We start from the raw sequence: 72,089 nt of genomic DNA, 5'->3' as shown, positions 1-72,089 counted from the left end.
GCTGGGCGCTGATTGATCGTTAATCAACCTAATCAACTAATCAACCCCAGCCACCTGAACATAATAAACCCAGGCAGGTAGGGGAAGTTAACCCCATCTCTGCCAATTTAAAGGGCAGAGCTTTGCTCTGCCACACACTCCCTTTAAATACTTAACATACAATACTTCTGCAGGCTTTGAAGAACATTGCCACCTAAATATAACAACTTTCCAGTCGTCACTTTCTACTTTTTATTTTTATTGAAAACATGTAACTATACAATCGCTGGGACAAATACTGAAAAATTCAAACCAACACCAAGTTCATATTTGTTCATACTGTAAAACAGAATTGAATTAATCCATGCTGTGGCCCTTCATTAAGTACAGAAGCCCAGATCATGTTCATTTGTTTTAGTTGGCCTGCGCAAGGAGAAGATCAAAATTGAACCTTGACATTTACAGTACATCTCACACACAGAGTCCAGCCACAAACTTAAACGATTCTTTTTGTTCTTGCGTTTTCTAGAAACCAGAATAAAATGTTCACAACACGACACTTTGTTATTATTTTACTTTGGAGTTCACCACTCAGAAATGCTTCAGGGCTTGCACGTGTTGAAAATGCACACTGTTCTAGAAAAATATGCCACTAACATACACCCTCCACTGAGGCTTTCAATTCAATATCGGCATTAGTATGACGATAACATTAAGAACTATGACCTATATCAACAGTATGAACACAATAGTATACAATAAGGAACGACAATGACAAGTTTAATGAGCGTGGAATAAGTGGTATTTAAGACCTGTAATTGTTATTAGGGAAGCAAGTGACTAATTTACAGTATGTGGAATAACTCAAGATACAAGTTTCATCACAATTTAATATTGGGTTTTCCATATATATGTAAAAGTGAAAGTCCTAACGTGTAATTGAACGTTTTGTAGTATGTTTGATGCTTCCATCTGTTCTGTGTGTTTAGGTTCATTGGGTGACCTCAAGATTTACAGAACTGGCTTGCTGATGCATACTGCAATTAGAACCCCTTCCCTTGTAATTATTAAACAACATTGGGAATGTCAAATTACGTTCCGTCACCACATCAATTCACCACAACAGCTCAGGAGAACTGAAGGTGAAATGCTTCACACAGACTCTCCAGCCCTGCCCTCAAAACTCTTTCAGCGAGCTAAATAAACACATAACATAACATAAGTTGTAGTGATAGCGATAATGACATTACAGTGGCTAGTTCCTTGGTAATAATGGAACTCCCTTGTTCAAATTCTCAGGAATTCCATCACTATAGAAATATGTTGTTGAAAGTGAAGCACCCATTACCCATCAGTTTACCATAGTAAACACCTTTTAAAATAACAAGTAATACGTAATAAAGTAATAAAATTAAATCATTTGAGTTTGGAGCCTGCACATGTTCTTCAGAAGATGAGGACAATGCAGGAGCACCTTATAAAAAGAGAAAGGCACTTACCTATGGTGGATACCACTGTCCCCACAAAGTAGAAAGCCCCAGGGAAATCCCAACGTGATCTGAGCGCGTCAACGCGGACCCCGTACACATTGGCCTCCTCGTAGGTCCTGAGAAAGGCCTTCAGGTCCTCCGCGCTGATGCCGTGCGTCTCTGTGAAGTTGCGCAGACGCTGGGTCCACAGTTTCTTTGCCCGCAGCTCTGTCGGGTGCTCGATGGCAGAGAAGACGGCCGCCCCGCACAGCAGGTACAGCAGGATGAGCATCGCCAGAAGGCCGAATCGGGCGTTGTCTTCATTCAGACGCAGGACCGCGCAGCCGCCTTCATCCCCCCTTCTCGCCATGTTCGCCACTGAAGGAGTCTTGCTACAAAGAAAAAATGCTGCTGAACAAAACCGAACAGATTTACATCAACTCTAGTCTGTCGTACTGTAGAAGAACATTTCTAAATTTGATTCATAAACTATTAATTGTATGGCCCAGGTGGTATTGGTGCAGTAGGCTGAGAATAGGTACAAAGAAGCTCAATCTGCTTCAAACAAATGGTTCAAGGGACCATCTAAAAAGAGTCAGGAAAGCACTCTATTCTGGTAATGTTTAGTATATTTACAGTTACAGTTTATTGATTATTGACAAAATTGGTGTTAAAACAGGTTTGGAGATTCTTTCTTTCTTTCTGAGATTGTCGTGTTAGGCAGAGAAATTGTACTGTATCACTTGGATTTACAGGTTGTCCACAAATAAGCATCTCTTCATAAAAAAATTAAACAAGCTGTTTCTTTCATGGAAATAATGTGTACTTCCCTGCGAGACTATCCACACGTCTTTTAAGAAAACTAGTCAAACAACAGACGTCCCTGCTGGTATTTTTAATAGGACTTCGGTCTTACTTCTTCTACAGTTATACTACAAACACAGGCAATGTCCTCAGAAAAGTGCTTACAGACACGGCTGCACTTCTCACATCAAAGTAAGACAGGTTTGTGGAAATCACACTTTCAATCTACAATGCTATTGGCCTTCTATTTGTCTTTAGGAATGGACTGCCAAAGCAACACCAGATCTATTTTAAAGCCACATCAATTCCCATCTGCTTGTATTGTAGCTGGATGAATAAGATACAACAATATTTATAAAAAGGGGACCGCAGCTTGATATCTGCCAGTGTTAAACAGCAGTGACAGAAAGCCCTCAGCTGAGCGTGTGATGTCTCTAGCGTTTTTTGTTAATTTGACATGGAAAGGTCAGTGATGTTCAATAGCTTCTGCAGTGTTAGTAAACTCCAAGAGAAAGAGGCAGAAGACCTCTGTGGATCTCAAACAATAATTTCTCTTTCACAGATACATGCATACAAAAAGGGCAATTTTGAGTCGGCTGAGAGCTCACAAAAACCACACCCCTCCCCAAGGCAAGAAAATTAGACTGTATTCCCAAAAGACATTTTCAGAGCCTTACAATAGAGTAGAGAAGAAAAGCAGCTTGTATGTGGATGATCAGAGGTGGTTTATAGATTTATAGTCATTGGAAAGCAGTTCCCCCAAATCATTAACAAAACACTATTGAGAGTAACACAGATGGACCGAACGAACTCCAGCAAGCTATTAGCAGGAGAAAGAAATAACATTAAAAAAAAGATGAAAACATTTATCCCATTCAGTCCCGCTAGTGGAGCTATTCTTCAGCTTAACTGGTTACCGAGTTGAGTCCTTTAGAAGAGGCCATGTTTCCAGTAATCTTGAGATGTTAACACATTTTCGTTTCACATGTTCTCGTTTTGATAAAAAGAGGAGTTTCTTTTCCCATGTGGAAATGACAATAAAGTTGGAGAGGTATTCCTTTGTGGTGTGCAACAGAAATCTAACTGTTCACTGGGCTTTGAAGACAGTTCGGGCCTCACAGATAGATGCTTGGGCCAGCTTCTGAACCAGGATGTGAAGAGACTATCCAAATCTGCCCCAGATCTTGCAGTACTGTGTTGTTCCATTAGCACCCTGTTCCTAGCACTGCAAACTAGAATCCGCTGAACAGACACAGATATTTTTGGTAAGCTAGGCTCATCATCCCTGGGTCCTTCACGTTGAGATCACCTACAAACAAGAGTCATACCATTAATACCATTGACGGTTTCCATAGAAATCAAAAGCACAAGTGTGTGCTTACATCGGCAATCCTCCACAGTACAACTTGACAGTAATTAACCTTGATGCAGCTAATCTTGGAGATTATCATGCTTACATGACTGTGAATACAATTTTGTATCACCCGAGCATCTGTCTACACGAGGAGTGGGTAAAGCATGCATGCACTATGTTTTTGAGAACTGTTCCGTGAAGGCAAATGTGTTCATTTTTTGTTTGCTTGAACCTTTTTATTTTGGCCACTGGGCTTAGTTTATTTGTTCCTGTTTTGTTTGTTTTTAATAAATGTGTGCTTTGCACTTTCAAACTGCAACTTTTGTCTCTGGGCCTGCTTCCCTGCTGCTGATCAACCTTGAACGCAATGCTACACTGCTACACATGAATGTTATACGTTGCTCCTGTCTCACAAAGCCTGACAAAGAGGGGTTTTTTTTATTTTATTTTATTAGGCCACTATAAAAACGACCACTAAGGGTGTGCATCTGTAATTGCATCCCTCCAGAAACAGTTGCTGGTAACTTCATTGTTTCTTAAACCCCTTAAAACAACATTTGTGTTTGATAAAAGTTGACAAGTATCACATCATTTTGGCCTGCTTGGTTTTTGTGCGATCCTCTGGGGACTTGGTACTGTCTTGTCATGTTGATTGACAGCACACTCTGTCTAACTCCCCAGTAATGTTGTTGAAGCTGACACCCTGGGATCCTTCAAGAAGCTGCTTGATGAGATTTTGGGATCAATAAGCTACTAACAACCAAACGAGCAAGATGGGCCGAATGGCCTCCTCTCGTTTGTAAACTTTCTTATGTTCTTATGTTCTTATCTCTGCTGAGCGTTAGGCTGAGAGATGGCTTTACTGCCAATCTAATAACGAGCTCTACCTTTATACAAGGTTTTTTTTTTCTGACAGATGGGCTGCGTGTAGAGAAGTGCCTTCTTCAGACCTGATGTTCTGTAAAGTCTTTTTGAAATTCCTCTATGCAACATCTTCAAATATGTGTTATTTGTGAATAGCTAAATAGAGCATGTTTTAAAAGATACACAGTATGCTTGGAAATATAATTGATATTGCACTGCAATATATCCCAATGATTTAATATAAAAATAACTCATAGCAACTTAGCCACATATGTGCTATAAATAGATTCTGAGATTCATTAAACTTTTCTAGAGTGGTGATAGTTAATTTAACAACAGTCCAGAACAAATTTATGAACAAGATCTTAAGCAGCACCATGAATAATAGAAGGTACTGATGTGTTAATTAGACAGCTATAACTATTTAAGAACTAAACCAATCAATTTAATTACATTTATTTATTTAATAATTTATTTAATTAGAGACCAGCATACAAGGTGTTTTAGGCTATATCTTCATCTGTATGTTGTTTACAATCTATTTTAAAAAATAGTGTTTATTTCAGTCTTAATTAACATTTATTAAAGAAGGCAATTGAAAAACAAACTATTTGAGAGTGTGCAAGAAAACCTTTTTCTTCTTCTAGAAACCTTTTGCTAGTTCCAACATAATTACACTGTAAAATGTTGACGTGCAAGCTACAGTACTACAGATGTGATTATAAATATTCATAAGGTATGTTGCTCTGTAATATTCACGAAGGAGCTGCAATCAATCAGTTAATGTTTATTTTATATAGCGCCTTTCCTAGTGGACCACCACCACAAAGAGCTTTAGATGTAGTAACGAGATGCATTAACACTGGTAACCGTGTGCTGCTTGATGTAATAAAAAGACAAAAGTACAAAAAGAAAAGTTATAACTTTATTGGATAAGTTGTTAACATTGAAAACATATTTACTATATTGCTGGAAACAAGAATACAACAACAACAACAACAACAATAATAATAATAATAATAATAATAATAATAATAATAATAATAATAATAATAATAATAATAATAATAATAAAAAGCAAGGACAACTGAAGGCAAACGATGAGATTTAGTTAATGTGTACCGTTATTTGAAGTAGTGGTTATAGAAGCTTATAGAAGTCTTCCTTCGCTTGCAAAAAAGTTGCATTACCAGTATATAACACAGACAATTCAAAAGCTGAAATGAATGTAGTTTCACGGGTTTAGCGTCTATTGGCTGAATTGGAGAGTAAGGTAATGTATGGCTGAAGCCTAGGGGTTATGATTTCTCATGCTATTTGGAGCACATGCTAAGTCTAGTACAGTCTGCATTTTGATCACAGTTGTGATTTAAATACATTTTAACGGTTGTTAAGAGAACGCTTTACGCGTTATATTTCTTTGTTGATGTACTGTGATTTGTTCAACGCGGCGAGACAGTTCGTGTAATTTTTTGGCAGTCTGCTGCGGGAGTTTCAACAAAACCTGGCACCAATATACTGTAAAGTATACTTCTGTCTTCTGAAAAGGGATCTGACATCGGTATAGTTTATATTTAGAAAAAAAAAAAAAAAAAAAAACTAATATAAATATTATGAATTTTGCGTCTAGATATGCCAATAAATGCCGAGGCTTAAATTCCGATTTTAAAATAATTCTTTCTTAGTTTTAATCTCTAGTTGATTATTGAGCTGATATCTTTTAAGTGTCTAAAATATAAATAAAGTAATACATAATAAACATAATTTAATAATAGTAATATGTCCGTATTTAGTTGTACTTAGTTATTTATGTAACGTGGTAACATTGCGTTGTGAATGTTTTTAAATGTATACCACAATTCCCATTCAAACCTGTACATAGCGATATATAGATAAACGCGCTGTCACAAAATCTTCACACAGCTGTTTGCAAAATAAATAGCAGGCAATAAATAAATAAATAAATACATGTTCTGTTATTGCTAAATAAAACGATAAATCACATTTTTCTTCTTGTTGATTGCTAAATGTAAACGATAAATCACAAAAACGAGTTTATAAATAGATAACAAACTTATATATATAGATCTTTGAAATAGATAATATCAAACTATATATATATAGATATTACAATTATATATATATATAGTATATGCTATCTATGTAGAAGAACTATGTCATAGGGGTAAACCCATTGTCCCGAAATACGGCGTCAGAGCGAGGGATAACACAGCATCCTTTCACACATCAATCTTTCACATTCACCGATGCAACTGCCTGTTTCAGACATCTCTGGGGAGTACGAAGAACACACACATCTATGCGAGGTGCGGTTGTCTATACCAACAGCACCAGACAAGCAAGCAATCCCTGCTTCATTTTGAGTTGCTGAGAGGTTATTACGTTGGTACACAATAATGTACGTTTTTACCACAGTGAATGCGCCGTGAAGGAAAGCTCAAACAGTGATCAATATTGTTGTTGTACACATTAAAAAAGGGGATTGGTCATACAATTTGAAACAATCTAAAATCCTTCAGATGTAACATATAAAACGTTCAACTAGCAGCTGACAGATTTCAAAGTCTTAATAACTGCCACAAGCAGCTGATTCTGTATCCAAGACAAAATACTTGAAACTATTCCTTCCTAATGGATCAGCTTACCCAGAACTACGTCTCCTGGATTTGTGAGGATTTGTGAGGCTACACAATTGTATCAAGCCTGATGTATCAAAGCTTTTATAAATCATGCACGTTTCCCATCAGAAACTGTTTTATAAAGTATTTCCAATATCTTGTGAATCGGCATTCACGCCTTTTGACTGACCTTTGTATGGGCACACTTAACTGTTACCATGGATACTAAGACACAAATGAAGTCAAGGCCATTCCAGGGAAACGTGATGTTTGTTCCATTGAATAAGTTATCAATAGCTGACAACTGGCATGGCCCAAGACTTTCTGACAATCAGTGTTCTGTGCATTGTGATAGATCGCCACGCACATTTTGGGCTTGCCATTGGTCTGATTATCGAAGCATACTCTTGGCATGGCCCTGTGAATCTGTTTCAAACTCAAGACCCGTCACAAAGTTGTAATTCACAAGTTATTGCCTGGTGTAAATTTCAGCAGCTGTGAATACTGTTGTATACTGGTCAGTATTGTCGGGTTGCTGGTTTCCATCTTGTTTTACAGGTTCAAGAGACTTGGTGCTGAGTAAGTTGATTCAAGAAAGAATAGGTCCATTAAAGAAATCATGTAACTTTTAAAGCCAACTGTCTGTTGTCTAAACTGTGAACCCTGTCTGAAGTTTATCCAATTCTCAACTCTTAGAGGGAATTTTCAGAAGTTTCTGCTTAAATCTGTGGGAAAATAATTTTCCTGCCTGGCTCCTTCATTTCTTTTATGTGGAAAATTAACTTTCATATGGAAGTCCTTGTACAAATTCTGTTTAATCCCTTTTTAATTGGAGCGTGGGTGTAGAAGACATTGGAGAAATAGCTTTGCTCCCACATGTAACAATTTCAACCCACCTCCAAATGAGATCATTAGCATTCTTGTGTTGCTTCTGTGTTCCTTGATGCACGTGGCTGGCCACTTTATTAGGACGGGTGCATAAGATCGGTTTCAGCACCTGTTCAGCTTTATTACAGCCTTGACACAAATTGGAGAGACAGAGGATTATGACGACACACGCACTGTTCAAGTTCATCCCAGACATGCTCAATTGGATTCTGGCAGTGAATGGGTGTTTAAAGTAGAAACCAGGCAATATGAATTTTCTATGAATGACACATAACCGGTAGTAGGGCATTTAGCCTCAGTCAAATTATTTGCTTACCATATCAAACACAATGCAAAATGTTATCAAAACACAACTATAATTCAAAGCATTCCCCGTAGCCTCTAATAAATCAAAACAATCAGAGCAACACACCTCCTACTCAGTACAGCTGTGTTTCCTCTGCTCTCTATTCATTTTCCATTTGTGCCAAAGGTTATTCATCTCCTGGGCTTATTACAACTCAGTGCTGGCCAGAGTTTCAGTGAATGCATCTGTAATTGTTCCAGTTGAATAACATTTGTGGTTAAGATGACTAACGCAGTTTTAGATTAAGATTGTGTATTGTCTGAGGTCGATATTTTAATCGGCAGGCATTGCCTGTTCTTTGGTCGTTAATTTGGCAGCACCAGTTCAAACTGGTAGAAAAACTGGGGAAAAACTGATAGCAAATGCACTGTATGTTTAAAAAAAAAAAAAAAAAAAAAACCCTCTAGTTTGGATTAACACCCCCTTAGTGGATTAACTGAACAGCAGTTCCAGAGATGTGGTCCCACTCAGCTTTGTTCTAGTTGCTAGCTAGCTTTAGCTGGTTCTATTTCTGATTGCAATGCGGAGAAGGATATCACAGTGGTCTGACCGGTAATCAAGACTAGTAGTTTCACTCTCATGCTAAAGATACAAATAAAAAAGAAAATGACAACCAAGATGTGATTTTCTCATTCTCTGAAATGGAAAAAGAAGACTCAAGTGTGGGCAAGAGCGATCTGCGAAGTCACGACCCAAGAAAGTTTTTTAGTAAAGTTTTTTTGTTATTTCACAAATCAATAATTCATGACTTCAGTTCTTTCAAGATTAGGCCACTGGGATCAATCAGCAACTAGGAACCAAACAAACATTAATGGGCCGAATGCCCTCCTCTCTTTCAAAAATTTGAAATCTTATAATAATTGTTATTTTGAAATCTTATAATAATGATTGAGAAATCATTGGGTGTACTTGAAACTACTGTCTAAAATCTGCAGCCTCTTTAGGTATCTAACCTGAAGACCTATGTGACAGGAAGGAAGAGAGACTCAGACACAAGCAACTGTAGTTTAACACTGCACATATAATTACAAAAAACAAAAAAACACAAAACAAACACGGCCTGAGGGCCAAAATAAACAGTTCAAACAAAAGCAATACTACTTACATTGGGCATTTAGCTTTGACTAATACAGTCTACAAACATTTACAAAAACATCCAGTGTACCCACTCACCAAACTCCCACCACCAGACAAGGGATTTCTCCTTTCCTGTATAGCAGGGCTTCTCAACCCTGGTCCTGGGGACCCCCTGTGTCTGCTGGTTTTCATTTCAACCGAGCTCTCAAGCACTTAACTAAACCTTTAATTGAACTAATAATTTGCTTAATTGGACCTTTTTTTAATTGTTCTCAGCTCCAAAAAAAGATGCAGATTTAAAATGTTACAGCTAACTTGAAATCTGCAACTGTTTAAGCCTTCATGTTCTGCAGTGTACCCACTACTGCACTAGAGCTGGTGGGCTGACGGAAGCCCACAGTCCGGTTCTGGGTGCCAGAGGGTGCCTTTCACCTGGCTGAGGAGATCCGTGCGCAGTGGGATCTCCCGGGGCTGGTCTCGCAGCAGCTGGCAGAGGTTCGAAAACCAGATTCTCCTGGGCCATCTGGGGGCCACCAGGAGAAATGTCACCTCGTCTCTCCTGACCGTCTCGAGGAAGGCCGGGAGCAACGGTATAGGCCGGAAAGCCTACAAAATCACTTTGAGCCATTCGTGCGCTAGGGCATCTACGCTTGGTGGACCTCTGCAGCTGCAGAGGGAGAACTACAGGTGGCAATGGATCGTCTCTGCCATGGCAAAGAGGTTGACCTGGGCTTCCCCGAAGTGTTCCCAAATGCGCTGAGCTCCAGTCCCTGGAGAGGAGGTCCCCTGCCCAGTTCACCTCCCCCAGGAGTTGTACTGCCCGGAGGGACAGGAAGTGTTTCTGTGCCCAGATCAGCTGCCGAAAGGCTCTCCGGTGTAACCCCAGGCAGTAGTACAGAGAAACACTCGACAGTAAACTGGAGTGTGAGGTTTTTTAAAATTTTTATTGCAAACAGTAACCAAAAAACAGTAGTAACTAACAACCGGTAGGGGGCACTAGATCGCGCACAGCAAAAAGTTGAGCTAGTCAGAAACAATTCATAAATATTCCTTCGACATTATTATGAGGAGGGGCAGGGGTAGTATGGGAACACATTGATGTGTTCAGCAAGTGTATTACTTGGGATTACTTGTTGAAGAGACCTTTTATGGAAATAATCAACAACTGGTGAGTCATTCTCTGTATGGATTCAGCTTAGAGTGTCATTTGCTAAACTTACAAACTAACATTGTTTTTTAAACACAGGAGGGACTGCTTCTGGAGACTCCAAAAGGAGTCTTTTCAGAAGTTGCTACAGTGGTTGAAGGACAAGCGTTATTCAGCCAGGTAAAAAAAAGCTCTCTTATGAGCCAATTGCGTCTTTTTTATTTATATTTAAATTGTACTATAATGCTGCCAAATAACAGCTACCGTAATACAACGTTTATCATCTTATATCTATCTATCTATATGTAATATTCGTTTCTAACATTGGAAGCTTACTTGAACAATAATAAATCCAATGTTTGTGTAAAAATAAATAAATAAATATATATATATATATATATATATATATATATATATATATATATATATATATATATATATATATATATATATATATATTTTCGATATTTGCTATTATTGTATCCCAGGGAAACTCGTTCACTCTAGGTTGTTTCCAGAGACTCTGTTTGTCCTCCATTTCAGAGCCTCTGCAGATATGATTCAAAATAATGACCCACAGAGAATAACGACAAAAAATCTCCACAGCTTTAGAGTAAAGGCAAGCACTCATTTCAGATATTTCGTTTTACATTTTGATAGCACAAAGTCAACAGTTTTAAACAGACCAGGGGAAATAAACAATTAATAAAGTGAACCAAGGCTGCCTTCCTTTCACTGTCTCCATGGTTACCCTGACACCTGAAACTGTCGGCAGCTGGCTTGGGCCTGTTAAAAAAAAAAAAAAATGTTATTTGCACTTAATTTCCAAAAGAGTGGGACAAGCCACTTCCTTGGTAATTAGATGTCTCACCTCATGAAAATGTGTAGATTTATCTCATTGAATGGCACTCAACGGAACAGGAGTACAGCTATAATAATTGCAGGGGGCGGGGTTGCCTAGTAAAACTGGACAGTTGATCACACAGTAATGGAACTGCTTTCCACCCTGAAGTTTTGGGTGTTTACTTGAGGAAATTTGTCATTACTTAAGTAGGAAATCTTCCATTCCCTTCCAAGTCAAACACGACCACCAAACAATACTTTTGAGATATTCCCTGCCTTTGAAAAGTATTTCTGAGCATTTTATGTCAAAGCTGCCGATAGGCCCTTGAATGATGTCCTGGGTCTTGCCTCTCGAGGGATCAGATAGTCCCGGCACAGAATGCTCGATCTCTTTTTGCCTCTCACTTCGGATAAGGTATGGTTTACTAACCCTTAATGTTGCATCAAGTCTTTTTCAGAGAGAGCTCTCCCTCTGAGTTGGCCTGTATTTCCCCTGCGATAAACTCGCTGGAGGTTGGCATAGCCACTTCTGTGGAATCAGCCGCTCCACTATCTGAGCTTCTTCCTTCTTTCTTCTCAGTCTGCTTCGCTTGCGTCACAGACCGACATTAACAACTTCATTGTTGGTCATCTTCTCTTTCAGGGAACCAGTTTTACTTGCAAATATTATACAGCTACGGCCAAAAGTTTTGCATCATCTAGAATTTTAGGAATGAGACATAATTAAAAAAATAAAGAACAATATGAACATAATTTTGATCTTTTATTTAACAGCTGACAACATGATCTTGCAAAAGTCTACTGGAACGATTTCATATGTCACATTTTTCAATTTGTTAGTTTTCCATTAGGTTTATGAAAAACTATAAAGCGGCATGTAATTCAATATGTTAACGCAACATTTTTCAACAGGTTTCATTTGACTTTATGAAGCAAAATTTGTTAATTCTATTGGGTGATGCAGAACTACACAGCAGTAAACTATGATAAAAGCCTAGCAGAGCATAGCTTTGTAAAGCATGTTAGAGTATCAACACATGGTGAACTGCAAACTTACCATTCAAATTCACCAATACAAAAATAAATGCTTATATCTGGCCTGTCATACACAAGAACGTAAGAAAATGTATGAACGTAAAGAAGCTTGTAAAAGCCTACCTCTGTGTCGCCATTTAATTTCCATCTTCTAGTCCTAGCTTATGTTCTGAGTTTAAGGTATTGGTTAGCTAGTTGACTGTCAAGTCGGGTTAGGATCACAGTGATTCAGCATCAACAACATGACTAGGTAACCAATTCCTTATCCTCACCACTCTCTGTGTGAAGAAGAGTCTCCTTCAACAACATGACTAGGCAGCCCATTCCATCCCCTCACCACTCTCTGTGTGAAGAAGAGTCTCCTTCAACAACATGACTAGGCAGCCCATTCCATCCCCTCACCACTCTCTGTGTGAAGAACAGTCTCCTTCAACAACATGACTAGGCAGCCCATTCCATCCCCTCACCACTCTCTGTGTGAAGAAGAGTCTCCTTCAACAACATGACTAGGCAGCCCATTCCATCCCCTCACCACTCTCTGTGTGAAGAAGAGTCTCCTTCAACAACATGACTAGGCAGCCCATTCCATCCCCTCACCACTCTCTGTGTGAAGAAGAGTCTCCTTCAACAACATGACTAGGCAGCCCATTCCATCCCCTCACCACTCTCTGTGTGAAGAAGAGTCTCCTTCAACAACATGACTAGGCAGCCCATTCCATCCATTACACACAGTCAACCATTCACCCAAGAATCTTAATGCAGTGTAAAGCTGAATATAGGACACAGCAGTTGTAATATAACCATGTAATTTTTTTATTTTTTATTAGTGTTGCTTTCATCTTCTGTGCCATTAAAAAGATGCAGGTGCTATTGTTATAGTTTTTTGTATGAGGTGGTTTGTGGTTCTGTAGTCTTAGTGTTGTGTTATGATCATCTTGAGTTATGAGCATTGAAGAAATCGTATCATTCCATTGACCTTTCAGAAAGAAGGAGAGAGAGGGAGAAGAGAGCGAGAAAGGGAGGGTGAAAGAGGGAAGGAGAGGATGGGAGAAGAGAGCGAGAAAGGGAGGGTGAGAGAGGGAGAAAAAGAAGAGGGTGTGGAAAGAAGAGAGGAGAAAAGGGAGGGTAAAAAAAGAAAGGAAGGGAGAAATGGAAGAAGGTGAGGGAAGGAAGAAGAGAAGGAGAACAGGAGGGGAAAGATGTTAGAGAAGGAAATGTTTTAGTAATGTTGAGTAGTTATTTGACTGGATTAAGGAAGTCCATTCAATCCAGTTATCTACAAGCACGTTACAGAGAAACACTTAATAATTCAGTACAGAGAAAAAGGAAACTAGAATAATTTAAAACATTGTAGAAAAAGTGGCATTAGAAGATTCTCTTTAAAATAAAAAATAAACAAATTAATGTGTTCCACTTTGAACACAGAAGCAACAGTGTTATCGTCTCCAGTAGCTCAAAACAAACATTATTTTACAGTAAAAATAGGGAACTTGATTAGAAAAAGGAAACAGAAAAAGATGAAAGAGACGGAGAACTGACCTCTGGTGAGGCCAGATTTTGAGAACTGAAAGCCACAGACAGGGAAGCATCTACATGTTCAAAATTGAGAGATTCTCTTTTATGTTTCTGAGAGCAATAGAGAAAAAGGCAAGCATACATTTCATCCTAGACTTTCTCATCCAACATCTGTCATAGAAATGTAGTTAAAAAAAAAACCTTTGCCCACACATCTGTCATTTTGGTAGAACATGCATGTTATTGGAAGCTTTTCACAATTCAAATACATTCAGAAATCTTGAGCTTCATCTTTCATGTTCTTAAGCATGCAACTGTTCGGATCCCAAGCCAAAATACGACCCCATCGCAATCGGTGTTAAACATTACTTTTGCATAATCTGCAATGTATTTATTATTGTATTAAGGTTTTTTTTCCCCCCCAAAGTTGAAACATTTGGGACTACCCTGGAGAATAATTCAAACTAGTTGCACTTTGACATGAAAGGATGATTGGATCTTCTTCTGGTAACGGATCTTGTTTTTCTGATCGGTTTTGGGGAAAGTGAATTGTCTGCGTTGCGATGGGGTCATTCATTGACAAGACAATGCCAAGCCAAACAGGAAAAGATTTCAGCTTTATAAAAAATGTCAATTAACCCCCATCGAGATGAGGTCGTATTTACGGCTTGAAATCCCAACACAGATCATTCAAATCTTAATTGAGCTTAAGAAATTTCTTAGGGATAGTGGGGATAGCCGATGGTCAAGTGAAATCAGGAGCCACACTAGGGTCACACCTTATGGCAGAACATTGGCACAATAAGTGCATGGACCAAGGCTGGAAGCAGAGATCTGTTTAAGACCTGTCTATAAACCAAGCTCACTGTAACTATGTTGTATACTGCTTTATTATTAATACACAACATTAAAATGCAGCTTTGTTTGTTTTCTGATCCTCACCAACCTTCTGTCAATTTCATTGTGATTGATTGTGATGTCACTGTTTGATTGTGATGTCACTTTGTGTTTGAGTGGAAATCTGAGAAGTGCCTCAGGTATGATGTTTTTAAAGGAGGTGATGTCACCGTGCTGATATAGAGAATACATCATGGCAAAAACTGAAAGTGGCACGGCTGACATCATGAACAGGGTTCCTCCCTTACATGTCTTGGAATACAAAAGGCGAAACGTGCACTCTGAATGGCTGAAAGATCCCGAGCAGTCTATAACAAAAGCTTCTGCTTAGTAAAACAAAAACTTTTCTGTTTTTTTAAGGGAGGAACTCATCTGGTACAACATGACATTCACAAACACATCACTTACAAGCTGACTCTCCTTTCTGCACTCTTTTATAAACACGTGTCAATTTCCCAAATTGATCAACTGACTGGCTAATTTGCTGAGCAATCAGTGTTCCAGTTTCCCCTTTCTCGTCACATTGCCACCTGGCTGGAATGAAGGGAGTCGAGGGACCGGGCAGGGATTTTAACTAGAACAACATAAAGCAATATATTAATAATGTAACAAGGTAACTTCCCCTGGCACAGGTGCATTGGATAAAGCAGGGCATATGTTATTTCCCTAGGCATTTCCCTGTTGGGTTTTTTATTTTAGGGAAAGGGTGCACGACTCTGTTTCCTCGAGGCTTAATATCAACAATAGTTACAGGATATAATAAAAGAGGATAACTGTTATACAAGTCCTAGATATCATTCATTAAGCAAATGAGGCATTAGCATCATGATAACCTATATTACATTATAATAAAATGACAAATTTACAGTTCATTGGAATAACTTATTGCACTTGCAAAATGCATATAAAATGTGACATAGTAATGTACAGACTATAATCTGTTATTAGTTTAGTTTTCCCTTTTTCAACCACAGGAGAGCACATGTCCCAACAGGCAGCCGTGCCACTTTCAGTTTTTGCCATGACGTATTCTCTATATCAGCACGGTGACATCACCTCCTTTAAAAACATCATACCTGAGGCACTTCTCAGATTTCCACTCAAATACAAAGTGACATCACAATCAAACAGTGACATCACAATCAATCACAATTAAATTGACAGAAGGTTGGTGAGGATCAGAAAACAAACATAGCAGGTGACAAAGAATCACTTTGATGTCCTGAAGGGGCTCTGACTTGAAAGACTTACCTAATTAAAAGATGTTCTGACAAATCTGACATGTGTCTGTAGAAATCACCCGCGGTGTAGTTGACCTTTCCCACAACATTGTCCAGGATGTCTAGTGTACAAACCTGTGCTAACAATCTGGAAACAACAGAAGCAGTCACACCGAATTGAACAGCTACAGTTCTATGTGCAAGCCCAGATTTTAGCGAATGAAATGATCTGGCAATCTGGACTATCGGAAGTCATGATTTCCAAATTAACAGCAGCTAACCTGACTAATGTTCACATCTGAACTATAAATGCTTATAAATGCATAATTGCTTTTAAGGGGGGGCAAGTGAGAGCAAATTTCACCTCAGCAGCTATTGCATTTAATTGAAAAACATGTACAAGTTCTACCAGGAAAATGCGTTAACAAAAATGTTCATGGTGTTATTTTTGCCACATTTGATGGTTGCTCCTTTCATATTTTGGAGCAGTGTAATTCCAGTAAAATGCTTTTCGATAATTTCCTCATATTTTCCTATATGAAAAATTAAGAAAATTAATTTTAAAACAAACAATGACAGTCCCTGTTTCTTAGCAGAATGAGATCAACTTTCACAGTTAATAGGTGAAGATAAAAACTTTTAAAAAATAGACCATAATCAAGTCTCCTCTGCATGAGAATTCAAGCTTAAGAAAGGTAATTCTAGACCGTACCAGAAGAGAGCAGCACTGGACAACAGACAATACTCAAGTGCTGGAGTTTGTTTTCCCAGTGTGTATCCTGCTGTGACAGAGAGAGAATGAATTCCGAATCAACAATCTCCCTCTGGACCTGAGAGAGCACTGTGCAACAGGAATTGCATGCCTCGTACTGAATGGTTGGGCAGTTCATTCCAGGGGCAGTGGGAAGCCATTCAGGAAAGGGGCGGCGTCGCGGTACCAGGAGTCATCGCCCTAGTACGGTGAGCAAAGTGTCAGTCATGAATTGGAGGAGACGTGATTGAACTAGCTATTGGAGGGGGCGGGGCTGAGGGTACTTTAGGGGGGCGTGGTTAATGGGAGGAAACGAGGGCGGAGAAACAGAGAGTGAAGTGTTTTTATTTGTTATCAATAACTGTGTTTGTTTGCCTTTGCCAGACAGCTACTATACGTATCCAGGAGCTGCCACTTCAAGCCAGTCATAAGCCCGGACTTCATCAGACCCTCACCTAGTCCAGACACGTGTCTGTATCTGTGTTGTGTGTCTGTGTTTTTGTATTATTATTTCGGTACTGCAACCCCTTGGTTTATACACTGCAACACCCATAGTTGGGTAGAGCCAGCATATATTATTTACACAGTCAACAAGACTAGAAAAAGAAAATAAATTGAACTTGAACCATGAACTCTGTGTTGGTTATTGTCTGGAGCACCTGCACTTACACACTGCAACCCACCCGTTCACACCTGCATATAACTTTGGGCTAGACTAGCAAAGCTATTTGCTCCAAATTATCAATTAACATAATTTATGATCGTAAAAGCATCATTCTCAGGCAGGACAATCTTGCATTAAATAGCCAATGCAAAATCTTACAGATTTCTAAAACATTGAACCCAAACAACGTTTGAAGAAAAATAAAAATAGTTGGAGCACAGCCTCATCCCTTGGAGCATCCTTGTGCCACCTGCTGAAAAACAAACAACAAAATAAACCCAGTGAACAAAAAATATTAGGCAGAGGACCATCGTATATTTCCCCTCTGGATGAGGCTGGGAGTGAGGTGGTGGTGGTTCGGGAGATGATAATTTGAAAGCACGGTAAGACCGAGTTTGAGAAATAGGTTTAAATAACTATAGTTTATTTGGAACTAGCTGATAATAGGCGTGTAGACTAACCAGGCACTTACACTATAGTTTTCCTGTCTGAAAACCTTGTAAGCTTTGTAAAAAACAAAACAAGACAGGCAGAAATCTATGTCAGTGCCTGCCAGGGATTGCTTAAATTGAGAGAAATTTGAAATACTTAGAATCAGCGGTTTACAGAATTTGTTTGACAGTTTCTAGAATGGCGAGTGAAAACATCTCCACGTGACAAGTGGGATTAAAAACCTGGATCCATACTCTTGAGCCCCTATTTAAAACGTACTTGACAGAAAGCAAACAGACCAGATTACGATGCAGCTGCCAAATAGGGGTCTATACCTGCTACAGTCAAATTGCTGCTTCGATTAGGGGAGCAAGTCAGAATTGGGGCCTCAGATGCAGGCACGTTATTACACGCTGCACTTTTGAACTGGCCACGTTTTCACACAGCTTAGAAAGTCGTCACTCTCTCACGGTCATTGTTTATATGACCTAGCATGTACATACCACACACATTCCATACATTATAGGAAGTGCGCGTCTAAAACATTGTACGACTTCAAAGGGTGGGTCAATCACTGAAAAGCCATACAATTGACCAAAAGATCAGCATTTATTTATTCTTCTCATGAAGCATGCACGCGACGGCAGAGGCAAAAGACGATGCCCACTTCCTGCAAGAGTCAGTCTGGCAGCGAGAGCACATGGAGAAGTGGAGATTCAAAGGGATAAGGCTAGGTTGAGAAGGGGGGCCGGTCCTTAAGGGAAATGTGAGGTGTGGTTGAGGCCAGAGGAGAATGCCTGAGCCAAGATCCTCTTTATAGACGTGCATACTGATCAATCCTCTCCTGATCACTTGTTTTATCACGAAATTCCTCAATAATGCGATCCAAGTCATTATTTTATTACTATAACATCTCAAATGTCTGTGATTTTCTTTGAGTGCTGGATGCAGAAGCAGCTACCTCCTTTGTTATGTCCGTGTTATCTCTGTAATGCATGGGGCTATGAGATATGCCCTTTTTTCAGTTGCATTCGGCTCGAATCAGTCTCACTCGGTCATTGAAAGGTTATCTCAGCTTTTTCCTGAGAAAAAACGACTAGAGACCCGTGCTTAACGTCTTTTTGATGATGTCGGACAGGAAAGGGAAAACTGTAATGTTGGGCCTGTTCCGGCATAGGACTGGAAAGGGTTAAAGTTGGAGAATAGTTAATATTTGGATATATGTGATACTACTAATGGGGTCTTGCTGTATTTATTGTGTTTTAGGTGCTGACCCCGAGAAACGAGGAAATGGAGGGGGAATGAAACTGAGGAGGGCCCGTGCAGGATTGTAGGATACCTCGATGGAAGATTTGAAAACTATTTTGTGTTTGTAATGGACTGTGTTTTCACAATTTACATGCCTGAATATAAATAGCCCATGTTTTTACAAACAGGATGGCCATCCTGAGGCTTGTGTTTTCTCTGTCTGTTTGTGCAGGAGCAGTAACGCAACATTTGAAGTTTGCAACGTTTGAGTGAGAGTAATGGAGAAGTAATAGTAAATGGAGAATCCCGACAATAAGTATTGGTTATATATACACACAATGTGCAAATAGCAATATAAAAAATAAACGTACCCAAATAAATAATCAAATCAAACAAAGTGATACAAAAATAAAATAAATCATACAATAAAGGACTTGGTTGTCACTCTCCATTCTGTGATATTTTAGAATTGATCCATGTGTGCTGTTCTGTATGTCCCTGTGCCGGGGAAGTGTTGCAGCCATATCTTATTCTTACGAGACTTCAGCACTGAAAATCCCGTTTGGGATGTCACCTCGCGCAGCTTGCTACTGTAGTAAAGGCCAAACCAAGCAATGCTTTATTCTTTCTAGTACATGCCTTCTGAATGTAATCGATCAGTGTCTGCTTCTTCGCTGTCCTCTACATTCAATCGATCTATTTAAACATAGTATAGCAAATAACGTTTTTCATAACAACTGAGCATACTGTTTGCTATCAGTGGCAATGCAGTTACCACCCTGCTCTGTGTCTAACCTAACTACTCTTTTCTGTTTTGTTCAGCAGTGAAATTGCAAGTTTCTGGAGTGTTTCTGGAGCAAGAGTGTTAAATTGAAACACAGTGATATCAAAGTTGCATGTCTGATACCATTTGGCTAGGTGCAGATTATCATGGAGCTATGTATAGAGGAATATGTGACTACCTTACAGAGACTTGACTGTGTGAACTATGAATCAGCTACAGAGTCACTTACAACGACATCTCATCTGGAAGTCAGAGCGCAAGGATGACTTACTCAGGCTCACACAATGAGTCACTGGGAACCTCCCAGTTACACCCTTTTCTTTAACCACTGGACCACAGAGCCTCCTGGAAAAGAGACCATACCAGGCATTCCTTTTGTGACTGACAATGTTCCATCTTGTTGAATCTCTTAACTGGAACGGGTTGAGCCCTCTTCTTTGAAGTACCTGGTGAAAATGTATCGCATTGTTTATTTTTGGCACTGGTCCAAATACGTGCAGGAGTGTTATTTTAACAATTAGACAATTAATCACAATATCAGCAATATTGTGCTTATGGCAAAATACAAAAGTGAATTAATAATACACATCTGTTTTTGTTTCTTCCAAGTCTCTGGCAGTTTCTTCTAAACCCTTTATCAAAATCCAGGAATCAGTTCAGTAGAGCTAGATCCGAAACGATTATGGGAGTTGAAGACATCCATATGCCCATATTTTCCCCAGCGCAGACAAACTCGTTCACTCTCTTTTCGCCAGTATTGTGCATAATTATTTTGTTGGCAAATTCAGTCGATCGGACTAGCCAATTTTTTGTCTGCTTGTCTCCTGCCTTAACAATTTGTTTAGAAACTATTGTATGCAAAGTATGCTAGTGACGTGGTCTTGAAATCTAAATGCAATATTCATGTTGTATACAGTGCATTTTTAAACATACACTGGCAGTGTGTAACAGTTAAGTTTATTAGAATAATCTTAATGACGTAATGATAAATGATGGGCTACTGTTTTCTTTTCTCTGTTGGCTACTGAAACAAATGCATTTATCAACCGAATTGGGGTAAACCCTGTTTAGACTGTGCTTGTAGATCTCTTGATCTACCCCTCCTACTCTGCACTGGTCTTGCCTGACCTCAGCACCACATTACTGGACCTTCGGCTGATGCTCTATCCTTGCACTACAGCACTGCAAACCATTAATTGCAGATATAACTTGCTGTAATCCTAACTTGTTTCATCCTAGTTCATATTGTATTTTAGTAGTATTATTTGCATTTACTGTAAACTATAGTGTATTTAAATATTAATCTTGCATTTGAACCCAGTAAAGTACAACCCCACAGGCACCCAGCCAGTCTACACGGGTCACTGGTGAGCCGAGGACACCCTGGCCGACCTAACCCCTCCCCACCCGAGCGATGCTCCGCCAATTGTGCGCCGCTCCTTGGGAGCTCTCGTCCACGGTAGGCAGTGGAATAAGATTGTTTTCTTAATTGCTCTAACACCTAACAAAGCACTCTGCTGTAAAAACAATAGCGAAACCGGGATGATTTAACACATGTATTGTTTCCGACCTGGACAAAAAATTTAGGCTGAAAACTGGGACAATCTCAGTTTTCCCCGGACAGCTGGTAACCCTGAACATGGGCAATAATGCTACAGAAACAGGGTGCACTCCTATATGACTTTACCAGGTGAGCCCCGCAAAGACCCAAATTATGTATCCTTCTAATAAAACAATTTAAACCTTATGTTGTGAACACTGCACTTGTCTGACAAGTTAAACAGTAAATCAACTTTTTCAATTAACTTTCCTTTGAAATAAACATTAAAACTACACAATTTCTGACTCTCATACATAAACTGTAATTTATATTGAAGCACTTCTAATAAGTCATCAAATATTTTTATATAGACTTAATGCCTTCAACAACATTTTTGGTTTTGATTACTGTATTTAAAAAAAAAAAAAAATAAGTACAGGATCAACTGAGTGTACAGCCATGCCCAAAATCACCTAGAATTTTAGAATTGAGACATAATAATAAAAAAAAAAAAAACATGAATATAATTTTGATCTTTTATTTAACTTCATGAAATCAAAGAAACTACAAAATTATATCGCAAAAGTCTACCAGAAGCCATAATAGTAGTACAGTATATCACGCTAGATTTTGAAATGCCACATGTTTCCTTTTTTGTCAGTTTGTTGTCAAGTATATGTAAAAATACAACGTACTTTTATAAGAAGGTTTATTCAATTGATCTACTATTAGCAGGTTTAACTCCAGTCACTGTGACCATTTGAGAACCAAGGTTGAAACCCAGCCCTCTATCTGTGAATCCCTATATTGCTCTGTTTTTGGGAGGAACTTGTAAGTTGTCTGCTTACCTGTAATGTAGCCACAAGATGTTACTTTACGCTCAACCTAGGCAAGTTAATAAACAATAGACATGATTACTTTCCATCATTTAGTCTTGTATTTTCAAAACTTGTTTAGTGGTTTTTATGTTAAATTAAGAACAGCAAAACTATGGCTGAAATATTCAATATGCATGTTGGGAATTTCCCCAGACTTCCCCTCATACCAATGAATGAAAAAACAAACAGCACCCTCGCCCTCATAGGAAAATGAGGTCCCGCCAGCCAGGTCTGCTGTAATGCTCTTTCCAAACACTTTCTCTTGGTAAAGGAAAGAGGTTTTCAAATATTAAGGCATAGTCCAGACTTTTCACGCATTCTGGCATTTTGACACTGTAATGACTAACGTGTGGAAGACTTTTTTATTTCCATGTTGTGTGATCTTGGTAAAGAAGCTTCAAAGAAAGTGAAAGATTATCCTGACATTCAAAGATTATCCTGACAGTCAAAGATTATCCTGACAGTGAAAGATTATCCTGACAGTCAAAGATTATCCTGACAGTCAAAGATTAACCTGACATTCAAAGATTATCCTGACAGTGAAAGATTATCCTGACATTCAAAGATTATCCTGACAGTCAACGATATGATCCATGATACACAGGTTCCACATTTTATTAACTGGAATACTATGAATGAGCCAAGGCTGATGACCTTGCACAGCCAGGATGCGAACCTACACTGTGTGACTCACCCTGCACACCCATAAACATTTCCCCTTCTTTTTGCTTTTAAACGCACTATACACTTTTGAACCCGTAAACACGGCTTGGAAAAGTAACAACCTCTGACTGGTTAAACAGCATCACATATCCATGCGTATCTATAGCGTACAGCACGGCTTGCATACTAATGAGCTGCTTCACACTGAAAAAATCACTGCGCACCACTGCATTCTAAATTCTATGACAAACTGCCATTTTATTTGTTATTATTTACAAAACCACTGCCAAAAATGAGTGGCATTTCACCTGTTTCCTTTAATATATTTGGGTTTGAAACTCCATATAACTGGTACAACACCAATTATTTTTCTTCCCCCAAATGACAGGTAGCCGTGTTATAAGCTGTATAAACCACTTCAAGCTGTGAGGTTACTATGATATATACCACTTTTGGGGTGGTTTTAGGCCATCACCTTGGGAACCCAACGGCCTGTCCTGATTTATATATATATATATATATATATATATATATATATATATATATATATATATATATATATATATATATATATATATATCATAACAGTTTGTGTCACATTCTGCTAAAAAAATAGTGTTCCTTTTCAGGTCTTACACACACCAAATGTAAACAGGTAAATAAACCCAGCACTGTAGTTATTTCCAAGGCCAAGAATCTTTCACTTCTTAATGTTGCCAAAACATTAAGAAGTAAAACTAAATCAAATACTTTTCTAGATTTCTGTGGTTTCAGTGAAAGCTGTCTGATATTGAAATACTGTATTTCACTATTGTGCAAAATTACAAAACTTAGCCAAGTTGTGCAGGATGTTGCCTGAGGCACGAACTATCCCATTCTACGTGAATTCAAGGTGCTGGTTTAATCATCATCATCACCATCATCCTACTACTGTATTATTATATCGATACACTCTTTGTAAAAAACACAGACTCCTTTTGTGACTTTCTAGTCTGTAGTGTCTCATTGAACAGCCTTCTGTACATTTCCATTACAATCGCCAGACACTGGTTTCTAATAACTGTTCAACATTCCACATTATGAGACATGACCAAAACCTTTTTGGCATGCAGAGATAACAATTATGCCATGGACTTTGTTGTCTACAGTAAATTGCAGAAATGTGGGTGGTTTTCATTTCATTCTAAAAATCCAGACATTTTTCTACATTTTCCCTTAATTTAGCCATCTTTGTGCAGTACAGACACTATTGGAATCCCACAAAGTCTCCAGTCCACATAATTTTTAATCCATAAAGACAGTTTCAGTTTTGGACTACATTTCTCCTAGCCAAAAAAAAAAATCTAAAATATTTTGCAAAATAGTACTATTCAGGGCTTCCAAGATAAACATGTTTTTAAGAGGTATTCAATAAATGAGATGACTCCCTCATTTACCCTTTACAAGTATTGAATAATAATCAATAACAATTTGATGATATGATTTAATATAGAGCCTGCCTTGATCATGTTTGCACTTACTCAATTACTCTTAGTTACTCACACTTACTCAATCTAAGATTTTAAAGCAGACCAAAGAGTAATAAAGCACAGTGAGAGAATGGAGCAGCATTATAAGGAATCAAGGAGGGTTTTAATTTGTGTTGCCAAATGCCTTTTTGGCTATTTATCAATGAGGGAGTTTGAACCATCATAGGATAACAAAGTCACGCGGGAGACAGGTGTGGGTTACATCCCACACCTACTTTCTGACACTTGCTGAAAGATAATGGTTAAGTATAAGTACTGAACTGTTTTCATCAAGAATCTGTTGTTTTTAACAACTGAGAATGTATCAATGTATTCTAAATGTTTTCATTTAGTAACACAATACTCTACACAGTTAATGCCTTTACGACTTTTTGTCAGTTGATAGCTGATACAACATTTATAGCAAAATAAGGGCAACACTTTACATGTAGTTGCATGGTAATTACTTTGTAAATACATGTGCACTTGCACATAATTACAAGGTTATTATACATAGTTGAAATGTACTTAATATGTAAATCTTTTTAACGGTATATAAATACATAATTGTATCAGAGAAGATTAAGGGATAAAGTTATGTCATGCAAAAAGATGAGATGAGGTTAACGACCAGCCCGGCTCTTCTGCATCGCAGGCAAGACACCCATGGAGGGGGGAGAATATAACAGGCAGTGTTGTGTGATATGCTGTCTTTACAGATTCTGACCCCAGTCAATGTGATGAGATGAGATGGAAATTTCTAAAACCACGATTGACGACGAGTCTGGCTCTTCTGCATTGTGGGATCCAGCTTCTACACGGTTACAATAGGGTGGAACCAAACTATTATGAATCATTAGTTTGTAGGGTCGCAAAATAAGGTGCATAGATGTTCAGAGACAGTCAATCACACCGATTGTTGCATCAAAGGTTTATTGCAGTGGTCATCAAAATACAGAGCGCTCCGGAGAATAACAGTCACTTCATCAGTAACTAGTGTATTCTGCCGGGGTAAAGCACATATATGGTTTATAAAGTTCCTACATAAAATTCCCTGCTCCTATCAGGATTTGGCACACAGCAGACAATTCATCCATCCCTACCCCCTAAACTCATATACTCAACCAATAGAGGATAGCTGTGGGGCATGATTGCCCCCTCCGTTGCGGTTGTTATGTTCACTTCGGCCTGGAATTTATGACCTAGCAAGCAGGCATTGTCCTTCTTCTACCATCCCCCCACTGCCCCTGGACATCTGACCCAACCTAATGGTGTACTGAAACATTCTGCCCTTCCCCCCTCCTTTCACAAATTCCTCACTAAACATTGTAAAACTGCACCCAAATGATCGTTGGTTGATACTGCTATCCTGTTTGGTTCCTTCAAGTTTAAGAGTTCAAGTTAGTAGATGTTATCTGAAGGCTAACTGCCAACAATGTCGTCAGGATTAGTAATACTGTACTGATATGGGCTGGGACAAGGGAAATTAATCTGAAACCCTCTTGAGCAGGAAGCATAAAAACATAATTGACTAGACAAGTCATAACATATATAAATTAAAAAATAAAGTGACGAAAGCTTTATTTTTAACCTTGAGCAACAGCTATTGTTGACATTGACAAAATATAATTGTTTGAGCTTGTGTGAGTTTCACAATCCCCTGCCAGGAAAGAAAGACATATCCCTCACTATTTAGTAGAACGTGATTTTATTGTGTCTTGTGGCTTTTGTTTATACTAAATTATAAAAGCCCACTTTGGGGATTTTAATGTATCCTGCCACCTGCAAAAGCCTCTTGATCACTATACTTTACAGGTGCTGAATTTAGAAGCTTCATAAACCCCATGAAAGTTCGAATGGAATTCTTCTTCAATGCCTTCATTAAATTTAGTGTTTCTAAATTTCCAGTCAATACTTGTTGAGTGTTAAGTATTTTGTATAACAACTGAAGAACAATTGTTACACAAGCTTTTTTTTTTTTTTTTAAATACAACACTTCACTGCAAATATTAAATTACACATTTCTAATGATCTACAGGCTTTCAAACATGCATTGAAACGTTCGGATACAAAAAAAAAAAAAAAAGTTAAATGTACACAATTCTGCATGCATTGTCCAGGATTATAATAATTATAATCTAGATCCTGCATGTCTTTAAGAATTGTGACCCCTATCTCTGAGATGAGATGACGTTTAAAGCTTTTTTTTTCTTTGCCTAGTTAAGATGCCCGCTTCCGGTTTGTGCAGATGTGCGCCCAGCCGTCCACACAGGTGCCTTGACTCAGATCTCATAGATTAAGATCAAGAACATAAGAAAGTTTGCAAACTAGAGGAGGCCATTCGGCCCATCTTGCTCATTTGGTTGTTAGTAGCTTATTGATCCCAGAATCTCATCAAGCAGCTTCTTGAAGGATCCCAGGGTGTCAGCTTCAACAACACTACTGGGGAGTTGGTTCCAGACCCTTACAATTCTCTTTAAAAAAGTGCCTCCTATTTTCTATTCTGAATGCCCCTTTGTCTAGTCTCCATTTGTGACCCCTGGTCCTTGTTTCTTTTTTCAGGTCGAAAAAGTCCCTTGGGTCAACATTGTCAATACATTAGAATTTTGAATGCTTGAATCAACTTGCCACGTAGTCTTCTTTGTTCAAGACTGAAGAGATTCAATTCTTTTAGCCTGTCTTCATATAACATGCCTTTTAAACCCGGAATAATTCTGATCGCTCTTCTTTGAACTCTTTCTAGAGCAGCAATATCCTTTTTGTAGCAAGGTGACCAGAACTGAACACAATATTCTAGATGAGGTCTTACCAATGCATTGTACAGTTTTAACTTTACTTCCCTTGATTTAAATTCAATTGATTGGCTGCAGCTGATGATCACAAAGGTTAAAAGAGGGATGGGCCATGGGCATGGGGCAGGATAGCTGCCCTCCCCGTTAGATGAAGCCAAAAAGCAGGTGGAGGCTGGGGAGGAGGGGGCGAACTCTTGTGCACTAAAGGGACATAATGTATTGGGATAAGATATAAATAATTTCCTTCCCGATCATTGGACATATTGTTTATTGAAGAACAAATAAGATCCTAGCTATTCGACTGAACGATTTGATCTGGTATTGGAAGGGCCTAAAATACGCTTGACATTTAAGTGATTTGATTGAAGGTTAAAGCGAGTTTCCTGCCAGAACCGCCATTTCAAATATATTGACCCTGGTTTCTGTCACATCACATTAACGAACCAGTCAACTTTTAAGCATTTCATTCCTCAACATCCCACACACAAGCACCTGTGTATCAACCCAACCTCAAGGCTTAGATGCTGTTAACCAGTTTATAGTGAACATGAATCCACCACCAGGACCTGACAGTCAGTTGGACCTGCCTAGCTAATGAGAGCTTTCCGGTAGGAACCTCCAAACCAGCTGGAAACACACACCATAACCTACTGGAAACTGGACTAAAAAGATGGTATGACTCATTTTTGTCATGCACAGCCATTGAAAAGCATGTTTTATTTCCATATTCATAATTCTATAATATTTCCTGTATATAACTGTTGGAAAACATGGATCGAGAATTGATTAGGAGTTTGCTATGCATGTGGACTGGCAGAGCTATACTGGTGTTCTTTTCTGAAAAGAGACTAATATTGCAGATAGCAGACTGTTTGGTTCAAATTGCATGAACAATTGATAGAGACCTTGTGTCTACAAGCTCTTGCCCAACATTGACTGCAAGCTAACGAGATAACAATGCTGTGCTAGAAGGGAACAGGCTCTAAAGACTTCAGAGAGATCGAAAGAGATAATGCCACTAGGATCAAAGGGGGTCGCAAGAAGATAACAAAAAAGGCAGATGTATGGACCTTTTCTCCCCCTTGTGAAGAATGCACTGAGTTCAGAGGTTGTCACACTAGACTACACACACAGACACACACACACAAACTCACACAATAAATTAAATTACCTTGACCACTGGTTAAGTGTCAGAGAAAGGGGAGGTGGACCATCTATACAGAAGGGTATTTAATGTCATGCAAACATTGTAATGATGAGTATTCTGTTTGTCCTGTACCTGGGACCAGACTCCCTGCATATTTCAATAAACCTGGTAACTGATTGAAGAAAAGGACTCTGTGCATTTTCTTGAATCTACTTAATCACCATCTATTTTTTTAAAAGTTACTTCTATAACAAAAGCTCCAAAAAAAAAAAGACAATTTTAACAGATTTCCATGTAAAATTCAGCATATGTTTATATTAGTAATACATTACTTGTAAGTGTAAGACTGGAGTCTCTGTTTCATTAGCTTGGCACAGTCATCCAGACAGCTGCTAGTGTTCACTTTGAACTGACATCTTTCTGCCTACAGCAGTGTGCAAATGTATTAGAACACCCCATTGCTTCTGTATTAGAACAGCGCATTGCTTCTGTATCAGAACACCCCATTGCTTCTGTATTAGAACACACCATTGCTTCTGTATTAGAACAGCGCATTGCTTCTGTATCAGAACACCCCATTGCTTCTGTATCAGAACACCCCATTGCTTCTGTATTAGAACACCCCATTGCTTCTGTATCAGAACACCCCATTGCTTCTGTATTAGAACACCCCATTGCTTCTGTATCAGAACACCCCATTCCTTCTGTTGTTTTGATTTGTTGTGCAAATTAAATAAAATCACTAATTTAACATATTGGAAAATTGTCAAAATAGGCAAATTAGTGATTGTCTAATGATGCTAATAATTAGTGATTGTCTACTGATGTTAATAAGCTACACAAGCAATTCATTTAAAATAGTAAGAGAAAGGGAACACATCGCCACAAATGGTAACCTGCATTAAACATTGTAGAAGTTGTTTATGATGCCTAAATAATTTTAAACGAGTGCCTGTTGTTTCTATATCACCAATACTGCCGGAAAATTGAAATTCTCACACCTAGTTTTTCATGCAGGTTGGATAGAATTCAATTTTGGCGTGGAATTTACTTTGGCTTTATTGACAGTTTTGATTGGATAGGCAATAATTCTTCCACCAATCAGAGTGTGGCATACAGTGAGTGATCCTGGCCTCTGACAGACTGGCATGCAGCAGAGGTTAAAGAAGCATTGGACAAGGGAAAGAATGTGCCGGCTGTCAGAGTGAATATGAGAATATGAGAATGGCAGTGAGTGATGAAGCCAATGTGCTTGAAAAAATTAAAAGCAGACCGGACATTTACATCAGCGGATTTAGGAAATCTGGAATTTATGATGCGATCAGGAACTCGTAAGCAATGTTATCTGTGCCTGCTACTGTGGTACCTGTACGACTGGTCTTTTTTATGTTAAGCAATTTTGTGGGTTTTTTTTACAAGGGGTTAATTAAGTACTGTAACAACCAAAATAGTTTATTCCAAACTTTTTAGAATGTCTGTAACGAAAGCAAATTTGCTTTGGATCGTTACTGTCTATTCGTTGTAGATGCTACTACTAAGACACCCACCAGGCAGGTACTACAACATCCCTAAACAACATGTTAAAATAAATGTTAAAAAAAATACTGTATAACAATGATTTGATTTTGCCAGTGCTTGCTAGCGTATTAACTAGTTTGAAATTTAAAGCATTTTTGTTTCTGTATTGTTAAAGTTTTCACATGTGGCAATACTGTTGTACAATTACTAGATGATACTGTGATCATTCCACTGTGTGAACCAGAGATACATTTTGAAACTGCTAGTTAGCAAATGCCTACCGTTAAAGTGTACTGCAGCTATGAATCCTTTCCAGTTACTGGTATCTTAAAAGTTAAGGATTACATAACAATAAAGCCTCCTTTGTTCTTATCCAAGTTGCTGTGTCGATTATTTACACTTGTTCATGACATGCAGGACGGTGTATACAGGACAGGACTCAAGGTGGCTGAGTTCAGCTATTTCTACGTCATTGTCCAGTGTCACAGAGTCTGTTTTCACGTGGTGTGGGATGTACAGGGCGTATTTTGCTCCGAGGTTCAGCAGAGGGCAGGAGCAATGGTCCACTGTGATGATTGTAGGACGAGACAGGGGGACAGCGCTCTTGTTTTTCATCACTTCCAGGATGTCGATCATCACATAGACTCGTCGAGAATTCTGAAAAGCCACGCTGTGCATTGTCCCCAGGAGAACTAAATAAAGAACACAGAAACAAACAAGTCTGTAAGTGACATAATGCTAATACAAAGTTAGTAAATATAACACACACTGTGTATAACTCACATGACTGAGACACCCATAAATGATGCAGGTTATACACTGAGCATTATGGTATCCCCAGATTCTGAAACACTGTGGTGAAGAATGTTGAGCAGCTGGATCTTTGAGCTATATATATATATATATCTATATATATAGATATATTATATATATATAAATATCTATATATTAATATATATATAATTATATAATATATATATATATTTATATTGTATAAACGAGAAAGTCTTGAAGGAACAGTAGTCATCAGAAATTCGTTAAGCCAAAAAGGTTGGACAGCTATGATCTTAATAAAGTGGCACAGAGGCTTTCAGGGAGTTCAAAAATCTTACTGTAGGCAAGAGTGGCACAGATGATACAGTCAGACTTAATGGAAACAGACTGCATGCTTATTCATTCATCTAAAGGAAAGTGTGTACCCTTGCCTGCGGCTGCAAAACTGGAATAATAACTTATACAATGGGCTTTCTTATCTTAGTGGGCTTTAATTCAACTTTAACATTGCTGCTTTTGTAGTATCATGTGTACACTGTAAACGGTCTGAATGTGGCAGTTGTATGTGTGACACATGCTATACAAAGGTACTGTGGTTTGTTCTTTTTTTCTGCTATGTGCTGTACAGTGCTTTGCGAGACTTTTGTATAAAAAGAGCTACATAAATGCGATAAATAAATAAATAAACAGCTATAATGCTACTCTGTAAACGCAAACTAAAATCTACTTGTTGTGATACAGTTCGTTCAGAATGGTATTACTTTAATGACACTCAAACAGAGTAAGACACCATGTACACAAGAAGTGGAACACATATATATGCTCCATTATTAGACCTATGAAAAGCCCGGGGGCACAAACCAAGGTCTGGGAGGACAAACAGCTGCTGTATTACCTCTCTTTCTGCACACTGTTGAGTCTTCAATGTCTGCAAGATGAACCAGTCTGCAGGCTCTTCCTAATAAAACAAACAAAGACAAGCATATTAATGAAATAGTATTACATGAGCAACCTACCACAGGGAGATGAATGGGGTCAAATAACTGGGCAGTACATTATACATATTAGAGCTGTCAATTAATCGCAGTTACCTTCTGCGATTAACGTGTACATTTTTGGGGAGGTTACATTTTTTAACGCACGTTAATTGCACTCTTTTCTTGTCACTCTTAACATGTTGCAATTCATTTCCTGCGGCATCATTTTAGTGCATGCCAGGGTTGAATGGGTGTAGTCACTGTCTGAATCTGAAATGAGTCACAGAACGGCATTATGCAGCAAAGCACTCAAACTGAAGGACTAGTGAATGGGGGTGTTTATTTTTTTTAAACTTTCTGATGATTCATTGGATACAAAGAGGGTTACTTGTATCTCCTGTCAAAGTGAGTTCCAGTATCAAAGAAGTGCATCTAGTATGCTGTACCACTTGTGTGCTAAACATGCTTTCAATTCTCAAAATACACTCTACTAGCTTTTTCTGCTACAGACATCAACAAATAAAATCCATCAGTTTCGACAGAGTACTCTTTTAGAAATTCAGGATCGCAGCAAACACATGAATCAAGCCAAGTACCATACTAGAAGTAAAAATTATTATTAAAATTATTATTATTATTATTATTATTATTATTATTATTATTATTATTTAAATAGCTATGAAAAACAGTTTATGAGTAAAGAAAACTGTAAATTGTAAATGCAATACGGTAAATAATAAATTTACATCACTGTGATTAAGCAGTTGGTTCAAACAATTTAACAACAAATGCTGGACTGTAAATAAATATAAAACTATAAAGAGAGGACAGAAACAGGAAAACAAGAGTTTTTATGTTGGGTTGTTTTTTAGAGGCAATCTTTGTACTACTGCACACAGACCAAAAATCAGGCTCAACGTTTCATGAAAAGCTTTTCATTTCATGAAATGTTGAGCCTGATTTCTGTAAGAGGCTTAGCGGTCCAGTGGCTTGGTGGTCTAGTGGTTAGCGAAAGGAGCTTGTTACCAGGAGACTCCCAGTTCAATCCTCGCTTAGCCACTGACTGTGTGTGATCTCTTGGAGGGTGAAATTCTTCCCACCCATTCAATAGCTTCTTTCCAGATGTTTGCTTTTTGTCTGTTGCTATAAAAGTCAAAATATGCTGTTTTTGTTGATGTAAATTACAGCGCAAAATGCTTTTCAAATATCCTTTTCAAATAGTGATACGGTGACATTGCCTTTAAAATGGAATGTATCTTACACAGTAGGTTCAATGACACTTATTCAGATAATATTGTTCCGTATTAAAAGTGTCCCTCCAATCATTTGCTACAAAATGCACAAGAAAAATAAGAATAAGAAGGAACAGACCCTGACCTGTGCTCTGTGCTTGTTCACGTTTCTCAAGGAGACGCCCAGCGCAGCAGGAGTCCTGGGAGGTCTCGTAGTAGTGATGACCACAGCAGGAGAAGGCTGAACGCTTCTTGAAGACCAGACTGTGATCTTTGGATGAGCAGCATTCATGAGTCTGCAAGTCAATGAGAAGCTGGCCACAGCAGCTCTGCGATCGGTGAGGATGTGACAGGGTATGTAGTGCCCCACTGCAGCACTTGAAGGTGGCGTTCGCTGGGTCGTATGGGTGCGACCCACAGCACAGCAGCATTGTGTTAGTCCTGGGGTGGCTGAAACCAGAAAAAGATTAATGAACTGGACTGGAAGCAAACACTTAGAAAGCTTACTGTGGACTACTTCAACCACAAAGCTGCACTAAATTTACAACTTCTCTGGTCCTGGTTTCTTTGCTGTGCTAAAGTACTGGTTTGGGTACTTTGCCAACTCCTTTTAAAACTAAAGACTTTTAAAATACATGTGATTCCTATAGAAATAGAGAACAACAATCTTTTATAATATGTGGATACGATGGATGTTGTATTTGCACTAAAAACATTATGTTCTGGGTTTTATGCCTTAAAAAAAACAAAAAAAACCAGTGAAAAAGTAAGTAAAAAGCACTATTGTATTAAAAACTGTTTTCTGTGGTACAGGACAGTTGCACAGTAACTGCACAGTTTACCAAGTTTTCACTGTGCTGATGCCTTGCTCAAACATAAATCTCACAAAGCTCACAATATTCGCAGGCAAAAACAAAAGCAATTGGTTCTTACTGACTCATCCACTTGGCAATCTAATATGCTAAGGTAAGCACAAACAATGACTGTTGTGAGATTCTGCAACCTGCTTAACATGAATCATGAACCCTATTTGTCTGTAAAATATGTTATTATTGAGCGCAGTTTACAGTAAATCACAATCTACATGAAGACTAACCTTGTTAGTCAAACCTTTATTTAGTTTGAGAAATAATACATAAACACTTACACTAATTTGTAAAACATAACACCACATACAGCATAGAAGTATATAAAGACATTGATATCACCGTGTAACAAATTTATTTATTTTTTTTTTGTTCCTGGGTAGTAAGTGTTATTTCCTAATTGCTTATGCCTCAAAAGTATAGAAAATGGCTATTAATCCCCCACAAACTTTGCTTTTGTGAAGGACAGTGATATTTCTAAATATCACTATTTCCAATTAGAAAAAGGGCGCTTTTATGTCTTTTCGTTCACATAAAGTCAGAAAAAAACAACATATGAATCCAAATTAACATGTATTTATACTAAAGTAATACAAAAATTACTACAAAAGATTTAGAAGTGAGTAGTTTTTCGAGATTTACGATTATACTGTAAATTCACCTACAGGCATAAGTCCACTCGAGAAAGCTGTGTTCTTAAATATAAGGCAAACCGGCTTTTCAGACCAAATGAAGCAAGAGAAAATTGAATACCTTTTTCCCTTGCAGCAAATTTCAGTCAAAGGATTGAAAACGTGATTCCCGCAGCAATGTTGACCGCTCTCATGTGCAACTGTGCCACAAACTGTCTCCTTTGCGGGACTGAAGGGGGTATTTCCACTGCAAACAGTCTCTCTGTCTGTCACTCGATGCAGAGTGTCGTTGCAGCACACGCTTGTCTTTACATCATAGGCAGAATCACCACAGCACTAAAATAATATAAAAAAACATAAAAAAAACATAATAAAAAAAAAGCGTTTCAGTCAACTTTTCTACGAACAACCCTCTATGTCTTCAGGCAGATTATCCTATTCTTCCGCGTTTCTAGTTTATTAACAGAACATCTGTTTATATATATATATATATATATATATATATATATATATATATATATATATATATATATATATATATATATGATTTATACACTGATTTGTGTCTCTTATTCAATATTTTCCCGGTACTGTTTTCTAGGAAATAGACAATATTATGATTAAAATGTCGCGTTATTTTGTCTTTCGCAGGGTAATAAGCATAAACAAACAAAACACAAGTGCAGTCCAGATGCAAACGTAATTTGTTCCTTACCTCTTGGTGTACCCATGCTTTTAATTCATGGAGCATTCCTAAACAGCACATGTTCAGTTTGGGGTTGTAGCCATTTGAGTTGCAGCACTGCCCACCATTCAATCCGGTACCTAGGCAATACAGGGAGACAGCTGTTGGGCAAAATGCACTGTTCTTGCAAAGGCAAATCAGTAACAACAATTCACGTTTCTATAGCTCCTTTCATCACGAGGATTCCAAAGCGCTTCACACTCACACGCACACACGCACACACACACGCACACACAAACGCACACACGCACACACACACACACACACACACACACACGCACACACGCACACACACACAATAATATATATATTTTTTTATCTTTATAAAGTTGGAATACAAAAAATTTGGAAAACTACAAAGCAACCCCGTTACATATCACTTTGGTTGTTAATAGTAAAGTTACACTGGTATGTTAACCCACTAGAGTTATAAAACCGAATTTCCTAAGTTACATTACACAATGCTCTTGCACTGTAACTTAAACGTCATGTTCTGCTGTATTCTACTGTTCATTCTTAACTAATGCACAAACACGTTAACAAATGTGTTTTATTGTTTGCTAATATAATTACTTCATTTTCCGGTAAATTTCTAGTCTTTTAAAAAAGACATTTTAATTAAGATTTAAATTCATTTTAAAGACAGCGGTCCGTTTTAATTGCTTACGGTTTAAACCAACCATCAACCAAGAACAAATTAACTGTAAAATAAACCCAGTCATGCTTATTAGATCAAAAACAGATTTCCTGTACAGGGCTGTGTGTAATTCCCGAATTTCACATTTCAATGCTTCCCTTTTAAACAGAGATTAATCCATTTCACAGTAAATCGATTTTGTTCTTACCATTGTAATATTATGCCGTACTAGGTTTTACAATGATTACCTATGCGTTACCTGGCCTTCACTGTGCTTTGTTGTATTTTTCGGCAGAGTGGGTGTGCACCAAACCATCTCATGCATGAGATCATTGTACATGAGATCATTTTTTTTTTCTTTTTTTAAATACAAAACATGTTTATTTTTAAAGAAAAACTTAATTGTTCTGTGAAATGTGAAAAATCCCAAACTCACTCACTACTATTCCATGGAACAAAATATTCTACTAATCCTTTTTTTAAGCCTATAACTGAGATGGATTTGAGTGAATCCTTTTTCCCATTGGAACTTTTTTTAAATGTTATTTATTTGTATTTACTTAATTGCATTTACATAGCACTTTTTATACAAAAGCATCTCAAAGCATTGTACAGCACATAGCAGATAAAAAACAAACCACAATACATGTGTATAGCATGCCACACATACAACTGCCACAATCACACCATTTAAATAACAATAATACAAAAAGCAGCAATTTTAAAGTAACACTAAAACCCAGTAAGATAAGAAAGACATTTTTTAAAAGTGCGTTTTTAGTCTTGACTTGAAAACTGTTATGGTCCCAACTTCCCTGACGAACAAAGGCAGCATTCCATAATTTTGGAGCTCTACAAGAAAAAGCCCTACTTCCCGTGTTGCTTTTGTTGATCCTAGGAATAACCAGCAGCCCTGCATCCTGTGATCTCAGAGTGCGGTTTGGAAGATACAGGGCCAGAAACTCTTGCAAATAACTAGGTGCTAATCCATTCAGGACCTTGTAAGTTAACAGTAAAATCTTAAAATCAATTCTATATTGCACAGGGAGCCAGTGCAAAGAGGCCAAAACAGGGGTAATATGTTCACTTTTTTCTGATTTTAATCAGAATTCTAGCAGCATTATTTTGAAGAAGCTGTATACAGGATACCATACGCTTTGGGACACCAAAAAAGAGTGCATTATAATAATAAATTCTAGATGAAACAAAGGCATACATTAGTCTCTAATGTAGTGTACCATGATATATATATATATATATATATATATATATATATATATATATATATATATATATATATAGATATATAATATATATATATATATATATATATATATATATATATATATATTCTTCTCTAATATGAGTCTCACATGATAGCTCAGGATCAAAGACGACCCCAAAGATGTCACATACTTCACCACTTAAGTTACTTATTCTTTTTAAGATGTGTTATTTGGACGCAAAGTGAGAGAACTCCTTTAGTCATGGAGAAAAAAAAATCTTAGGCAAGAGTGAGCCTTATAAAACACAGACACGAATTGGGAATATGTGTACACAATTATATTTTTAAAAAATGGCATTGCTGGCTACAATTACAAAAGTGTGACAAAGCATAGGTAAGCATTGTACTTTTGAAGACACTGATAAATACTTCTGGTCGAAAAAATATAGTTGTTTTTTTTTTTTTTGTATTTTTAAATTTAGTACTACTGGGTATTTTATAGTGGATGAAATTGATAAATCTACAGCAAGCTTTAGCGGTAATTTAGATTTGGGGTTTGGAACACAGTCAAAGGATTGATCGGCTGATCTTAAAATCTTCTTTTTACATTCAGGTGACTGGTACCTGAATAAAATATTGCTCTCACAAAAAACTAACATAAAATTCTATTATTTTATCAGCATAACTTATGTAAAATATATATATATATATATAAATTCTAGATGATGCATTAATAGGGTGTGCATTAATGAGCATTTCTTACCTGGGGTAGAGGAAACTATTCCCTCACAGCATGTCTGGTCCGAGTGATAGACAACTCCTTTGTTAGATGTCTTGTTAATACAGCATCTCTCAATTTGAGGGTCAAAGTAAGTGTCCCATCCACATGGCACTAGATTTTTTTTAACATTGCAGCTGTGGATTATAAGATTGGAAGAGTGAGCAGGGTTATTTATGATTAGGCACTGTTTAATCTCTATATATTCGGAGAGGATTACAGCTATGGCCAAAAGTTTTGCATCACCTACAATTCTAGGATTGAGACATTTAAAAAAAAAAAAAAAAAAAAAACTCTATGAACATAATTTAGATCTTCCATTTAACATCATGTCATCAAAATGATATGCAAAAAGTGTACCGAAAACCATAATAGTAGTACAGTATTTCATGTTAGATTTTGAAATGTCACATTCTTCAATTTTTGTCAGTTTTTTCATTAAGTACTATGGAAAACTACAAAGCGGCGTGCAATTCAATATGTTAACGTAACACTATTCAGCAGGTTTCATTGGACTTTGCGAAGCAAAATTAGTTAGTTCTATGAAGTGATGCAAAATGTTTGGCCATCACTGTAAGTTTCATTTCTTGTGTGTGTTGTAATCTCAGATAAGGGTTCTATTTCATCCAGTTTAGCACAGATGCTGGTGGGGAGCCACCCCCCCCCAAAAAAAAAAATACCCTTATAGAAGTTTACCCCTTGCCCTGTAGCACCTGTAAGTCACCTTGGATAAAGGCATCTGCCAAATAAACAAATAATAATAATAATAATTTAATTATAATTATAATCAAAGACGTGCTCGCACAAGCTACCTACCTTTTCCCTCTCACCACCTTGCTCCCACAACAAGACAGTTCAGAGGAATTGTAGATGCGATCGCCGCAGCATTGCATTGCGGTCCCCCCTATTCGCGGATAAACTCGATCACTGCAACAGATGTGCGTCTTCTTGTCCACGCATTTGTTTCCACAGCAGTCTTGGGTCTTTGCGCAGAGTTGCCCACTGCAGCAATGGTGCATTCTGGTATCATAACTAATTTCTCCCTAAATAAAAAATAGTGATGTTTTGTCTTCATTAAAAGATAGTTAAGAGTGTTATTACACGTAATTATACCAGATCAGTTACCAGATCTATGCTGGGTGGCATTGATTTTGAAGTGTTGGGTGTAACTAGACTTGCCTGGGCTAGTCCCAAAATTCAGCAAAAATTAAAAAAAACTATATACACACACACACACACGTGTATATATATATATATATATATATATATATATATATATATATATATATATATATATATATATATATATAGATAGATAGATAGATAGATAGATATATACACACACACACACACACACACACACACATATATATATATATATATATATATATATATATATATATATATATATATATATATATATATATATATATTAATATACACAGATATGCTCTTATTATATAAAAACCGTATTACGACAGATATGCTCTTATTATTTTTGGCAGAATTGTATGTTATTACTGGCAAGTAGCTTACAGAACTGTCTTCAGTCTTACTGTAAACCAAGGAATAACGTCTGGGTGTTTTTTTGTTTTTGGTTTGTTGCCACTTTTAGATAAGCTTGTCATGGTTTCTGACAATGAATCAGTGTCCCCCAGCATTAAATACTCCTACACACGCACCCGAAGAATCGCTTATCAAATTGTGATTTAAACATTTCAACAATTCTTTACATCATGCTGTGATTTGCAGCCGTGGTGTATGCTACTGTCATTACTCTTACCTTTAAGGGAAGTGGCTCTTGGATGGTTATTTCCTGCCTCTCTCCTGGAATATAACAACAATCACCAGGTTATTCACAATTGTGCTGACTTTCTTCTGAAAACAATTAGTGGAGTTTATATTATGTAGAGGCATAATGACACACCAAGGCAGATCAACCAGGTTTGAGACACCTACTGAACTCCAGCAATACTTGTGTCTACTCAGATACAGAGTCAGTCCTCCAAGCTTTTTTGTAGCTACAAAAATAACTCAATCAATACTCCCCATTTGTGCTAACATGTAGTTTAAAACAGACATCAGGTACAATCAAAATGACCGTCAGGTCCTGTGACACACGGTAATGTTCCTTGTTGAGAACACTGCCATTTTCTCTGCTATTGTCAACGAGATTTCCTATACAGATATGTACTGGATCATGACAACCAAAATCTTGGCCGAAATGAGCACAAAAGATGCAGAGGAAACATACAGAGAGAACACAGCTGTTTTATTCAAAGATAAAAAACGATCACATGGAACACTAGTTAAGAGATTGTTATTATTATATACATTATAGTACTAGTGTATCACTAATCTGAATGCTGCGCTGCCACAGTAAGGGCGGATATTATAAAAATGAAGGGGGTTGGCAATTGCCTCCAAGTAGCTTTTCTAATTGGTGCAACAGATACTATAAAAATGTATTGGAATCTGTGCATTTGATAGATTCTGTAACATATGATATGAATATAATGTAAACTTGCTTATGCTCTTACAATGTAATGTAAAGAGTGTGTGTATGATATGGTTTAAACGCTGACATTGCATTTAAACATTCATAAAACAAAAGCAGGAAAAGCCATCAAATTGCCAGTTTCCATGTCATTGACGTAGTGTGTGCGTTATCAGTTTCTGAAAGGTGACTATCAACTTGATCTCATAGCTGGGCAACATAGATGAGAAAACAACACTGTAAACAAGATGGAACATTTCAGAACTCCAGATCAAGCAAGGCATAAAAAACAAATTTTGCTCTTGGCATAAACTCTCACTCTCTGGTAATGCCTTCAGGGCTCAACTTGCACAATATCACATACTTCATCACTTAATAATTGTTTATTCGCTTTAAGATGTGTTATTTTGGACACAAAGTGAGAAAACTTAGAATCGCTAAGATTCTCGGCCGAATTGAGCACAAGAGATACAGAGGCAACATACGGAGAGAAAACTCAGCTATATTTTATTCAAAGATAAAAACCGAACACGTGGAACACTGTTTATGAGATCTTAAGCAAGTTACCAGAGGACTTCTTGTAAGCCATCAAATTACCAGTTTCCATTCCATTGACATATTATTACAGTGTGTGTGTTTTTTCAGTTTTTGAAAGATGACTATCAGCGTGATTTCATAGCTGGGCAACATAGATGAGAAAACAGTACTGTATAGTGTTGAATTCACCCCTTAATGGATATTTAAAAAAAAAAGAAAAAAAACATTTGAATTGATTCCAGAATTACCTGGAATCAATTCCAGCATTACCTTCTTTATGGTTATTGATGACAGTCATATCAGGGGAGCATATTTCAACGTCTTCATTAAATAATTTAGAACCACAGCATTTGTCGTTTGTTGTTTTTTTCTTCAGGATAATGCTCTGTTTTTCTCCACAGCATGCGTGAGTTATAGAGTTGTAGGTTTCTGCAAATCAAAAGATAACAGCTGAGAGACGGCTGTAATTGAATACAAACTGAGAGGCTGCGAGCCTGCATTGATTGGGCCTTGTTTTCTGGTCAGCTTCCTCCCATAACGACTGATAAGAACCTGAAGACATTAATGCCATGCATGTTGAAAATCAACAAAACATAGATGTATACTGTATCTCCGAACATGTTACTGCATATGATCTTGGTAACTCGTAACTCATCTAGTTCCTGGTAGCTGGTTGATCTCAAAACTTTGTCAAGTTGGATCTCAATTGATCCCAATGATTCATCATCAACAACATGACTAGGTAGCCCATTCCATGTGTCTCCTACCCTCCTGAGCCCATCTGGTCCTCTGGTCCTGTTTTCTGTACTGCACTTATGATCAGCATATTCAAATTTAGACTTATGAAGATGGAGAAAAATATACGCATCAACATGAAAACACAAAAACAACAAAAACAATGAAAAAGTACCTCAGCCTTAACCCTTTGCTGGTCAATGTTATATTTATAGAACATACCCTCACCAGTAAATGGTTAATGTACATGACATTATTATTATTATTATTATTATTATTATTATTATTATTATTATTACTGCACTACAGTACACTAGGCACTGGTAGTTCCAATGCTCTCCAGTAAGTTTCACAGGTAAGGTAGCACATTAGTGACAAACCTACAAGATCAAAGAACAATACCCACGAAAAGTAATAATAAACTAATGATCAATTAACAGTCCAATACCGTCTCCACAGCACCGATCATAGGTGTTATGATAGGCCGTGGTTCCACAGCATTGCGACACCATTTCGTTATATTCCATAGACAGCTGGCCTGAAGGAAAAGACAGAATACAGACTGGAGTCAGGGACATGTTCTTCTAACTCCTGTGGCAGAAACAATCCCATTAGTACATGTGGTAGGGAACTAGTGGTATATTTGAGAAGTAAAAAGAATGAGTTAAGGTAACACTTTACGTTGTGTCTGTAATTATTGGTTATTTAAAGAGTATGTATTGGAGTTCTGAAAAATATTTACTACATCTGTTTAAACAATGCACCTGTCATTTTTATTTTCTTTGTTAACATCCTGACAATTTTTTAAAATGTTATTATGCCTAGTTACAGCGTGCTTAATGTGTAATTCTTTTTGCATGCTATAACCCTATCCCTAAACCAAACTCTTTTCTGATACAGTTGTGTACTTTGATGTAGCAGGCAACTGAATCCATTCTGTGCTGCTAAGAAATGAATTCACTGTTTTAGACCCACGAGAACATGTGCATTGATCAGTTTCCATGCGTCAGCACAAGGGCATTTTGCATCATACAAAAAGCAAAGCTTACAAACAGCCATTGTTTCTGAATACTGATAATTATCTTGTTTTAGTGCCTGTTTTTACCACACAGAGTCAGAGATAATCAAAGCAAACAGAAAGGCCGATACTGATACCATCTCCAGCATGAAGGGGAGGGGGGACTTTCATCAAGGCATTTATTGTATAGCATGACAAGACCGCATTTGTCTTAAAAATGTATGTTTGCTGCACTACGAGCTATTGCTGGGAGATAGATTCCATTGTGTCTCTTATTTCCAGTCACATGCATGTAAAACATAAACATTTGAGTTAAAAGATACTTCAAGCAATGTATACGATGTGTCTGTTTAGATTTTGCATCATTCCCATCAGAAACTTATTCCTTTCTTAACCATGTAACCTAGCCTTACATGAGATCATCAAGTTTTTCACTCTTCAGTGAAAGTCACAGTGAACTCAATAAAGGTTGGGCAAGAATAGAAAACAGATATATCATCTTGCCATATTATTATTATTTTTTCAGTGTGGTGCAGGCTGTTTGAATTTTGTTCATGGTTATTTTAACCCATCAATCTGAGTAAAATTAAATGAAAGCTCTCATCGCGGTTATTCATGTGTTCTTCCGATACCACTAAGAATAACATAATATTAAGCTGAAGTATAATTCTTGCTGAAATTTTAATTTAATGTCAGCTGCTTTTAATTCAGCTGGTTTTGAACAATTAAAAAAAAAAAACAGACGATAATCATTAGACCTATCGCACAAAAAAATCACTATCACACACCTGACCACAAGTTTAGAGACCATGTGTGTCATCCTTACGTTGCTGAGACCCGAGTCATGAAATAATTCCATGTATCTTACTTGTTTTGCACTTCTGGGAAGTTTTGAAAGGAACTAGTTTAAAAAAAGGCATCAGTCTCAGAACATCTGTTAAACTTGCACTTCCTGTTTCATTTCACCTACTAAGTGCCTTCTGAGTCAAAGCATGTAACTGACATAAGCATGTCAGTCAATAGGGGAAGGAACTGGTTGGTATAACAAGAGGGATGGGGGACAGTTTCATCTTCCGGAGGAAATGACCAAGCAAGTGTAACACTAACTGAAAGCAGGGCTTACAAACAGAGGTTTAGTACCTTATGTAATGTTTTAAAATCAAAATAATGTTTAAAATACATGTGTCTTTTTCCAGAACTGCAAATTTGAAGATAATGGAAGTGCAAAAAGTAGAATTGTTTTGTTATCTATTACCATTTTAAACACAGGCCTGCAGAGGTCAGTGGTTTGCAAACATGGTCTAGTAGGGTACGTACACCATAGGATGTCAGTAGCCATAGCAATAGCTGTTTTTAAAGTTTTTAGTTTGCGTATTTTAACTGAATTGCATAAACAGAGAGGGGCACTAAATAATAAGGTGTTAAAAAAAAAAAACATTCCTAAATATTTAACATTTCAATACATTTTAATATCTTTTACCTGCACAACAGGATGCATTGGTCCTACTGTAGGCTATCTGTCCACAACAGCTAAGGCCTCCACCAGGGGAAACATAGCCATGGCAACAGGTGTGACTACTGGGGTCAAAGGTCGTGTCTCCACAGCACTGGTGGTCAGGAGATCCAGGCAACACTTGTCCATCTTCGCAGCAAACCTGATAATTTCTGAAAAACATTTGGTTAAAAATATGAGTATAGTTTACCGGTTTAGGGTTATGACAGAATGGTTGTGCTGTGGCGAGGTAATAATGGAACTCCTCTGTTGTTTTTTGAACAAGGAATCTACCACGGCAATGGCATTATTACTATTATACTATAGCTTAAAAAAGTCATTTATCTATTTATCTCTGTCTGAAATAATCATTGTAACTTTGAGAGCAGGGCATGAGCGTTTATGGCAACAGGTGTCATTAGTTGGTATCATTTCATCTGTGCTTTATTTGTCGTTCCAATCTTGAGTAATAACCGAATTGCTGAGCTCCATAGAAAAATATGTACAAGAATAAATGGTTATTACTCTCTCATGCAGAAAATGTAATGGGAGCAACAAAGGCATACAGTGTTTTCTTCTTTTAAAACCCCTACTCAATACTTTAAGAGCAGTGCAGAAACCAGGACCAGAGGACAGAGTGGAGATAGGCTTTGACAGAGAAAATAGACACTTCTTCACAAGGAGAGTATGGAAAGGGTTACCTAGTCATCTTGTTGAGGCAGAATCATTTGAAGACTCTAAGGATCCAACAAACTTTTGAGATCAACTAGGTAATAGAAATCGATTGAGCTTCAGACAAGCCGAATGACCCTCCTCTCGTTTGTAAATGTTCTTATGTCCTTACATTTACAGCAGGGTGCAATTGTAACAAATGTTTATGTCTGGATATGTGGAGCTAGAAGCTGGCCCTCACCAGACTTGGCTTTATTTCAAACTAAACAAGTCTGAGAGTTTTCCCTGACACAGAATTGAGTAATGTCTTGGAGCAATTTATATTGTCTAGAAACATATATGAATTCAGATGCCAAACTGTCCATCCTGACCGTGGGATAAGAAAACTATGCTCTGGAACATATCCTTTCCTGTAACCTTCCCAGTGTCTAGAGAGTAGCAGTATGTATTTATTTTATTTTATTTTATTTTTTTTGCCTATCTGAATCAGTTCAGTTTTAGAACATCTTCAGCTTATAGAAAGGTTACAGGTACAGGATCCATTCTCACAAAGACACTGGGAAGCCCAAAGATCAGATAGCCAGCTAAGCATTAGACAGTATCACAGTGTTAGCACAGTGCCAGTTCAATCTGCTTTACATGTGTTCGCTCTGTTGCTAACTCAATCACTTGTGCAAAGAGGTGCTTCAGGGCTCAGAAAGAATAGAGGGAGGCAGGAAAAAGCCACAAACAGTCGGAATTCTTTGCCAATAAACTGAAAAAATACAAGAATAGAAAAGAGTTACAGAGCAGTCCTCTGCCTTTTTGTAATGCAATGCACACAATGAGCATTTCATTTACAAAGTATTTCTTCTACAGTATATTCATATCAGTTCATACAGTATATGGCATAATATATAGTAGAAAATTCCTTGCTTATGAGAAACAAATGTGATTCTACATCAGTGTTTTCCTATTATGGTTGACCATCCTTTATTTGTATTTTTGTGAACCAAGCCCAAGCATAATTGAGGTTAAAAACAATGTGGCACTTAAAAGGTTCATTTTTAGTAGAACCCATCTGTAATGAAATTCCATTGAAGGAATACTAGAACACTATACCAAAGACAAATAATGTGTCACTCGGAAAACTAGAATTTAAACAGTGTAGTCGTGAAAGAGGTTTAGTGAACAACTCAGATAATTGGAGTTAAATCCACTTGATCCTGTCCTTTTTTTATTTTGACATAGGTTTAGAAAAAGTGCAGTGGGTGTCATTTTATGGTAAGTAAGGGGGAGCTATGCTAATATTTTGGTTATCGCGCGTCATAAGAACGTACTATTAACTAAACACACATTGTATTAAGAAGGGTGTTTTCAAGACCTTGTAAGATCTTAGAGTGACATTACAGAAACGTTCCCTTATTTCTTTCCTAATCGTGGTCAACTGGTGTGTTCCCTCATACATAAAGAGATTTGTTAATGAGCTGTACTAAACTACATACTATTAATATGTGGTTGGTTTTACTCAGCAGTGCGACCACCAGAATAGCTTCAGTATTTAAATCTGAACTTCATTCAAGGTAAAACAAAATGTGACTGGTAAAATGCATTTGTTTTCAAAGAAAGGCTGGAAATGCTATAATTATTGGAGAAGTGCTTTTGTATTACAGTACTTTTCAACAGCAGGGCTGTATTGATTGAGCAGCATGGAGTTCAGCTTACTGCTGCGATTTCAACAGTTTTATCAGCAACACCTTGGGAGGTGTGTGGATATCTCCACTATACAGGATTTGTAAAGAAATGTACAGTATTAGCAGATTAACCTGATATTAAAGTTAATGTTTATAGTGGTCTAAGTTTTCCCTCTGATGTATTGCTTTTAACATCAAAAAGTCCATGCTCCCAGTGGTAATTAACACTTATAACCCATATTGTGTAATCTTCCTTGTTTATTTAGCTGACTCCCTTATCCAGCTATATCCGAACTATACATCAACTTCAGAGTCACTTACAACACAGTATGCTACTGTTACTGGAGGGAAAAAAAGCCTGTTTCAGCCCTGTCCTAGACCTGCCTATACCCCAGGCATAAAGACACAATGTACAGCTGTGGCCAGAAGTTTTGCATCACTGTATAGAATGAACTCATTTTGCTTAATAAAGTTGAATGAAACAGGTTGAATAATGTTACATCATGCTGAATAAAGTATATAAAATTATGTTCACACAGTTTTTAGTTTTTAGTTTTTTTTTTATTGTCTCATTCCTAAAATTCTAGGGGATGCAAAACTTGTGGCCTTACCTGGTTGTATTATAGAGTATAGACTTTACAGTTGTGAATATTAGTCACAGTTTTTATCTGTCCACTTCCTTTCCACTTGTTACACCATACAGTAATTGTGATGATTAGTGGTCAGTATAGAAACTTCAACTTGACGTTATCAGATTCATCAGAATATCTCTTCCCCTTTCTGTTGTGTAACTGAGGTGAGAGCCTGGAGACAGAAAGGAAATTTCAACTGCTTGTGGCAAACTAACATTGTAGGAAACATCCTGGCAACATCCCGTCAAAGGCCAAAGGCCTATACACCTTCCCTGGAACTATTTTTTTCAAGAAATGTAAGGAGGAAGTGCCACCCTGGAATGTGCTTCACATGAGCAGGAATAAATCATATGCCATGTTATGAACTGTAGTTGCTGATGCAAAGCAAATAATTGATTTTGATGAAGCATATTTGAGCTGTTTGGTTTACTTCTTATTAAAATACATTTGAGAGTGAATTGGGTGTCACGAGGAGGAAACTGACAATTTGATCCAACCTATCAGCACACTTTAAACCCTGCTTCACGCACCTCCTCACTGCAAAAATAAGAAAGTTAGCGTCATTTTATTTGTGGGATGCGTATGTCCCTTGTTCTTTAAAGGGTTAGGAGCTACAAGGTTCTCTAGTAATTGTTAAGAGCAAACCCCAAAATACATGGTCACGTTCCACACCTCTGGAAATCCGTGTTTACTGCTGGGTGTAGATGTTTTGGTCAGTGAGCCATGCTGGAATACTTGGTTTTATTATCTTCCTGTGATAACGCTGTCCTATTGACAGAAACAGTAGCCTGTTGGCTATGACTCATCATCAGACAATATCTAAGTTTGCTTTATAAATGTATGGACAAGGTTTATTGAGGAGGTGTAACCTCATGTCATTTAATTATTTCTCAATTCAAACAAACTACAGCTTGGCAAACACGTTTTATAATTTGCATGTATGACATCTAACAAGCTCTAGGGACGACTGGAAAGATATGCAAGTATATACATCAATCATAACTTCTGAAACGCTCATTCAAAACATGTTCAGCAGCAAAGAAGTGAAAGTATATTGAGGAGGTCAGTTTCTAGGAGGCTGTGTGGTCCAGTGGCCTAAAGAAATAGGCCTCTAACTAGCAGGTCCCTGGTTCAAATCCTAGCACAGCCATTAACTCATTGTGTGACCCTGAGCAAGTCACTTAACCTCCTTGTGCTCTGCCTTTCAGGTGAGGCGTTGTTGTAAGTGACTCTGCAGCTGATGCATAGTTCACACACCCTAGTCTTGTATCTTGTAAAGCGCTTTGTGGTGGTGGTCCACTATGCAAGGTTTTATGTAAAGATTATTTTTACACCTAGCCCTCTCTCAGAAAGGGGGTGGTCATAATGATGATGATTATTAATATTTATTATTTATTAACAATAATAATAGTGTGACTTTTATCCTCCTCCCTCATTGCTAATATACCCTTGTCAGTACATGGGTGTGGTCTACACGCCAGAAAAAGGCCGCCTGCAAATGTTTGCGAGCAGCATAAGAACAGCCTTTTCAGTAGCAGAGAAGGAGAGAGAGCTGAAAGGCAGGCAGGAGGAATTACTGCTGTGAGTTTGTTTAACAACGAGCGCCAGAGCATGTGTAAATTATTTTATTTGCAAATCAGTGACCACCAGTATGGAATTTCTTCGGATTCCCTGTGATTTTTCTACCAGCTTACTGGAGCGAAGCTCTGTGTTTTATTTTGGGTAGTAATGCCTTTAAGGTTTACCTCCTGAATCCTGATAAGTATAGCCACTGTTTTCTAGTGTTTGCTTGCTAAATTTGCTCCTTGCTTATGCCCTTTCTTTTTAAGGTATTTATTTTTACAATATAAAGTTATGTTGGTTTCGGTACTGACAGTTATTTGAAGTATTCAATGGTCTAGCAATTGTAGTCATTCAGAACTAATGAATGATTGTTGCATTTTTTATAGCATTTATAGGAATATTCAATAGGAATATTAAACATAAAATGTATATATTTGAGTTGAATATTAAAAAAAAGTGGGATTTATTAATACATGTGTTCATATTTATTTTATTTTGATTTAATTATGTTCCTTTTATTTGTTTTTTTAGGTAATCATTAATGCATGTTCAGTTAGTCTCATGTTAAGTATTACAAATTGCAAGTCTTAATATGTTCCCTACACATTTTTTAACCAAAGTGCGTTTGACATTATGTTGGGTTGGAACATTACTGAAGGTCCTTCAATCCCAGCTAGCGTGCTGGTTACTGCCATGTACTTGACACTGTGGTACAGAGATTATCTCCAAGTTCCACGGATCACCTCACCGCAGTGCAAGTCAGCCAAGGAAAAGTGTTTTTTCTTTTACGATTTGAATAATACATATTATGAAAAAGGGATTTAAAAAAAAAAGAGATATGAGGTGCCATAGTGTATACAGAAGATACAGTAGTTTGGGGGAGGCTTAGTCGGACTATATTTTGTTAACTAGTACATGATTACCCAGTTTTTTGTGCACCTCCTTTCACAAGAGACTTTTCAATTGGGCACAATGATAAAACACTAGCTGACAGTTAAGTAGCTATAACAACACCCTCTCCACTGTCAAACTGATTTATTAATTTATTATTTTCAACACTTGGCAGATGCAGATTATATATATAACAAATTTGCTGTCGTCTACCAGGATAATGACGTTGTGTGATGTAGAATATAGGAATAATTCCAAGCAAAAACTGTACTTATAATGAAACACGTGGGTTTAGTTGAAAAACAAAACAACTGCACTGATGGTGCAAACAAAACAAAAGAATATTTGTAGAAAAATATTGATGTTTGGGCAAATTACATGACATTGTTTCACCCGAGTGAATGCACTGACATAGTGCACGTTTAATCTCAGTATCTGGTAATCGTGGCACAGCAGTGATGCAAGCAGAAACTGCAATAGAAAAATTCAGTATTTTGAAAGAAATAGATTCTATGACATGAATAGAAAGGTTGAGGTATGGAATGATTCCATACAGGAAGGGCCTGGTTTTCAAACTGGACACTGGGGGATAGCATTGAGAGACCCAGGTGGAAAGTGGAAATCAAAGAGAGGAGATGTCGTTTCTTAGGCCGAAAAGGGACTAGATTTGCAGCAGTAAGCGGCAATAAAAAGATTTAGTGAATTGAGAATCTCAGAATTTGATATTATTAAATAGCTACTGTGTAATGACTATTGTCTAGAAATAACATTACAAAGACTAACATACTTTATTTGCACACTAAAAAAGTTTTTTAAAGTAAAAGATTCCACTCTGAATATCACCTCTGCATTCACTTTCAATATGATATTAGATCAAGCATTGCCAAAGTGAAAATACAAACCTTAGAGCTTTCCCATAGCTTGGAAGTTATTAAAACTCTGGTCCCTTATCTGTAACATGCAGGAAAACTGTAATTGTGCATATCACACTTGCACAACGCTGTACTTAATCACTGCAAAATAACAATGCAGTTGATTTTTTTAACTTGCAACAGGTTTATAAACAGTAAACTCATTTATAACAAGTTAACAAGAACTTAGCAAACTGTTCAACCCTTTGCAGGCTTTCCTAATTGGCCTGCCTTAAATCAGCTTTCTCTCTGTCACTGAAAAACACCCCCTATAGTTCTCTCAAAACACTTCCATGCCTTTGATTCTGAACTTGGCCTGCCTAGTCTAATTCTTAAAGAGACACATGTTAACCTATGAGTGTATTTTCTATTGCTATTTTAATACACAGGGTTTTTTTGTGTTTTATTTTTACTTTTCAAACCAAGACAGAACACATTCTGTCCTTGTGCATTTTGAGTGGGAAAGGCCAGCTTACATGTTATATTGCTTTCCTCCACAGGCCCTCAGGTTTGTCATGCTTGGTGGTTGATATCCATGGTGGCACTGATCACCTACAAAGACAAAAAAAAAATGGAAAAACTGGTAGCAGCTGGTAAGTTCACACTTTTCTTTGGTGTTTCTTTAGTTTTTGTAATCTAACATGAAATACAGTACTGTTATTTTAGCTTCCGATGGACTTTTGCGATCTCATTTTGTAGTTTTTTTGATTACATGATGTTAAATAAAAGCTCTAAATTCTGTTCAAAATCTGTTTTTTTATAATTTTTTGTATGTATCAATCTAAAATTCTAGGCGATGCAAAGCTTGCTCAAGTTTATTTACGTATTTCTAAATCACATCATCATGGGTGGATTTAATTTAAGACTGTTAAAGATGCAATAAACCCAGGTCACTACTTCACATACTGTAAAACAAGAAGGCATGGAGGGAAGTCAAGAAAGTTTAAAACAGAATGTAAAAAACACTGCACAGTGTTATAAATGCATCCAGCTCCCTGTCAGGTGGAATAATACCATCTATTTAAAACACTGGGAACAACTAGATACTATCCTTTTAAATTAGGTCTCCATAGCAAGTGCAAACAATAAGCTAAGAAGGGACAAGGGTCTCTTCTTGCTCACAAACTTTTCTCTATGAGGAGATTTGAAAAATACGTAGTTTATTTACAGATTAAAAATTACAGTAGACTTATGAAAAGGTAAACCTGAGAGACCCACTACCATGTTCTACTTTTCACACAGAACACAATTAAAAAAAAGAAAAACTGTAGCTCTATGACTAAAAGTAAGAATTTTAGAGTTGAAAAAAAAAAAAAAAAAAAAAACTACATGAGCGTCATTTAGGTCTTTCATGCGATCGAAGAAACTACAAAACGATATCGCAAAAGTCCACCGGAATCCATAATAATTGTACAGTGTGTCATGTCACATTTTAAAAAAAAAATTGTCAGTTTTTGGATATGGAAAACTACAACTCGATATGCAATTCAATATGTTAACGTAACATTATCTGGTAGCTTTCATTCAGCTTTATTAAGCAAAATTAGTTCATTCTATAGGGTGATGCAAAACTTTTGGCCACAGCTGTAAACTGCGTCTTTATGACTGGAGTATGGGCAGGCTAGGACAGGGTAACATACAGTGGCCTAGCTTTGCCACGCTTCCCTAAAGCCACAGCTGTATGATGCATTTTATTTAAGATATTCAGTTAAAATACTTCTGTTGAAAATATAGCACTGGACCAACAAAACAAACTACAGTACATCTAAATGGAAGCCTACTTATTTTAAAACACAGTCCTTTCAACTGTGAATTTTTGACATTGTATCTTTTTTGTGTTCCCTGAAAAATAGACAAGGGTTGGAAAGGGCCAAAATGAAATTAACCGTCACTGAAGTGAAAAGTTAATAGGGTCAAATATGTGAGTGCTGACGTTCCAGGCTCCCTCTGGTGGTCATTGTTAGCCAGGCACGGTTTAACCGGGAAAGCTCTAGACGAGTGTTAATTATTCAGCTTGGATTTTTCATTAATATTTAACAAATAAAATAATGAGCTTTGCTAGCAACAAAACTATACAAGCAGCTTATGGTAAACATCCTTTTGAAGCTATGTTTATCATAAGCAGCCAACTGGAGATGAATCAAACTGGAACTGTGTAAACATTTAATGTTAAAGTCACTCAAACATAATAGTTATCAAGCCTCCACTAAACCGTAAACTACCCACACAGAGGAAGCAATATTTTAGCCATGGAATGCCTTCCATTAAAATCCCCTTCTGTCACAGGTTTTGAGAAATTCGAGAAGCATTTGAGAAATGTTAAAACAGTTTATGTTTTAACAGTATACTATATGGATTTTGAAAGCTGCCCTGCGAAAACTATGAAAAAAAACATTATGTATTATAAAATAGATACATAACTGAACTTAACATGGCACAATTATACACACACTGACTAAAAGGAATATAATATATATATATATATATATATATATATATATATATATATATATATATATATATATATATATATATATATATATATACACACTGCAGAAACAGTATGGATGAGTTTCAAACCCATTTGTTTTTAAGAAAACACACCTGTTCACATTAGGTATTTCATTTAAAACATTTTGCAGTCAGGTTGTCTATTTCTCTTTTCAGAACTTTTTAACTTTTGGGATAAATTAACAAATTACACTTTGGAGTTGTCTAAGTAGTTTACTATATATTTTATATATCCATCTTTTAAGGAGTACAGCTCTGGCCAAAAGTTTTGCATCACCTAGAATTTTAGAATTGAGAAATCATTAAAAAAAAAAAAAAAAAAAAAAGCTATATGCACATAATTTAGATCTTTTATTTAACATCATGTAATCAAAGAAACTACAAAATGATATCGCAAAAGCCTACCGACTGAAGCCATTTGTGGTGAAAGTATCTTTAAAGAAAGGATTGGTGAATATAATACTGACAAAACACAAATTTAATATGTTACATTTTTCTTCAAATTAGTGAAAAAAATTTAAGAGAGCGAGAGAGATTAAATACAAACTTACCATACAAAGGTGTTACACCAAGCACTGCAAGCACCACTGAAAGACAATATTTAAAGAAATCTTAAAAATAATATATTACCATAAAGAAAAAGTGATATGCAGTAATAATAAATGCATGCTTACCAAAGAAAAATAATATGTTTGCCATATTTCAAAAATACTTTGGCTGCAAATGATGAAAAACTGGCATCACTTATCTTTTATACACCTACAAATGGATGGCTGGCTGATGTCATATCCTGTGACAACATTTGAAGATCAAACTATTTCTAGTGACTCTGTTAAGATATAATTTATTTCCTTGTACCAGGCAAGAAGCTGGTGGTCTTGGCAGTCACTTTGAAGCTGTTTGATTACATAATTTTAACTTTCTTATTTTAGCTTGTGAATTGCATTGTGGTTGCATCATAGCAGCAAAATTGTTTTGACTTGTGTACAACTACTGAGGGATGGCGCAACATTTTAAGAGTAGTTATTTGGCACAGTGACAGTAATTCAGAGCTGTCCTTGGAAAAAAAAAACCAGCATAGTAGCAAACAAAAATAAATAAATATTTGGTTGTATTTCTCTTTTGTTTTGGATGTAATTTTCCTGAAAGAGACATTTCAGGTGATCAGTTACTTTACCCCAGATTGTCTCTCCCAGTTTAGAATGCAGCAATCCTCTGCACAGCTCAGGAGAGCCTCAGGTCAGAGTCAGTCTCTGATTCCTCTACAGCCCTAGTTGTAGACCCTTTACACTCTACAGCTTTGGACAAAAGTTTTGCATCACCCTATAGAATGTTAGGATCGAGACCTAATGAAAAAAACAACTATATGCACATAATTTAGATATTTTATCTAACATCATGTAATCAAACAAACTATAAAAGGATATCGCAAAAGTCTACCGGAAGCAGCAGTACTAATACAGAATTTCATGTTAGGGGAAAAAAAAAAAGTCAGTTTGTCTGTTTGGTTTTTTTGTTAAGTATATGAAAAACTACAAAGCAGAGGCATGTAATTCAATATGTTAACGTAACATTGTTCATCGGGTTTCATTTGACTTTATAAAGCAAAATGTGTTCATTCTATAAGCCTTTGGCCATAGCTGTAGCGTGTGGCAACTGGCTTGGTCCTGGAGTATTGGGCACAAAGATCAGCTCTGCAGAGATCTCCTTGAGCTCATCAAGTGATGGGCCATTATAGTGTAGTGTGATGAGGAGTGTTCCCATACCATGCTGTGTGCTTTTATTAGATATTAGGTCAGTAGAGAGAGCAGTGATGTCACCACCAGCTGCTCACATGCATATTTGTAACTTATTACACTATGTAACACATTTTTGGTTCCTGGGTAGTAAGTGTTATTTCCTAATTGCTTATGCCTCAGAAGTATAGAAAATGGCTATTATTCCCCACAGACTTTGCTTTTGTGACCAGGACAGTGATTTTTTTGAAATGTACCTATTTCCAATGAGAAAACAGTCTTTTCGTTCACATAAAGTCAGAAAAAAACAACATATGAATCCAAATTAACATGTATTTATACTAAAGTAATACAAAAATGACTACAAAAGATTTAGAAGTGAGTAGATTTTCGGGATTTACAATTATACTGTAAATCACTTTCACGAATCAGCCCCCAAATGTAGTCTCCCATCATATTGTTGTTATACTGTCCTTGGTAGCGGCGTTCAAAGTCCAGTATATCCTGGTGGAAGCGCTCGTCTTGCTCCTCCGAGTACGCTCCCATATTCTCCTTGAATTTATCAAGATGAGCATCAAGGATATGGACTTTGAGGGACATCCTACAGCCCATTGTGCCGCAGTTCTTCACCAGAGTCTCAACCAGCTCCACATAGTTTTCGGCCTTGTGATTGCCCAGGAAGCCCCGAACCACTGCGACAAAGCTGTTCCAAGCCGCTTTCTCCTTACTAGTGAGCTTCTTGGGGAATTCATTGCACTCCAGGATCTTCTTTATCTGTGGTCCGATGAAGACACCGGCTTTGACCTTTGCCTCAGACAGCTTAGGGAAGAAGTCTTTAAGGTACTTGAAGGCTGCCGACTCCTTATCTAGAGCGCTGACAAATTGTTTCATAAGGTCCAATTTGATGTGCAGTGGTGGCATCAGCACCTTCCGGGGGTCCACCAGTGGCTCCCACTTGACGTTGTTCCTCCCCACAGAGAACTCGGTCCGCTGTGGCCAGTCCTGCCTGTGGTAGTGTGCCTTGGTGTCCCTGCTGTCCCAAAGGCAAAGATAGCAGGGAAACTTGGTAAAACCTCCTTGGAGACCCATCAGGAATGCCACCATTGCAGCCTCTTGATGCCATCTCAGAAAAATGCAGATATGTATCCACTTAGGCAGCTGGAACTAAACTGAACTGGTGGGCTTAAGGCCCCTGTATTTATACTACTATTTATATTACTGGAAAGTTCTGGAAAGTTCTAGAAGTTACTCCAAGTTTACTCAGCACTGAATCTATCTGGAATGTTCTGGAAAATAGGTAAATTTCAAAATATCACTGTCCTGGTCACAAAAGCAAAGTTTGTGGGGAATAATAGCCATTTTCTATACTTTTGAGGCATAAGCAATTAGGAAATAACACTTACTACCCAGGAAAAAAAATAAAATAAATTGTTACACTGTGTTATTAATCACTATGTAAAGTTTTCACTCTGAAGAAGTTAATTCTCCTTTTTTGGCATTTCAATAGTACCATTAAACAGGTATCATATATAGTAGTACAAAGCATTTATTGAAATACAAAGTAATGGTGAGAGGGTAATTGTATTTTGTGAGCTAACTATTTATTGTATTAGTTTAGATAAAGAGAAGGACCTAACGGCTCTTGAGGAGGACATGGCAGCCAAACGTAAAATTGCTATTAGCCTAATTAAGATAAAAATCGCTAAGCCTACGAAACGGCTCTATGAGGATTCTGAAATGGAGCATGCGACAAGAAAGGTAACGCATTAATAATTCAATATTTTGTGATTAGGATATTTATACTTCTAAGTGTATTCAAGTTATTTCATTGCACTGTGTGTTAAACTTAATTCGAAAGCCTTAAGAACGTGTGTTGAGGGTGTGACTGTGATAAGTGTGGGGCTACTTGTTTTTGATAAAATGATAAAAAGTTACAGTATTTTAGCAAATTATATATTTTTTAAATTATTGCAGAGTAGCCACGAAACCAAATATTGCAGCAGCGAAAAAAACTGCAGGATTAATCATTGCAGACAGGAAACAGCCTTACTGTAATGACTTGCCAACATTAAAAGAGCAAGTTCTGACAGAGATGAAGTGGGCGACGTCCTTAAAAAGGAAGCTTGAAGTGCTGGAGATCAAATTAATTACAAAATGAAAACACGATACTTAGGAACAAAGTTCTTGAAAGTCAGTGGTTAAAAAAAAAATCATGTTGTACACAAACTTGACATTTTCTTTCCTTCCAAGTGCAATTGAAGTCTTACGTAAATCTTTTGCTACTGCATATTCCCTTTTCCAGGTAGAGATCGTCATAGGCAGTGAAATCTATGTCTTCAAAAACAAATGGGCAACTGTTGAGTCTCAGAGAACAGGCACTTCTTTTGCACGGGTTCTGCTGTCTTTCCTGAATGCGTCCTAATTCGATCAAATCTGACAGGAGAGGAAACTAAAGTACAGAAGGGTAGTGAAAGGAAAGAGTCTTTGGATAAGGGCAAAGTGGAAACAATAATTAGTTAGTTTGTTTTAGTGTGTGTGTGTGTGTTTGTGTGTATGTATAAAATAATTCTGGGCTGTGATTGGTTAAAACTACATCGGAGGAGCACATATAGTTTGAACTATTGCCCTCACATCCCTACATCACAGGGCAATAGTTTCCATCGGACATGTGGATTGATCAGTGGATCACTGTCAGCCTGGCCCCCTTTTTATATGGATGAAGGCTGGTACAAAAGTAACCAGTAATAGCCTACGTAAAATATACGCTGTTGAATTTAAGGTATCAGCTTTTCTCTAAAACCTTAATATATTAAATGTGTTTAAGCAAAAAAGTTATAGGAAATTCAGATGTACCTCTTTAAGATCATTCAAATGCTATAGTAAAATAATCAAATATAAAAATCTGACTTTGATACCCAACGGTGAACCCAACTCTTCTTCCTATTCCTTCCTCCCTCTCATCTGATCTCTACTCAGCTCCACCAACCTCCTCTTCCGAGACCCTTGACAACCTTGACCCTTATCTCTCTTACTCCCTGCATATCTCTTCCCTGGCAAGCACTTACCACGTCTTTCTGAGCAACATATACGATTATGCCCTTTCTTTACTATCTACTGAACTTCATGTTAAATAAATGTTCCTCGGGGTGAGATAATCTTTTGTCTTCACAGAGTTCATCAAAATGTTTGTTTGTACATTGTAATCGTTTTTCGGTAAACTTTTGTTCAATTCCCCAGCTACTTGCAAGTGAAGATGAGGCAGCTTTAGTTTCTCCAAACTGATTTCTAAAGCTTGGAAAGGTCTCATTTGCACTATTTCACATTTTAGCTGCTAGAAAAAGGTCCATGTCCTTAGAGTGAAGCAGTTTTGAGACGATGTTTACAGACTCCAGTACTTTGGACTGGATCACAACCATGAGCACGAACTTGAAGGTCTCCATGCATTTTTCCCCAATGATTGTACTCTTTCATAATACCAACAAAATGAAAGAGTAGAGCAAGGAGAGCATCATGCCTGGATCCCCAGCGAGCGGGACACAGTTTTTTCAGCATCGGGTTTGCAGAAGGTGTTACTTTAGTAAAGAGCTCCCACCGTTTGATGCTTTGACTAAAAAATGAGTATAGTCGCTGTGCTATGTCATAAAATTCCCTAATTTCAGAAATGTTCATGCGAGCGTCATTCAGTACTAAATTTAAATTATGAGCAGCACAGCACACATAGAGTTCTTTTTTACATATTTGTTTCTGGACACCAGAGTAAATTCCACTCATTGTGCTCGGTCCATCGTACCCCTGTCCTCTACATTTTTTAACTGACAAGCCTTTGTCTTCAATCATTTTCACTATTTCGGTCTCTAGCCCCTGAGCACTTTGATCTGTAATGTTATGAAAACCCAGAAAAGCTGCCATTGATTTTTACTTCGATTGGAATATCATTAAGTTGGTCTCCAAACAGCCAACATGGTTCACAGTATGCACGAGTTTTAAAGAATAACGCAGCAAATTCCTGGGAAACTTATTTCTCTTCTTAGTCTCTTTGTAATAAAATCCTATGGGGCAACGACATGCACAAAGCATTGACCCGCCCCTTGATGCTGATTGGTCGCAATACCAGGAAAATTGGCGAGGGGCGGGGGGGGAATATATACATAAACAGAAATACATGACTTTACCAAAAGATCTTTCCTAACTAATTTTATTTGCTTTTCCTATCATTTCTAGTTGCATTTCTTTTTTTTCCTTTCTCCTTTTAGTTAGAGCCACTATCATCTCCATGTACGTTTTAACAATACCTCTAAGATGTACTGGACCTTGCTGTGATATTTGTTATCTTCCCAGATCACTTTAAATAACTTTGAGTACTTAAATACCTTTTAGTTCGGCATTATGAACTGCTTCAGGCAACTGTAATCTATCCCTGTAGCTTGGTTGCTAGGATACGGTCTGCCGCGCATCCTGTGCAGCTGTGTCTTCTGCGATGAATTAACTCAGTAGCCTATTGATTTTAGACATGTTTTATATTTTTATTTTTAGACACCATTTTATCTAGCTGAGGTCAGAACCAGTCAGAAACGGTATTGTGGGCGGGGGTACGAAGGGACATTTGCGCCACACAACATGTTCATAGTGTAAAGCTGCATTATCACTATAACGACTTGTTCCTGTGCCATTAATATTATATTTGATATCATTTATATTTTATAGTTTTCGTGAGGTACTCGCCTAAATATTATAAATTATATAAATTTAAAAAAGGTTGGTTGTGGAAGATGGCATCGTTAACACATACAAATATATTTCAAGTATGGTTCAAGGGAAATGCACGTTCTGAAGATGGGTTGTAAAAATGTGTTACAAATACCAAATACCATTTTTTTGTCCTGTATAAATCATACGTGTTATGAGTTTTCCATTCTACTTGTTAGTCTGCAAATCCCTAAGCATTGGCTCAATCATCAATGTTGTGTTAGGTACACAAATCATAGACTTAGACCAAGGCTTTGTTGCTGCAGTTTGCACACCTGACTCTTATTCATAAGAGGACCCATGTGAATCGATCATAGAGGTACATTGCTGTACTGACGAAATGTGATAATTATTGTGATTTTACCGAAAACATGCCAATAGTGGTGTTGTATTGAAGAAAATTAACGACCAACACAATCTTACAGGATTTATTATGTTTCAAAACCACAAGTATACCGCCACAAATTTGACACCACCCCTTTCATTCTTAGGCACATGCCACTGAGTTACTCAAATTCCTGGCAGGTCTGCTGCAAAATATTTCCGCATTGTTTCTCTTTGTGGAAGCCAATTCTACTTCTGTTTTGACTTTTTCTTCAATATGAACCCTGCCAGTTGTTTCCCAGTTGCACACAACTACATAAGTATATAAAGTCCTGGTCAGACCAGCAGTTTTTGTTGATGGCCACATGACAGATACTTTTGTTGCAAGCGTGTTGCTTTGTAAATACCGTGGTTGTAGAGACCAGGTTGCTATCGACAAGGTGTCAGCATTCTAGCAGCAAAGTTTAATCACAATTTGATAAGCAATACTCAGGTGAATGCAAAAATGTTTGGCATACGGTCAGATGTATCGATGGAGGTAATAGAGACTGACATCACTGCTTCGCTCCGACACCACAGAGTTTTCACAGCACCATAGCTGATCCTGAAAGTGCATCATTACCACTTCCAGTCTGAGACACTTGTTTGAAAATAATGGATCCGAGTTTGTATCTTTATCGGTAATGTTCTTCAAGTCGAATCATCAGATCCACTTCTACTTTGAGAAAACGACTGTGGTACTTTAAGCCCGGTGGAAATCTGGGATAAGTTTCCAGAAAAATTCATAAGGCAGTAAGGAGAAACAGTTGCCTCCCTAATCCTCAAAGAAGGTTAAAAACCAGTGATTTCACACAGCCAGGACATGAACCTGCGCTCCCCTGAGTGACTGACTCTGCACACATGTGGCTGGGCTTTTACCGGGGAAGGCACTCTGGGGCCCCCAGTGCCTAGTGCGTTTTGACATAGGATTTCATTAGCAGGGAGCACAATGTCTGCATTCCTTCTTCAACTCAGCCTTAATATGATCAATAGCCCAAGAGTGACAGAGCGTGGAGATTGGGCATAGAACTAAATTTATTTAGTCTGGAACAAATAAGAATTAGTGGGAGAAACAAGCGATGTCTTTAACATCTAAGAGGAGCTGACAACGCTAATCCGACCGAATACTACTCTGGCACCTTGCAGCCCACTCAGCTGAGGCTACCAAAACACTCTCAAAACACAATTCTCCTTTACCCTTTGCGGTCCTATGTCAGACCAGGTCCGACAGTACCATTTTCCCTTTCCAGTCCAATGTCGGACCCTGTCCGACATCATCAAAAACACGTAAAGCACAGGTCTCTAGTCGTTTTTTCACCGGAAAAAGCAGAGAAAACCTTTCAATGGCTGAGTGAGACCAATAGGAGTCGAATGAAACTGAAAAAAAGGGGCGTATCTCATAGCCCCATGCTATGCATCCAGCGCTCAAAGAATATCACGGACATTTGCAGAGCTTTTTGAGATGTTACAGTATTAAAATGATGACTTGGATCACATTATTGAGGAGTTTGGTGATAAAACGAGTGATCAGGAGAGGATTTATCAGTATGCACGACTATGCAGAGGTATGTGAAAAATACAGCGAACAAGGGGTGGGGCTTGGCTATAGATGCAGTACAGTGTTTGTTTTTTTAAGATTCAAAGTCTTTTGAACCTGTTTTACTCAGAAAAAAAATATTTTAAACAGCGCGTGCAAAATAAACAGCGTGTATGAAAATAAGTTGGACTTGACAAGCGCTGAATAAATGGACCGCTAAGGGTTAAAGAGGAAATGATTCATTTAGATTCAAATTTACGATTTACCAGCTGTAACCAAATTTACCAATATGACCCTCTGATTAACCCAGTTTAGTACTTTTTAATTGCCAGGTCCAAATACCTGGAATCAGGTACCACTTACTGCTTCAAAATACCTGGACGCAGCAAGTGGCAGTGAAACAACACAACAGTCAGGTGCACTATTATTGTTTTATTTTATTATACAATTTATTATTCTTATTAAAATTCAACAAATACTAAAATGGAAATACACGTTTAAAATGTAGGATAAAAATACTAAAACAGGTCTTTTCAATTAGCAGGAAGTCAGGAGTATAATTAAGTGGTTTGTGGATAAAATAATGCCAAGTTTCGGTAAAATGACAAGAAGAAAACTAAATAAAACACTGAAACCCAACTATAACTAAATCACACACACTTTAGTTATCAAACCATAAAGCAATACAAGAAAAAACACTGCACAACAACTATAACTAATATACCAAACATGAATTAAAATTATCCAACGTGCTAGACACCTGTCAGTGACTGAAACAAATATACGACACCACACTAATACCTCTATGAGATTTTTAACTGTAGCTAAGCCGAGCTTAACTTTACAGCACAACACGCTATAGCTGATTTATACAATCAGTGCCAAAGAAAACACGGAACAGGGGTAAGGAACACTATCTCGTACTGCCCCAGTAACAGAGCGAGATACGGTGCTGAATAACTAAATTATTACACAGAGCCAAGATTCAGTACTCACCAGATGGTACCCAAATAATAATGCTTCTCTGAAGTGCTGTTCCTCCATTGAATTACACGGTACTGGTTACAGGTGCCCTACCTTGTTTTCTTACAATGCAGTCTGACATTATTAGTCTCTGCTCCCAGCAGCTCAAAAAGGAGAAAAACCCAGACAGGGTGTTTGCAACATGGTAAAGATCCAATCTCGTTTAGTTAAAAGGGGGTATGCACAACGCAATCCTGTGGTTTAAGCAGTTCCTTTTAATAACTCCAAATGAATGCTACAACACAGACACAATCTTAAAGTGACTGTAGTTAACCCCACAATAACCCCACAACTATTACAGGGTGTGCACTGCCATTCATTATGTAAGTTCCAAGTAATGCAGTTTTGAAAGAAACGCGTGCTCTAGTAAACATGATCTGGTTAAAGAAATCGTTTTGCAAGCCATGCTGTCAGTTAATGTTGTACTTGCTTGGTCATTTTAAACAAAGTTATGCTTGACATTGCTGGTTATTTATTTATTTGGCAAACACCTTTATCCAAGGCGACTTACAGGTGTTACAGGGCAGTACAGGGTTACAATGCAAGCAGTTAAATACAGTGTAGTATACAGTAAGTGCAATAGCATGACTAAAATACAGTATGAACTAAGATGCAACGAGTTAGTAGTGCAAAGATCATGCATTAGGTGAGGGTCCAGGGTCCATGGTGCTTAGGCAAAGCCAATGCATGGTAGGAGGGGAGGGGTCGGTCCAGCGATCTACACATGCATTGTTAACAAGAAGTAAGAAAGCAGATGTGGTTACTGTCAGGGCTTTTGATTTGGGTTGAAGATAGGACTGCAGTTCTTTACTAGTTCAATTGTTTCTCAGTTAATACTTGGTCACCCTTTCACTTTGAATGGTCCTGTAATTAAAAAAACATAGATATATATTTTAGGAAAAGTTTAGGTATTGGAAATCCTGTGGGATTTCCTGGGGAAAGAATGCATGGGAAATTATTTCTGTCTAGTGTAGGAGGGGAGCACCTGCCTGGGATAAACTTGATATTCCCAGAAACACTTTAATTACAATAAAATGAAAGTATTTCATTCATAAAACTTGTCTGTTCCAGAAAACATTGGAGGCAAACTCTTCTGTTTAACTTTAGTTTTTGTGAAGAACTGGTTTTACACTCCTCAATTTCACCCTTTCTTTTTCCTAATTAAACAGATATTGAGAGCTTAGATCTTACAATAATGACATTTCACCATTTGTAAGAACAGAAGAACAGAAGAAAGTTTACAAACGAGAGGAGGCCATTCGTCCCATCTTGCTCGTTTGGTTGTTAGTAGCTTATTGATCCCAAAATCTCATCAAGCAGTTTCTTGAAGGATCCCAGGGTGTCGGCTTCAACAACATTACTGGGGAGTTGATTCCAGACCCTCACGATTCTCTGTGTAAAAAAGTGCCTCCTATTTTCTGTTCTGAATGCCCCTTTGTATAATCTCCATTTGTGACCCCTGCTCCTTGTTTCTTTTTTCAGGTTGAAAAAGTCCCTTGGGTCGACACTGTCAATACCTTTTAGAAATTTGAACGCTTGAATCAGATCATCAGTCTTCTTTGTTCAAGACTGAATAGATTCAATTTGTTTAGCCTGTCTGCATATGACATGCTGTGGAAGGGTGGTGGGTAATTCACTGACACAGGAGACAGACAGGTGGATTTGGCAACACCGCACAGGTGCCCAGTTTTATTTTGGGGTACTCTTTTTCTTTTCACCCGCAGATGGCGCTGTTGGTCCGTGGTCTGCTTACCAACGATGGTAAACAGAACCACGGGAATACCAAGCGAGGGTACACAATACCGGCGCACTTGCAAGTGCTTCGAAACAGTAATTCAAAACAGAAGGCACAAAGAAACAGGGAAAATAAAACAGTAACAAAACTACAAAGGTGCTGCACAGTCACCGCTACCCGTGCGACCCGGATCACCGTCCTACACTGCCGGCTAACTAGCCTGCTCTGTTACAATACTCCGGGGTCTGCCCAAGGGTTCCCCGCTCTCGCTGTCTCGCTGTGAAACTATCTTTCTTTTTTTCTCCAGGCTGATTCTCGGTCCTGGACCAGAGCTTCCGCACTCTCGGAGCGTCTAAGTGGGCAGACCTGAGATAACACCAGAGCGTTAACTTATAGGGCTAACAATCTCCCCAAGACCTGCCTCTCAGCCATTCAGAGAGGGGGAAAGTCCACACACCCACTTTCCCACCTCCCCCTGTCACTGCCATGACTCATAGGCGGTTGTTGGACGATTGCCGCCCTCTTCCTGCAGCACCGTGAACACGCCAGCAGAGTCAGCACAGATCTCCCCATGCTACACATGCCTTTTAAACCTGGAATAATTCTGGTCGCTCTTCTTTGCACTCTTTCTAGAGCAGCAATATCCTTTTTGTAGCGAGGTGACCAGAACTGAACACAATATTCTAGATGAGGTCTTACTAATGCATTGTACAGTTTTAACATTACTACCCTTTATTTAAATTCAACTCTTTTCACAATGTATCCGAGCATATTTTTCATAGATTCCTTCTTCAATTTCAGAATCTCCCGTATTTATATGTATAACTTTATTGTCATAAAGTTCAGTTCTGGGTAATACACAATTCATTTTGTTATTACTCATTATTCAAGAAAAAAATATGTAAAGGTGTTTTTGTGTTGATTTCAGTTGTTTTTCATTTATTTTGTGGATCTTTGTCTTGGTTTCTTTGCTTGCTATAACAGCCATTCTATGTGTGTCTAAATAAAAGCTTAAGCCTGTTGTATTTTGTTACACACAGATTACTACAGATTACTGCGTGGAGCCCTTCCACTCCATGATGGGGCCCATGAAGACGTTGCCCAGCTGGCCCATTTAGATAAGGCTGGAGTGACCGGGAGGACACCGGGACTTAACTAGGTCCATCAAGCTAAACATAAAACAATACATGGACAAGCAGCTGTTTCCATCAAAAAAAAAGGTGTCAAAAGCAATCACTGGTGTCCCGTTGCTGTATTTTACAATGTAGTGGACATGGCAGCCGTCAATTTCTTTGTTTTGTACAATGAATGCACAGGGGAAAATATAATCTTATGATGCTAGCCACGGAGCTTTGGCAGAAACATTTCGATCAGAAAGCTGCAAAGCAGCAGAGAAACGCAGCTCAACCTGGATACAGTGCGCATCAAGTGACACACGCAACAGAAAACAATGAAAAATAACTAAATGCAATAAAATAAAACGTCTGATATCTGTGCCCAGTGTGAAAGAGCAGTATGTGGTAAATGCACACGACAAGCTGATAAGCATTACATCTGTGTGGATTGTGCTAATATGTGACTTTGAAGTATGTTTCCCTGAATGCATATTCCCGTTACACAATGCAAATGGATGCATACTGACAAATCCACTCCTGATCACTCGTTTCATCACCAAACTCCACAATAATGTGATCCAAGTCATATTCTTTGACAGCTGGATGCAGAAGCAGCTACCTCATTTGTTCATGTCCGTGTTATCTCTGTAGTGCATGGGGCTATGAGATATGCCCTTTTTTCAGTTGCATTCGGCTCCTATCGGTCTCACTCGGCCATTGAAAGGTTTTCTCTGCTTTTTCCTGAGAAAAAACGACTAGAGACCTGTGCTTTACGTCTTTTTGATGATGTCGGACAGGGTCTGACATCAGACTGGAAAGGGAAAATTGTAATATCGAATCTGGTCCGATATAGGACCGCAAAGGGTTAAGGCTGGTTTCACAGATCCTGATTACCACTAGCACCTGATGTTTCTTTACTTAATGTGGGTCTGTGAAACTAGCAGTTCATTTTCTGGACCCTGCTCATAGATGCATCATTGTGGTGAATACTATTTTAGGTTTAAATAAACCAGTAAAAAAAAAACAAGTTGGAACAATAATTGAATCAACCTGTCCCTAGTCAGGAAAAGTCACAACTGCATTTATTGAAGAATGGATTACATTCCTCCTGAATTCTATTTAATTAAAAACTTATGTGTGAATAGTCTGCAATTAGCAATAAAAATATAATTGCTGTAGCAATGTAGTTCCCCCAATAACAAAGCTCTTAATACATTCCAAAATGAAAATTAAAAAGTTAGGTGAAGGGTGTCCAAAGTGTCCACTCCTGGTTTTTGTTCCAGCCCTGTCCTAAATTATTTAATTGAACCAGTTAAACCTCTTGATTAGTTAGTAATATAATTGTACTTGTTAAACCTGGAGTGGAATGGCCCTCCGGGACTGGGCTTTAGGTAAAGGTGCAAGATTGATGGTTAATGGTAATGTACACACGTATTATAACATGTGTTTTGTTGAATTTAAGGCATACAAAAAAGAAAGAGAAGTCGCAAGCTGCTTCTTTTGGCTTTCAGATAAGTATCGTTTATTGAAGATAAAAGTTCTGAGTTGTAAAGTTACAACCAGACATCTTAAAGGTTACAGTTTGCAGGTATCCTTTCCAAGCATGGATCAGAGCAATGCAAAGAACATTTCAGTATTCTCAGTTTAAGTGCAGTCTCTCAGTGACATTATGAGTTTTCCTTAAACCAATCAGAAAAAGACACCAATCTCTTATCACTTGGTTTATTGTCCATTTTTCCTAACCCTAGCTTCAAAGCATCTGGTTCAATCCAGTTTATCTTTGAAGTAGCTAGTTTTATAAAATCGACTGTAATTTCCTAAGAAAACCTGTTTTATTTCTAGTTTGTCCTGTATAAGTATGAATTTAACCAGAATCTGGCTTAGCCCATTCTGTGACTTATAATGTTCCATCAAAACTGTACATCTGAGATCAATATAATCAATGGAAACAGGGAAGATTTATGGAATCCTTTTGTTAGTTAAAATGCATCCATAATAATTATAGAAAAACAAAAACAGAAATTTTACATTCTGTACCTTATTAAAAAACTTTCTCAGTAAAGCTTGGGCGGGGGGGGTTAGGAGAATAAGTTGGGCGTGTCAAGACTGCCCAGTGACTCAACCATTAATTATTATTATACTTTGAAAAAATGCACTGCATACTCCCTTCTTGGCAAAACAAAACACAGTGGGAAACAATTAAATGGAAAAGGGAAATTGTAACATCAAAAAGACAGCGCAGGTCTCTAGTCATTTTTTCTCCGGAAAAAGCCGAGAGAAACCTTCTAAGTACTACAGAGGCTGCTGAACAGATTGTAAAAGAAAAAAGAAGAAGGAAAAAAAGGAGTCAGCCCAGCCAAAAAGTTAAATCAGTACTACAGCATGATAGGTCGGGCGGAGGGGGGGGGGGGATCCTGACAGGTGACGGCACACGTTTCGGAGGACGCGTGTGTCCGTCTTCGTCCCTCCTGAGTCAACATACCAAATTGGGCATACCAAATTGGGGAGAAAATAAGAAAAATAACGCATGATTCCAAATTTTAAAAAAAACTGAGACACTTCCAAATCAGTGCAAAATGAATGACTGTATGCAGCAGTTGATGTTCATTTAGTACAGGCTTATGATACCACTTCATCTGTCAACACATTGCCATTCAGTACAGGTGTGCCAGTATATTAATGGAAGTGGTAAAGCCGTGGAATGGTTATATGGTCAGCTACTATACTCCTGTATAGAATCAATTGCTTCCTCATTGCTTAAACAGCTGAAAGCTATGATGGTGTCAATGTGATGCAGGGTGAAACTGAGGGGGGGGGGGGGGGGGGGGGGGGGGGGGGGGGGGGGGGATCAGAAGAAAAGTGCAGGACAGATACCAAAATGTGCACTACATTCACTGTAACAAAAACCTCACCAGTAAGGCTTTTCTTTTGTGATTTGTCTGGTTTTCCCGTTTTCTTTTCACGTTCCCCCCCTACCCAAAGCACATCAGTTCTTGGTGCCACAGTGGGGAGGAGGCTTCCTAGAGGGGCAGCAACATGGTGGAATGTCGGACTCGGACTGTGAACTAATATATACTGGGGAACTCGAGGGATTTTTAATCCACCACTATTCGTGAAGGCTCTCTGTGGCACTCTTCAGTTTATTTATTTATTATCCAAGATTAGATTTTATTGCTGATTACTGATGCAAATTTAGTCCCTTTTCTGCCTAAAACTGCATCTTCTCTCTTTGATTTCCACTTTGCATCTCGCTCTGTCTCTGTGCTAACCTCCAGTGTCCAATCTGCAAACCAGGCCCTTCCTGTATGAACACGTTACACATCTCAATATTTATTAAATGGGTACTTCATAGACTCCAGAAAATAATCTATATATTGTTTCTACTGCAGTTTCTGCTTAGATCATTAGTGTGTCATGATTAATAGACACAAGGATTTGTATCTACATTTCACTATTAAACTATCACTAGTAAGGGTGGTGAAATGTGTTAAATATCATCTTTTGACTGTGAAAATAATGAAGCCCACTATTCGGCTTTTCTGAGTTTTGTTTAGAAGCTGCCCTGATTGTAGAAACAGGAATTTCTTTTGTCCTCTATACACATTGGGTTAAACTAGTTTTCTGGATATGCAGCCTGTGATAAAAGTTTGGTAGCCACACCTTTGCATCGGAGAATAAGACACCAATATGATCTAATCTTATTGCAGCTTGATCCATGTCTCAGCTTATACTGTTGACTCAAATAAGAATCAGCCAAGATCAGCAAAAAAAATTAGCCTTCGTAAAAAGTGTAATCTAATTTAGATTATCAAAAGACTTTCTCGTGATCATTGACTGGTACTGAAAAATAGAATAGGCAGGAAATGTCATCATGCAATTAATATGCTTTTAACAGTTTCCTTTCTGCCTTAAGTGATGCCCATCAGCTTACACCATGCTATAGGGGGAGTTTGGAAATACTATTTGGAATAATTTAAAAGGGTTTGCCAACGTGGATTATTATATGCCATACTTAATAACTACTTAATATATATATATATATTAGTTGTAGCAGGCAGCAATGTAACAAAAGTCACAAGGCAGTGATGTCACTTCCCTGGCAACAAGCCTCCTATTATTGGGAATGGGTTGTAAATCTTTCAGCATGAAATTTAAGAAATTGCTCACCCCCAAGGAGGAAAAATAAAAGCAAGATACATTTACAAAGATACGACCTCAATTACATATAGAAGAGACATTTCTACAAAGGAACGCTCCATGTAAAATAGGCATTGGTCTGCCAGAGATACAGGAAACATCCAGATTTCACAGTGTCTACAGAACACTTAAAGTCTAGACGACACAGAAAAAATGTTTTGAATAGATTCTGTTCCCACAGTCTGTTTTCAAAACTCAGTGGTTGATAATTTAAATTTAGATGTGATTTCCCATGCTTCTTAACACTCTAACCCTATACGTGCTTTACAATGTTTACCAATGTTTTGCCATGCTTTCACTATGCTTTATTACATTTTCCAGCACTTTTACTGTGGTAAATATATTATGAATACACTACTTATCTACTGATTTATCTTGTAGTCAAAACAAAATCGAAATATGTTTCACATACATAACCAACTATGCATTTGACAAACACAAGTCAATCAGTTGCAAATTATAAACCAGTCTGAGACATGCTGCGAAGTGTGTTTTGTCAACAGGGAATGGCAGCCAGGGATTGGCTGGCTGCAGACCCATCATCAGCAGATGGGTGTGTCCTGGAAGCACGTCTTCCTATAAAAAGGAGCTGCTGACACACGCCAAGGGCTGATCAGGATGGTACTTGTGGCATTACCAGCACTGTTTCTTAAACAGTGAGCACTGGGTAACGCAGTCACAACTGTAGGAAATCCGGCCTTGGCTTGTCAGACAAAACTTATATTATTGTACCTAAGCTTGTTTTAAAAGCATAACTCATATGCATCTTACACTTCCATTAACTACACTGTAGTTATCAAAGTAGAAAAGCAATCAAAAAATGTCTGTGTTTTACAAGGAGTCCATAAATCTTAAAGCTTACATTGCAATTCTATAATACAGTGTCTGGACTTCCCACCATCATCATTGAAACACACACACACACACACACACACACACACACACACACACACACACACACACACACACACACACACACACTGCAATAGCTGTTAACTCACTATTTCCTCAACTTCCTCTAGTGCTCTTTGCTTTATTACACTGAACAAAAATATAAATGCAACATGTAAAGTGTTGGTCACATGTTTCATGAGCTGAAATAAATGATCCCAGAAATTTTCCATATGCACAAAAACCTTATTTCTCTCAAATTATGTGCACAAATTTGTTTACATCCCTGTTAGTGAGCATTTCTCCTTTGCCAAGATAATCCATCCACCTGACAGGTGTGGCATATCAAGAAGCTGATTAAACAGCATGATCATTACACAGGTCCACCTTGTGCTGGGGACAATAAAAGGCCACTCTAAAATGTGCAGTTTTGTCACACAACACAATGGCACAGATGTCTCAAGTTTTGAGGGAGCGTGCAATTGGCATGCTGACTGCAAGAATGTCCATCAGAGCTGTTGTCAGAGAATTGAATGTTAATTTCTCTACCATAAGCCACCTGCAAAGTCGTTTTAGAGAATTTGGCAGTACGTCCAACCGGCCTCACAACAGCAGACCACGTGTAACCACGCCAGCCCAGGACCTCCACATCCGGCTTCTTCACCTGCGGGATCGTCTGAGACCAGCCACTCGGACAGCTGATGAAACTTTGGGTTTGCACAACCAAAGAATTTCTGCACAAACTGTCAGAAATTGTCTCAGGGAAGCTCATCTGCGTGCTCGTCGTCCACACCAGAGTCTTGACCTGACTGCAGTTTGACGTAGTAACCGACATCAGTGGGCAAATGCTCACCTTCAATGGCCACTGGCACGCTGGAGAAGTGTGCTCTTCACGGATGAATCCTGGTTTCAACTGTACCGGGCAGATGGCAGACAGGGTGTATGGTGTCGTGTGGGCGAGCGGTTTGCTGATGTCAACGTTGTGAACAGAGTGCCCCATGGTGGCGGCGGGGTTATGGTATGGGCAAGCATAAGCTATGGACAACGAACACAGTTGCATTTTATTGATGGCAATTTGAATGCACAGAGATACCGTGACGAGATCCTGAGGCCCATTGTCATCCGCCGCCATCACCTCATGTTTCAGCATGATAATGCACGGTCCCATGTCGCAAGGATCTGTACACAATTCCTGGAAGCTGAAAATGTCTCAGTTCTTCCACGGCCTGCATACTCACCAGACATGTCACCCATTGCGCGTGTTTGGGATGCTCTGGATGGACGTGTACGACAGCGCGTTCCAGTTCACGCCAATATCCAGCAACTTCACGCAGCCATTGAAGAGGAGTGGGACAACATTCCACAGGCCACAATCAACAGCCTGATCAACTCTATGCGACGGAGATGTGTCGCGCTGCATGAGGCAAATGGTGGTCACACCAGATACTGACTGGTTTTCTGATCCACGCCCTACCTTTATTTATTTATTTGTTTAACTATAACTCAGTAAAATCTTTGAAATTGCTGCATGTTGCGTTTATATTTGTGTTCAGTGTAGTTAATGCAGTGTGTGTGAGGTGTCTCTTTATATCATATATTGTAAGGGACGATCCTGTGCTCTTAATGGACCTGTAAAACAAAGCTAAGTGGTTTCGGCTGCTCAGACTGCGTGAAATGATTTCTGTTACAAATAAGAGACGCTCTACATGTTGGTCCAGTAGTTAAAGAAAGTGGCTTGATACCAGG

At 37.9% G+C, this 72,089-nt stretch overlaps 2 protein-coding genes across 2 annotated transcripts in view; both read right to left on the bottom strand.

Moving 5' to 3' along the window:
* LOC121303755 (potassium channel subfamily K member 13-like) overlaps positions 1 to 1,818 on the bottom strand; it is a 4,888-nt gene extending 3,070 nt beyond the window's left edge. The window contains exon 1 of the mRNA XM_041234529.1: positions 1,479 to 1,818. Coding sequence (XP_041090463.1) covers positions 1,479 to 1,818 — 340 coding nt within the window. The remainder of the gene's footprint in view (positions 1 to 1,478) is intronic.
* Positions 1,819 to 29,190: 27,372 nt separating this feature from the next.
* Positions 29,191 to 54,378, bottom strand: si:ch211-195m9.3. The gene is made up of 14 exons (XM_041234773.1): positions 53,675 to 54,378; positions 53,552 to 53,587; positions 50,966 to 51,041; positions 44,136 to 44,320; positions 42,086 to 42,175; positions 41,173 to 41,331; positions 39,652 to 39,695; positions 38,685 to 38,911; positions 37,854 to 38,005; positions 35,199 to 35,308; positions 34,605 to 34,819; positions 33,131 to 33,435; positions 31,672 to 31,734; positions 29,191 to 30,694 (listed from the first exon to the last, which is right to left on the bottom strand). The coding sequence occupies exons 1-14, from the start codon at positions 53,697 to 53,699 to the stop codon at positions 30,393 to 30,395; spliced, it is 1,989 nt and encodes a 662-aa protein (XP_041090707.1). The 5' UTR covers positions 53,700 to 54,378; the 3' UTR covers positions 29,191 to 30,392.
* Between the last annotated feature and the right edge of the window lie 17,711 nt (positions 54,379 to 72,089).

This window comes from Polyodon spathula, chromosome 35, assembly GCF_017654505.1.
Source record: "Polyodon spathula isolate WHYD16114869_AA chromosome 35, ASM1765450v1, whole genome shotgun sequence".
NCBI lineage: Eukaryota > Metazoa > Chordata > Actinopteri > Acipenseriformes > Polyodontidae > Polyodon > Polyodon spathula.
The sequence above is the reverse complement of the archived record's forward strand: the minus strand, read 5'-3'. Positions and strand labels throughout refer to the sequence as shown.

Coding starts and splice junctions, on each gene's coding strand:
- si:ch211-195m9.3 (XM_041234773.1), bottom strand. CDS start 53,699: ATGGCAAACATATTATTTTTCTTTG. Junction 39,696..41,172: donor CATCAATAACCATAAAGAAG/GTAATGCTGGAA, acceptor GTTATATTCCAG/GAGAGAGGCAGGAAATAACC. Junction 38,006..38,684: donor AAGGTGGTGAGAGGGAAAAG/GTAGGTAGCTTG, acceptor TATAATCCACAG/CTGCAATGTTAAAAAAAATC.